The following is a 51254-nucleotide window of genomic DNA, read 5'->3' as shown; positions in this document are numbered from 1 at the left end:
GCCCCCAAAACGCATCCACCGATTATGCCAATGATTAGAATGTTGGAATACAGATATGACTGATATTGTGATTACTTCATATTTCTCTTTCTTTACACGGAAAACATTTCTGGTTATTTCAAACTAATTAACCATGACTTTTTCTTCTCGGTTCATCTGGCAACTGTTGAATTATTCTTTGAACATATTACACGGTGATAGCAAGGAATAAGTTATTTATATCGCAGGCGGAGACCTTAAGGTCAAGGAGTGGTGACCGTTCTTAGGTTGTAGAAACAAACAACACTTGTCAATAGATAAATAACACGATACTGATAAACTGAAAGTCCATTTCAGTGCATTAGTACTAAAGCTAGTTGCTCTTGTAGTGTAGAGACAGCGACAGAACATTTGTGCCCTCGGAAAATATGCGAACTATAAGCATCCCAGTAATTTGGTTCGACACTAGCGCCACTGCTTTCAGGCTAAAGCTACAAATGTGGCGGTTGAGCAGTAAAATAGAAAGTATAGTTTTCGATACAATAGGAATATTGCACCCGAAGGATTAGTGATAGTGCTGTAATATTATAGACGTCGGAGCAGGGATGTCAGAACTTATTTCGGAGTGGGGGACACGGGCAAATTCTTAAATCCACCAACATTTTTTTCTAAATCTCTCTCTCTGTCTCTCTCTCTTTATATATATATATATATCTATATATATATATATATATATATATATATAATTAATATAAATTATATTAATTATATATATAATATTTTTATATATTCATGTAATTTATATTACATTTTAGACTAAATTAGAGATGATGCTCCATCGTCCTCTCCACTCTAGGTAATACTGCACAAACAAGTGGTGGCAAATACATTAACCAGCCAATCGATGCTCTGTTGACGTATTCAATTCCATTTATTCTTACTGTTAGCTAAAACTGTGATGGTATGTATTCATTGGGGCAATACCAGCTTCATTGAGGTCACATCACGATCTAGAAGAGGGGCTCCTTAATATATCAAAGTTCTTAATTGTTCAAGACTTTAAATATAGAAAATTACCAATGGCTAGTAGTACAAAGTTAGAAGAACGTAATGACTGAGAATAGAGACCAACCTTTTGAGAAGCCCTTGCATTGCGGATTTGCGGGGTCCTTATAAAATATACTGTTCTGATTTCAACACGAAGTGAGTTCCCTACCAAGACTAAGACCCATAAAACTTCCTTAGAATCTCCGTACCATTGCTTAAAGCTGAAGCTAAGGAGACACTCAGCACACGTAAGGACGACACATAACCCCACAGAGGATTATAGCCTACTGGCTGTGGCTCCAGGCCCCAGAGCCCAGATGGGAAACGTACAGTAGAACCACAGGCAAAAGAGCCTGCGCAGACCCGGGAGTCCTGCGCATTGTTCTCCCGCGTGGAGGGGAGGGGCAGAGTGAAACATGCTTCCTTTTATGGCCCGAGTTGAACCGATGGAGAGACTTTTGGCCGAAGGTTCTTTTCGTTGTGGTTGCTTTATAGTAATTTTTCCTTGTTGTAGGGCTGTTAACTCTTATCCGGGCAACCAGCGTCTATCAGACAGTGTTAATTATATTTTTTGTCACACACTTCAAACGATACTTCCTGCGAACGTGATATTTTTTTTACTTGGGTTGTTTCTCTCTTTTTCTCAGTTCACAATATTTGAGTTTGTTTGATAAAGTAGGTGAGGCATAAAAAAATATTTTCCATTTCACTGACGTAAATGGGCAAGCAGTGTCTGTCGGACACAGTGTACAAACAAAAGTTGTAATATTTCTTGAATATGTATTAACAAATGTTTAATCAAAAATAAACTATTTAATAAGACATCACATAAAATATTATTAGCGATAAAATAGAAAAGAATGCAAAATATACGAGCAAATGTAACAATTTCCTCACACTACCTCATACTATGCCGCAAAATTTACAACAAGATGCAATTACGATGATGATGATGATGAATACAAGAATTATGGACATAACAATGATGATTAGGTTAAATATCATGTTACTCGCTTGTTTCCATAGCGATAAAACTAGGGTTACCAGACGTCCGGTTTTTCCCGGACATGTCCTACATTTTAGCCTTATGTCCGGCGTCCGGGAGAAATTTGAAAAATATCATAAATGTCCTACATTTTGAGCGTCACATAATATTAATTAGGAAAATACGTAACACAAAAAAAAAAAAATCAATCAAGTTACAAGTCTATGGACTGCGCTTCCAAACTCAATAGTGAAATTTATTTTGATTCAGTCATTGCATAAAAAGAAAAAAAACTTTGTTCTGCTATTAAACAAACGGGAAAACGGAAGCAATTAATGAACAAAGTTTTGGGACCACTTTCTGATAAACGTCACTGTTCAATGCCTGAGCAGAATTTCTTGCCTTAGGGCTAGGGTTTATACTGATGGAACAAGGTGTTGCCCATTCTTATTCAGTATTCAATATAATTTGATTGTAAAGCAGGGGTATAAAGAACAAAGTTATTCAGGGTGTCTGCCAGTCAAGAAAATCATGGAAGTCAAGAAAAAGTAAAGAAATCAAGAAGTCAATAAAAAGGCAATAAATTATTCTTGTGGTCAAGAATTTTGCTATCATAATAATTTAGTTTATTTTACTTAACTTTTTTCTGTCCCTTTGGCTAATCGCGAAGGTGAGGATGAATGATGGTAAGATAAGATGGATGAAGGGACAGTGTCAAGCATATAGGGACAACCGACACAAGACCCACATAAGTTTATACTGTCTGTGAGTCCAGACGCCAAAGACTCGCTTGTCTGCCAAACACAGTTCAGGATGCATTAATACGAGAAAGCAGATCTAATTCTCTTCTTAAATTCAGCTTCAGTTTTCATCTTAACTGGCCCTTTGGTAGGGATTTACGTTAAATAAATATTTATTTCCTTAATTACTAATTTCCAACTTTACCTAAGTAGGGGTCGAATACATAAAAGTTAAGAAAAACGAAATAAAAGGTCTAGAAAGTCCAGAAAAAGTCAAGAATTCTTGATGTGTTATTTTGGTAGACACCCTGTTATTGAACTAAAAGCTACCCAAGATGAGACTTCTGGAACCATTTTAAATTACGGTAATTGCTGAATATTTGTTTGCCATTACAGGGCATAATTCAGACGTTGAGAGAGTATTTTCATTATCATCAGCACAACAGACTCACGAAGATATATATTTTTTTAATATAAAGTCTGTAAAATGTTTGGTACTGGTCCCTATAATTTCGAAAAGTTTGACTGTCCACTCTAACATAAATATAGTTTGACTAAACCTGAAATTTTGATAAAAATTGTCTCCTCTGAGAAGTACCACTTAAATCATGTAGTAAGAGGTGCATTGATTAATATGATTGCAAGTTTTGAAATTTTGCATTTACAAATTCATTTTTTTAAAACTAAAAAGTGTAATTTTTCAATTATTTTCTAACGTGTTCTATAGAAATATGTATATTATTTATTGAGAATGTTTTGTGTCCTACATTTTGGGACTGCATGTCCTACATTTCCCTTACAGCGATCTGGTAACCCTAGATAAAACATAAAAATCTCGCATTGGAAGGGCAAGATCCATTTAAAACAATGCAGTGTCCGACAGACACTGCTTGCCCGGACACGTTACAAAAATAGCTTGCCCTGATAAGGGTTGTGACATTGTTGACCTTCCATGTGGGTACCCCACAGCTATAGCCTGGTTCAACAGCCGGTGAAAGAACATGCCAGTGAGAAATAATATTCCAATTTCCAACTGTAACATTAATACCGATTATTGAATTAAAATCAATAAAGAAATGTTGGGGGAGTTTAGTATAATGAAAGGCATTATCTAGAATACGTCTTGAAGTTTTAAGCTGAAGATTCTTTTGGGATATCAACCAAGTTTGTTGTGGTGATGTTCTAAAGCATGGACTGACGATTAGAATAGAGATAGTTATTTAGCCGGGTCAACATTCAGATGAATTCTCCTCAAGTCACAAACTCTTTTTATTCAATTTCTGTCGCATTTATATTTCTTGAGTTAATCATGATGTTATGAATAAATTATGATTAGATTAAGTAGATAACGCTAGGACAACGACACATCCATGCGTTGCCTAGGATTAGAGCCTAAAACCGCCTCCTCCATTTCAAAATGCCAGGTGCAAGCGCAAGGGAGGTCTACTTGCAGGTATTAAAAGCATGTTCCTTACAAGTAATACTTATGCCATGTGTACAGACATTTAAATGTTCAAATCATTTGTAAAAATAGAATTATTTTCAAAGTTCGAAGTTCATGAGGGTCGTATTGTTTGAATTTCAGGAAATTTGTATCAGCACTACTTAAAATAAAGAAATGTGAAGTAGAATTACTGTTAAGTAATTTTTGCAAATCATAAATGCAAGAACTAAAATAAATAAAAATGTTTGGTTTTAATTTTCCATCGATATTCTACGTAGAAGAGGGGATAATGCAAACGGTAGGCACGTAGAAAGCATTTCACCTTCCAGATATGTTTACTTCTATTGAATAGCAGGTTGTAAGGTTCCATGTGGAAACAATAGTTCTAAATTGCTGCCGATGGCTAAAGGTTGATTAAAGACTGTTTAGTTAGATTTCACGTGGTCTCCCAATAAAGAAAGTGTGATTTATTTTAATGTAATTCATACTGAAGACTCAAATCCGAAGATTCAGGATGTATAAACGGATAGGGGAATAAAGATGGAAATAAATGGGAAAAGGGTGAGAAAAGTAAGCAATAGCTTGAGACACATGCATATCCAGAAATAGAGGTGTCCCAGACGTATCCAATGACTCACAACATTTTTATGTGCAGAGCCAGTAACTATTTGAGCGATTGGTTGCAGGATATTGCACCATACTTACGCTAAATATATTGATAATGTACTAATTAATTTTTATTATGAAAATGGGCGTCGCCAGAAATTTTTGCATGGGGGGTCGGGCAAATGTTAAAAGTTCAATAGTAGAAAAATAATAAGTATCATTACCATAAATTATTTATACAATAATAAATATTGTAAACTAACGAAGTTTTGCATTTTATGCAGTTAGTATCTGAAATGTATTTGGATATTAACTGTAGCACGTCGCGTTTAAGAAAAGGCTTTAAATGTTAGGGATTTTTTTTTCATAAAGTTTGTTGTGTGACCTCTCGCCTACACCTGTAATTATTATAAGTTTGAAAACTGTGGAACCATTTGTTCTTTGGATGAAACGGTGGAATATAACCTTGTTTCTGTATTTTTCACTCAATGTTTTCGATCCAATGCTTTTTTACTTTGATTTTTCCGTTCGATTACTAACTAAATGAACTTCATTTCTGTTCTTAACAATAAGAGTAACAAACTTTCGGCTTTCTTGTATCTTTTAATGAACGATGTCAATTTCCAAAAGGGGTGCACCTTATTATGAACAAAGACGAACCAGATTTGAAACGCGGTCAGTAGTTTGGGTGGCTGTGAACTAATTAATTAAAGTAATGTAAGAGACAATGTATCTCGTAAACATTTCATGTTGTAACACTAGTATTGTACAACGGTTAACAAAAAATCTCAGAGTCGCAGATTCAAACCTAGTAACCAGCCATCCTATCACATTTTCTACAGTTCTCATTCCTGTAAGGTTAGTGCTGATGTTGCACGTTTAATAATTAATAGACAGGAACATTTCTCTCCCGTTTTATTGTCGGTTTTTCAACAGTGAAAACTCCAATTGTAAATAACCTGGTAGTTTAATGAACTTTTTCCTGTAAAAGAGGAATTTGCATATTATATGTAGGAGTATGGGCTACGTAAAATTGGAATCTCCACCCTCAAAATAGTCTCGCTCATCCCATACCACCTCCTCACTCTTATTGGGGAATTACTGCTTTCCAATCATCGTTGCGTTTAATCTAACTTTATGAATATGAGACGTTAGGGACAAAACTGTCATGAAGTTTCAAGAATCTCGCTTACTATTGTCAATTATAATCAACTTTATATGCTATTTCGAGCGGGATACATAGTTCCGAAGCACTGAAATTGTCCCCTCTGTCCAGGAATCGAACCATGTCCCTTTAATCATAAGACGACTGCATTAGCCACTACGCTATCATCGGTGAACAGCCAGTTTTAGTAATGTTAAGTTATTCTTGGAATCGTAACTAAATGATAGCAAACAACCAGTTAAAATATCATATCATGCTCCTTAAAAACAATTTTTGTTTTCAGAATTTCAAATAGTGATATGATTCTTGGAAAGGCAGGCAAAGAAAATATTACCCCCACCCCCATGGCTGGTCCTAGGTGGATGCCATACAATATAGTCAGGGTGTGTAACCAAAATATTTTCAAAAGTCTGAAAAATCGAAGATTTTTGTTTCTTAGTGTGAAGTATAGTGTTCTATGCAATCACAATTTTCTACTATTACGTAAGAGCAATAAGCAGGCAGAACAAACGAAGAAATATGTGGGGTACTAAATTGGTGTTTCTTTTCATGGTTAGACGTTAATTATATTTAATTTTAACGCTCTGTGGTGAATTTACATTGTTTCATGTAAAATAATATTACCACGTCCTGATTTTATAATTAAATTAATAGTGCATATGAGCAATTTTTGATTGAAATGTTTGAACACGAATTTTATTTAGTACTTGTTTAAAATATGATTTCTATAATTTGAGATATTTTTAAGTGTGTCAAAACAATCCATGAAATTATGAAAAGTCAGATTAGTTGCTTCATTGGAACCACTAGGGGCATATAAACCCACAAGAATCTGTGCACAATCAATTATTTTTATCTTGCACGGGGCACCCTGAAGCGCTGGGCCTCGGGAGAATGCCCGAGTTGCCCCTCCCCGGGTCGGCCCTGCCCCTTCGCCCCCATCCACTCCAAAAAAGCCAGCTTGAGACGAAATGTGGTGCGATGTGTTACCGTGGGATCAATATTTACGTTCAGTTTTAAATATATACGTTCAAACAGGGGCAATTACCATTGCACATGTAACTGATTTTTGCGCAATGGTTAAAGGATATGATGATGATAGTCATGAATGAAGGAATCATGTATGTACTTCATCGGAATTCGAACACCTTGTTGTTAAGCTTTTAATTTTGGCGGCTTTACCATTCCACAATAGATTCATCTTATGTAAATGATCAAGAACAATTTTATTCTACTGCTCAGAGTTGCCCATCCCCCCCCCCCCCAAGGCCTATGACGCACTCCCCCCAACAAGGGAGACTATTTCCTTCCCCCTTCCTCCCCTTTATGCCTAATTATTTACTCAATTTTTATTGGCGAGACAAAATTTGCGGAACAATAAAATATATACATATTTAAGCAATGTATGCTTACTTTAGGTATTGTTTACAATATAGACATTTATATGTATATTATTTTGACATTAATTGAAATAACATTTTACATAAATGATAATAACTTCTAACTTTGCAAAGATGTTGCAACAAATTTATTGATAATTTCCTCTTTTTGAACCACTTTTAAAACATCGGACTCACAGGATGGAATTAACGTAGTCTGTTTTTAATTATTCTTATGACACTCATTGTGCGTTCTGCAGAGCAACTTGTCACTGGTATGGAGATCAACATTTTAGACTGTAAAATAATTGGAAAGGTCAAAAAGTGGACAATAACAACTGGTCAAGCAGACAGCAAGGTTTGACTAACCTTGTATTAATTTGAACAAGAGCCCCCCCCCCTTTTCCAAACCGATTCTAAAGGTATAAGAGATAGTGTTTCATTTTAACTCCATCACCAACAGGTAGGTAGAAAAACTGTACATAATAACCATAACAAAAAATCAATAAGTCAATCAAACGAAGTAATCCCCCCATTTTTGTGTGGAGATATAGAGAATTGGTAGCTAAACTGTAAAATTTTGTCCCTCCCAAAGAATCCTATGACGCAGGCGCGTCATGGATCGCCCCTGTGGGCAACCCTGCTACTGCTTACCTCCAAAAAGACTTCTTTTGTGCTGGTTTTTCCTTCACTCTTCCCCTGCAAACACATTTGATAATCATACGACGCTGTGTTCGACGGACTCATTGTTATTCACAAGTTTCCGATGCATCCGATAACTGACTAGTGGTTTATGGATGGGTCAACCCAACACCAAACTTCAACTGAAAAGTTCAAGATAAAACAAGGGAAAACTCAATCACCTTTCGAAACGCCCATCTGGACAAAGCTTTCCTGACAAGGAGGTTGTGGACATGCAACAGCAGGAGAGATGCAGAGAGTGAGGCCAGGAATTCTTCAAAGGATATTTGGTTCCTCCACAACACCCGTTTCGCGGAAATATGTCGGCTTGGATCTATTTCGGAACTGCAGGCCGTTCTTATCTGAGTGCACCGACCTCTTATCCCCAACCCACCCCTCCCTGGAGCATTGTTACGAGCGAGGACATCTGTAGGAAACCTGGTGGAACTGGAAACAGGAAGAGGGAATTCCTATACCGCGTTTGTTACAACCTGTCCCGGTTCCCGCGCTAGCTGATCGCTGGCTTTTCTCCGTGCTGGGGAAAGTCAAAGCCAGGCAGCCAATTAAAATACGCAACGCCGCAACAGCGTCTACGTAAGCGCCTCTCTTCTGGCTTCCATTCGCTCCTCGCTGCCCAGCAGACGATTTTTTCCTCGTTTCTCATTGGCACCGAAACTGTCGAGCGATCGCTAGCGCGGGAAACGGGACAGGTTCTAACAAACGCGGTATAGGAGGGACAATTCACGTTTTTACTTGCTTTGAAAAGACGAAACTGCCATTCCTAATCTGCTTAGGGATCTGTCAGTCAAGTACGTACTTCTTTTCTTGTTCTTGCTGCTACCAGAAACTTCAGCCCACGTTCATTTGAGGAATGGAAAAATATTTTCTCAAATTTTATTTAACCAGAAATGAGCAGAAAAAATAGTACAATTTTTATGGCGCGACTAGGGGGCAAAAATACCATTTTGCCCCCCTCGATGATGAGTGGGGGAGCACGATGCCCCCTGCACCCTCGGTTCCGACTCCTGCGTCGGAGGATATTAGCTTCAATAATACAGAAACATGTTTTGAATACATAGTGAGTCCGTAACCTCGTTAACAGGCAGGGCCTCCTCAATGGCGTAGTGGTGACGTCGTCGCCTTGTAATCAAGGGCTCCCGGGTTCGATTCCGAGTAGAGGCACATGGCACATTAGTTCGGATCTCACTTTAAACTGTAAGTTCAGTCCCGATTAGCCTTTCTGTGCATAAAGTGGGCTTAAAACAACAATTTAATCAATCAATCGTTAACAGGCAGTCACGTATCTAGAACTACGTATATTTCTGGAGGGGTCCGAACAAAGTGTCCCACATGTAATATCTAATAATAATAATAATAATAAATTAGTTAATGACATTAATATATCTACTAATAATAATACTATTAAAATGGTACATTAAAATAGTTAAAGTAGTGCCGCCGAACGAACCGGTCCCCAATCTCAGCGCAGAACAGCTATTTTGGCAAAATTCTATTTCCCTGCTGGCTGCTTCGGGGAGGAGTGTTGGAAAACTTGCCGCTTGTTGCCCAAAGAGGGGGCCAGCGGTAGGGTCTAATTGGCTGCTTGACCACAAATTCAAAGGTAAACCCGGCAACAGAGGGTCACTGCCATAAAGACACTCCCAGCGCCGGCTGTAAGGGTGGCGGGACTGTAGTTTTACGTATTAATCCTTTATCTATGTTTCATACAGTGTACTGAAATGCATAGTTATGTAAACATCTTGTTCAAGTAGAAGCTTTGAAAGGTAGGGAAAATTTTAGTTGTAGTGTTTGTGTTGTATGATCTCTCACATAGATGTCTAACTTTAAGAAATTCTGAAAACTGTGAACCCATTAATTCTTTGATTGACTGGTAAAAAATGAAAATAGAAACTGGTTCCCGTATTTTACGCTTACTTTTTTACTCCGTTATTCTGTTCGATTACTAACTGAACTTTATTTCTGTTATTAACAATAAAAATAGCAAGCTCTCTGACTTTTTGTAATTTGAAATGAATGATGCCCACGATTAGTAGTACAATTCTTTGCACTTAATATTGCAGTCCACAGTGAATTTGAAAGGTAAATTTGGAAATTGAAATTGTAGAATTTATTAAATTATTATTATTAAAGAGATTATGAAAGTGAATGCTTTTATTTGTATAATATAAATTAGAATAAAATACAATCTCAACTATGTTTCTCTCAATGTATGTCTCACAAAATACACTGAACATCTATAGATATTTATAAATAAATGTATTTCTTCTTTGAACTTAGTTGTTACAACGTATAAAATTGAAGAAAACGTATAACTGAAACAGGAAAATAAATGCTATTGGAAGAAAACGTACGGCTTCGATTCGAGGTTTGTGTGAGACACCAAGAAGAAATATGTTGCCAGGTCGTTCCATTTTTCCAGCTCACCGAACTCCTATACCATAAAACTTTACGACAAAAGTTCCCAAATCACGTCACGTAGCGTGACTGTGACATTGCGTGATTACAAGAGCTACTGGTGACCTTGAAATATTTTCACTTTTAATCAATGGATGTTTTCCCAATATTTGAAGTCGCTTTTTCTGCAAAAACAAGACTGAAGTCACAAACGGAACAATCAATGTAGGAAATTTGGAACGAATTCTAAACTAAATAGGTACGCGTCTTTACTTCCATCTTCACTCATACACAAACTCTCAGGAAAGAAATAAAGAGTGATCTACAGGAATTGGGAAAGGCCATTGACATTTTATTCACTCAGTGGCGTGCCCAAGATATTCGAAAGGGATGGGGAATAGTGATATGTTTTACTTCTCGTGATCTCTAGCACAAATGGGGTTAGGTGTGGGGATCAAAATTCTCCTTTGGTCAACATTTTTTTCAAGAAAGAATATTGAAAGTATAAAAAATGGCAAAAAAAAACCACAGTCTCTCCCTTTTAAAAATCCTGAACACACCACTGAAAATGTGGTAATTGGAAGTAACTTTGTGTGTGTGTGTGTGTGTGTATATATATTTTTTTTACAAGTCCAATTGCATATTTAATAAAATGAACTTAACTTTTTCCACAAGTAATATTAACTTACATGCAATAGGACCTCCTTGATGGTGTGGTGGTGATTCTGTCACCTTGTAATCAAGAGGTCGCGGGTTCGATCAAGTGTATTGAACAGTGGTTCCAGTCTCACTTTAAACTGTAGGTCCAGTCCCGTTTAGCGTATCCGAGCATAAAGTGGACTTAAAAGTATTTTTTGATTTTTCAAATTAGTAACATTTGAGTTACAATTATAAGAAATTCGGCTCGTTAAGAATAAATCCTTGCATATATCTATATGCATATAGCTCTTGGCGTTCGTGGCAAGATACGGTTTCCTCGCCTTAAAATTAAACTATAATCAACAATTTAAGCAGGCGGTTTATGTCCTCTGTGAGTATACACGCGCACTAGATCTGACCTTCCTAGAGCCTCAGGTCTGTCGCACGATAAACTTCAGACTATATTTTTCGCTTACCTGAAAATTATCTTCGCAAATTTTGCACAACGAAAGCCAAAGGCTAAACCTAATAACACCAAAATCTATGATGGAGCAATTTGAATCACTAAGGTTTGAACACATGCCGTTCAAACTTAGAACCAAGACTTGTTTTGAACTGTACGTATCATGTACTTTCAAAGGAGATATGGCATATTTCTCTACCTTTATTGGTTACAGAGACGAAGTTCTGAAAATATCAGCAAATTTCTTCAACATTGGATGTAGTGAGGGTCAGTCAACCCACTGTAGATCTGGCGTGGCATTACATGTCTACAAACATTTGCTATTCAAACTCCTTCATTTGTGTGACTTTTTTTTATATAGTTATTGCACTAACAATATTTCCTTTTTCAAATTAATGTGAGGCCTCAGACAGAAGCTAGCTCATTGTAGAGGTTTTCAACAAGGCGGATAATAAAATGGTTTACTACATAAAATTCTTTGAATTTCACTGTGACTGGCTTATGTACGGTCAATTTTAAACATATTACTATTAAATTAGTTTTTTAGTGTCTCAAAACTACCTCATAACACTTATTTTTTTAAAAATTAAGCTTGCTACATGGCTACAAACAAGATATCTGACATGTGACTAAACAATTAGTTTATTGGTGAAATATCAAGTCTCAGATATAAGTTTGCCCAATGGGAAGATCGCAGACACACAATTTATAATCGACGATAAGCATTTCTACTCATAGGAACATTTGGAACTATAGAAAGATGGAAACTGGATGAACAGAGCTAACTTAAGTTCTGAAGTTCGTAAACTATATACTATACAAAATGCAGGTATAGATGGTCGGTTGTTTAATATTTTTTCCTTCTTTGCATATTCAATCTTTCTACGTCACTTATCAGATTTCCAAACTGTTCTGTGGTGAGTAAGCATCCATGCATTTGTGACCTATGTTTAAAGTCAGATGGGGGTTAAGCTCTATCAAAGCGAAATTGCTCGATCGCGTGTTAGTTAAACCATGTACAGCTAAGATCGATCTAATGTCCCAGTTGATAAGTGCGGTTAAAACCTTGAAAAATAATATCCAGGTCAATATAACAATCTGAATGCGTGCTCATTGCAATCTCTAAATGCAGTGCAACGGAAATGTTTATTGGTGCTTAACAGCAACACCGCTCAGTGCGGTTGGCAAAATTATTGTTAAAGGTCGTTCATGTTCTTTCGTAAAAGATGTGCGCCTTGTTCAAAATGGTGGCCATTGTATTTCTACTTGTATGACTCTTCTTGGCATAAACTTGTCTCGTTTTCGTTCTTGTCTCTAGTTGAAAATGCCTATTTTTCCTCATACACGTCTCGATTGTATAAACTTTTCAGAATAATTCTCGTCTCGGTCTCGATTAGTGATGAGAAATAATAGATGCAATTAAACAACTTATCGAAACAAAGCTACAACATAGGGATGGAACTGATAAATCTTCACACTGTCGAAAACTTATAATTTAGTGCAAAATTCTGCATCTCTTTTTCTGCAGAAACCACTGTGAGTGCCACGGCTGACTTCTGAAAGCGTAGCTACATCTCGTCACCCTTCTCCCATGAGTTAAAATGACAGAATTTCGCTACATTCTTCACTTCAGTGAAGTGAAAGAGGCTTATCAACAGAAAAGCAGCCCTTCATTTCCCAGATAAAAATAGTTGTTTGTGTGCGGTTTAGGACGCTTGTGATTCGAATGATGCAACTAATCTGATTTTTTCTGATTTCATGTATTGTTTTGACCCACTTTAATACCGCAAATTAGTGAAATCATATTCTAAACAACTCTATATATAAGTCTACTGTCGGATTTAAAATTATACATGAGTTTGCAATTCCAATTAAAAATTAACCAGTATACCTACATAAAAACGAGTTACATCAAAATTTAGCTTATTCAATTCTGCGTTAATCTATGGCCCAGGGATCGCCAAACCGTCGATCGCGAGCTACCGGTAGCTCGCGGTGTAATTTCCAGTGGCTCCTGAGGGGTTTGGCTAGAATAGACTGTAGAAAAGTGCGGCAATATTTGAGTTGTAGAGAGATCTGCTTTTGGGGACAGCTAGGCACTTGGACAACTCGTTACAATATCTGTGACAACCTATTCACCCAACCTAACAAATATTGTGGATGAAAATGAGTGTCATCCTTCTCATTAACATGGAAGAAGCAAGATGATAATGATTAGGGGCAAGTTTTAAAATTTTACTGTGTTTGTAAGAAAAGTATTACATGTTTTGCACTTTGTTTAAGAAATGACAGCTTCTGTACGTTGCATAGAAATTAAAAATAATAATTTGATGTGATTTGATTTGACTATTGTTATTTAGTGTCGATTTTATGCCACTTTTTGCTAATGGCGACGATGAGGATGGGTGATGATACGATGAAATTGATGAAGGGAAACTAAAAAAGGAAACACATGCTCATGTAGGGATTCGAACCCCAGGCCCCTGTCGTCTTAGTGCTGTAAAAAATTATTACATATCTCAAAGTTTTTATGATCCTAGACGGATCGTAAAAACATAAATCCACACTTGGTACCTCGTCATGTATTTTCAAATGTGGGACGTGTAGCTCAATGGCTCCTCTGATCTATTCTTACCACATTGTTTAGAGTATGGCTTCTATTTTTTATCGTCGAGAGAAAAAAAGGGTCGTTTTTTTGGTTTTCCAAAAGATCGCTCTCTGAAATTCTATAAATAAATTACCGTTGGTCCGATCGTAATGAAATTTTAGTATGGTGCAGGTAGTAAGGTTTTAAACACAATTCTTAATTTTAAGATTTTTGAAATTTGTCAAGAAAAAAAGTTTTTTTTTCAATTTTACGAAATAACTTTTTCTTAGTATTGGATAGTCCTACAAATACAACATTGGTCTTACGTAGATTTTCAGCGAAAAATGCAGGCTCGACCAGGACTCGAACCCGGGTCTCTGGCAATCCGTGCCATTGCTCTACCACTGAGCTACCGAGCCGGCCTGGCTTCCCCTGCATTTTCGCTGGCGCTGTTTTACCTGTGTGAAATCGTCTCTGCAAGTGCTACTGCAACGGGATCTGTTGCCTTTGAAACACTATAGACGTCGACGTTGCCTGGTTGCATTTTTCGCTGAAAATCTACGTAGTACATCTCCTGTGTGTGCCTAATTTAATGTATAAAACATTGGTCTTGTCTTGAAGCTCATTGCACGTGTTTTTAAAATCCATTATCATTGTCAATTCACATTGCGAAACCGATTTTACACAGATTATTATTCAACGGAGTAGAAATGTACGTGGAACGTGGCAATACCACTCGCACTGACACCCGTAGATATTAGGGACGAGAGAGAGAGAGAGAGAGAGATAGAGAGAGAGAGAGAGCTCTGATAATGTCTCATTTTTGGACCTGACAATTTTAATGTATGGTATCAACAAACGACTTCTACCAAACCGGTCGAAAATTTCTGGTACCGTCCCTTCCGTAGGATTTTCAGTTGTAGGAATCTCAGTGTGTTTTTCAACACGGTCCTAACAACGACAATGTTCTGGTCAGGCACGTATCCAGGAATTCCTTTCGGGGGGGGCTCAACACCATTTTTTAAGGGGTATAGTAAGAACCTCACAATTGTGTGTTTAAGACCAGAGGTGGCAATTGGGTTCCAAAACGGGAGGGGGGGGGGGGTGCGGAGGGCGTTGCAAGGAAAGTTTACTTTCTCTTGGTAGCCAAGGCTTAACATTAGGAGGTCATAATGTTGAGGCAAAAAAATTAAAAATGGGGAGCAACTATCCCTTAAATCGTTGCCACTGTAAGGCTATCATTTTAATCAGAACGTGAAATCGTAAAATTTTTTACCACTCGACTCCTCTGTTTCCATGCATTAATATTGTGTGCCGGAACCATCTCAGTATGTGTGTTTATCCATTTCTTCTCATCAGACATAAAAACATCTATGGTGTATTTGAGTGTTTTTACGAAGCTGTTACAACACATGCACAGGATGAACAATCCACTCGACAACGCGAGATTCAAATTGTGGGCTGCGAACTGGACGCAGACAGCTCTCGAATATTTCTCTCTGATTCGAGCCTGAACACCACCAACGTGTCTTGTCCTCCCATTTTTTCAGCTCTTATAAGAGCCGAAACCCACCAAATTGTTCAGATTCAGGCCTTAGCACTCACAAGTGTTCAAAAATGCCTGTCACAGCTTCCGCTGTCTTCTCATATATCGGCACGAAACAAAGGAAGTCTTCTCGAATACAGGTGGATCACGAAACAATTAATGCACAGTGAAAACCCTTCCGTTCCCAACACATCTAATGTTTCGTCTCCCAGTATGATCATTTATCTCCAGTGACGTGCCCAAGGGAGGTTTGGTGAGGTAATAACCCCATTTGACCCAGTATTCCTTTTTTTTTAAAAAAAAAAAGAAAAAAAAGAAGAACGTCAAAGACAGGGAAAAATGGCAAAATCAGGACTGACCACCAACAATAGTATGCGTAACCCCTCTCCCTTCCGAAAATCCTGGGCACGCCTCTCTTTATCTCGGACACATTTTTTAAAATCAACTCACCAGAAGTTTTTATCATCGTATTGGAGATTGAAGTAAGATGCATTCTTCCTGCAGGTTTGGATATGATCCTTTAGGGTGCTGTCGTCTGCCTGCCTTCATACCTAACCTTAACAAGGCCCTAATTTTCCATCCTTGTGACTTGGATTTTCAAGACTTAGGAAGGTTTCAGACCGAAGGGACATGCGATACATGTCGATTGGAATGGGCCAATCAACAGCAACGTATCACACCGTAGCGACACAAAAGGCCGCACAAACCTAATCTTCAGGCGACACGGTGTGAAATCTCCCTTATTAGGCCACTGTCATTGTTACCTCGAAGTAGTAGCTCTTGTTGACCACAGAAAAAAATATCCTCCTCAGTTTTCTTCTCTCTCCTATATTTTCTGTGCTTGTTCACTATACAGGACACCTTACGATTTGATATACACAGGACATGTACTATGTAGACATTTTAACGAAAAAATCGGTTGACGTCAAGAATGGCTAGGTGGCTCAGTTGGTAGAACCCTGATTTCGGTCCTGGTAGAGCCTGCAATTTCCGCCTAAAATGTCTACATATGCAACATCTTCTTGCTTTCTCTTCTCGACATTCATAAAATTTTTGGCTGTCTCTTTATGGTAGTTAAGTGTTTGAATGTGTTTCGAACCCAGTAGGCTTAAACAAAAGTATTTTTTATACCATGAAATTCTCGGGCTGCATATACGAAATTTAGTTCTGGCAAAACTAAATCATCACTCAAAACTTTGCTTTTCAGTTGATCTATGCAGTTTATTTCTGTTTTAATAAACCACTCCAATATCCGGTACTGCTGAAATATGGTATTCACAGAGAGAGACCTTTGATCTCTTCGGCCCTCGAACCGAACTAGCACTACACTGAGGCCCCGGAAGTGCTACTGTCGTCAATGTCTTCATTTTCGAATCACTATATCTTATAAAGCAATCAGAGGACGCTGACTGATCTGATCACCAATCGACTGTATGAATCGTCACACTTACCTCTGAAATCTCATTAACCGATTCTTTGTAAAGATCAACCGAAAAATTGAATCCGCGTATTTATATCCTCATTATATTCTAGAACGTTCCTCAGATAAAACGATTCGTTAATATCGCCAGTAGTTCACTCCTTCTCTCATTCAAGAACGTACCCTCTCCCGCCTTCCAGAGATTAGAAATTACAACGAATCGCCCTACGTGTGGCGCTACCTTTGTTGTGCAGCTTCCAAATGCTGACAAGTTTCTACATAGTGCTCAAGTGCGCTGCGACAACACCGAAAGCGCAAGAAGAGTGTACGTGCAATATTATCAACAACAGGGTTATAGAACATTCTCCGTCTTGCCTCTATAATTGTCTATCTCCTTAAATCATCGTCACATTATTCAAAAAGCCAAAAACCTGATTTTATCTTGTGTAAAAAGTAGTATAAGTGGCCCGGTTCTACGCCCGAAAATGAGGCTCGGTGAGGCTCGCAGTGTTGCCAACCCCTTATTCGAAAAAATCACCAAGGTTTTTATCTCGGTCTAACCTAATTTAAAGCAAAAAGCTGGCAATACTGCGAATCTCACCGAGCCTCATTTTCTTGCAGTGTTGCCAGCTCGAGCGAGGCGTAGCCTTTTATGGTGTATGTTAACGGTTTGCTCTCGTAAGGCATGAGCCTTATTTTCTCGCAGTGTTGCTAGCTCACCCCAAGAATATTTCACCATGTGATATTTTACAGGCGAAGCTAACCTACAAATGGGAGTTGGCAACACTGGCAACATCAATTGCGGTTTAGTGTTGCTAACTCACCTCAAGAATATTTTACCATGTGATATTTTACAGGCGAAGCTAACTTACAGAGTAGTAGGATCAAGCCGGTTGACCAACCGAAAATGGCGCTCGGTGGCGCTCGCAGTGTTACCAACTCCTCACTTGAAAAAATCACCAAGGTTTTTGTTTTTGGGTCTAACCTAACCTCAAGCAAGGAGCTGGCAACACTGCTTGAGGCTTTTCTCGCAGTGTGGCCAACTCACCCCAAGAAAATTTCACCATGTGATATTTTACAAGCGAAGCTAACCTACAAATGGGAGTTGCCAACACTGATTAGTGGAGGTGCACGGGTTGAGTGCCATCAATTGGCGATCAGTGTTGCCAACTCACCCCAAGAATATTTCACCACATATTATTTTACAGGCGAAGCTAACCTACAAATGGGAATTGGCAACTCTGGCAACATCAATTGCGATTCAATATTGCCAACTCACCTCAAAAATATTTCACCATGTGATATTTTACAGGCGAAGCTAACCTACAAATAGAAGTTGACAACACTGGTAACATCAATTGCGATTCAATGTTGCCAACTCACCTGAAGAATATTTCACCATGTGATATTTTGCAGGCGAAGCTAACCTACAAATAGAAGTTGACAACACTGGTAACATCAATTGCGGTTCAATGTTGCCAACTTACCTGAAGAATATTTCATCATGTGATATTTTACAGGCGAAGCTAACCTACGAATGGGCAACACTGACTAATAGAAGTGGCCGGGGTTGCGTCCGAATCAGCAGCAGATGTCACCTAGAGCGCTGTTCCATCCGGGACTCAGCCAATCTCTGTTGTCTGAATTTGCGGTAGACGTGGAGTCGGAGGGAGGCGCGACAGATGCACGCTTGAACTCGCTGTGACGCTGCGCTTGGCAGCCATATTCTAACTTTCATTTTGTACAGACAATATTTACTGATTAGAGGATGTAAAACTCAGTTATATTTTAATATTTTATCGATAATGAATGCAGAAAACGTAAATGATGAAATAGCGTGTTATATTTTTTAATGTGAGTAGTTAGGTGGAAATCATTGTCATGTTTGTTTGCGCCCCAGAGCGCGGTGGGTGAAGTTCGGGCTGACACCTGGCGGGAAAAGTGACAGGCGTACTACAAGGGGACATGCAGATTCGGACGACTTGGACGCGACTTCGAGTGCACGCGAGAGCAACGGGGGAGAACGGGATGGAGCGCTTGCCAATCCGGACACGGCTTTTGTAAACCTCTCTCGGGAACGATGTGCCACACACGCGCGCGCGCGCCTATCGGTAGATTACGTTTCGCGTATTTATTCGTTGTGCTGGCACAGCGTGATGAGTAAATAATGCATTTTCTCATTTTTGAAGTACGAATGCACTTTATCGTAATCTTCCAAGTCCCGGGGACACTAATGTTTGTATATCGTGACTTTTGTAAACCTCTCTCGGGAACGATGTGCCACACACACACACACGTGCACGCGCTGGCGCCTCTTATTATTTCTGTATTATGGCGCAAACACATCTAGAAAAACTACAATTTTGCTCCCTCTCCTCTCTGCGTGTGCTATCAACAATACGTAAGCCTTGGGACGACGAAAATTACACAACGGTGAGCCTCGTCAATACACCTACCCCGCAACATCTGGAGCGTGCAAAATACATAAATAGCGGGTCGCTTGGGTGTATACAATTTGTTTTATTTATATTTTGTTTCAAAGCAAGCGAGATAACCGGAGCATGCAGGCACACAACAGCGAGCTGGGATGGAAGATCATCAGCATATCCGGAGCGTGCAGGTACATAATAGCGAGCTGCTTGGGCGTTAGCGTGGCTTCGCCGGATGCAATACACACGATGCTTAGATTACAACAGGTTGTTAACATTAGCTTTGGGGAAGAATATTCTAGAGAAGATTGTCTCAGAACATTTTCATAGTTTCACACTTCTATTAAATTGGTAGAAAAAATATATTAGTGGGCAATAAAATCTGAAGAAGATTTGTGTCTAGCAAAAATAAGCTAAATAGAATTACACATGCATACAATATTTATTTTTTTTCTATCTACAATCATATTTTTCTTATATATTTTTTCAATTTTTTTATAGGGTTGATTAAAGCACATATTTGAAGAAGACAACGCTCCACCACCAACCGATCACATATAAATAAACATACCCAAAAAAAAATGCGCTCCATGAAAAGTTGCCCTGTGTGCAAAACAGCCATATCAAGCAAAAATTTTGCAAGACATTGTCGCACCTGCGTGCCAAGCAAGCATTTGGCTGCCACCGAATTGTGTTCCGGATGCAATAAATACATTACAATTGCGTATGTCAAGAAGCATAAGCTTACTTGTCTAAGCAAAAATACATCTGGGGCTCAACCGTCGACCAGCTCAACCAAGAGGAAGGCAGAAGCAGCCTCCATCAATGCACCACCTGCTAAACGCGTCAAGCCTGCGATAAAAGCAGACCGGTCTGCTTTTGGGGGAATATTAGGAGATTACATTCAATTGTCGGATGGCTCATGCGACGTGCGTAGCTTTTTAGAGGAGAAGCAAGCAGAAATAGTTTCTATTTTTAGTAATGCACTGGCTACGCACTCCTCCACTAAATTCTACGCATCGCTTTGTTGCTGGTACAAGAAGCCGTCTGATGAAATTTACAGCTTCTGCCACAACACCAAGGCGAAGACGCTGCATTTGGCGGATGTCGACAACCTCGAGGACATCTACAACAAGTTTGTCGAGGAGCTGCTGGCAAAGCAAGAAGAACATGAAGCTAAGGGCTCGGGGGGTTCGCTGTGTGGTGAGCCTCACGAGCTGCGCGTCAAACTTTCCAAGTTTGTGCCTCTCTCCGCCTCCAGCTACGTCCGCTTACCAGAAGCGATTGAGGATAAAAAGGCCGTCCTGAACATTCAAAACAGTGACGCCAAGTGCTTTCTCTGGTCTGTGCTTGCAGCATTGCACCCTGTCGACTGGAAAAACCATCCATACCGAGTTAACCACTACCTACCCTACGAGCCTGAGCTGGAAGATGCCATTGCTGGGATTGACTATCCGGTGGCGCTTTCGGACATTCGCAAGTTTGAGGCCCGTACACACAACCCTCGGTTGGCCATCAACGTTTACGGCCTCATCGACGAAAATGTGGTGTACCCCATTCGGGTGAGCGACGTAGACGACGACGGTGCGCAGGAAATTCACCTTCTGCTCATCAAGAATGAAACTCACCATCACTACACCCTCATCCGTTCTCTCTCTAGACTTGTTTCGAGCCAGCTGAGCAAAGACGAACACCACATAGAAGTTTGTCCCAGGTGCTTGTCTAAATTTCGTAATCGAGAATGGCAGGATTACCAGCGCATCAGAGGCCGCAACATCGCTGCCGAGAAGCTTGCTAACCACAAGCTCTACTGCAATGCCAACGAACCTGGGCTGGCAGACTTGCCCGAACCTGGCACCGTGGAACGTTTCCACATGCACGGTGCCATGGTAGAGCACCCCGCCATCATCATCACGGATTTCGAGGCCTTCCTCAAACCCCTGTCCACTTGCGATCCCGATCCTGAAGTTTCTTCCACCACCCCTTACCAACTCCACGAGGCATCCAGTTTCGCATACGTTGTCGTGCGACGAGACCAACACATCGCCCCCGAGCCCTACGTGTACCGTGGTCCCGACGCTGCCAAACACTTCCTCGAGAGGATGGTTGTCGAGGCTATCGAGATAGGGAAGGTGCTGTTGACCCCCAAGTCTATGCTCCCACTGACCCCCGACGATCAACGTAGACACGACGAGGCCATTGCTTGCCCTGTCTGCGTCAAGGAGTACACCGCCAACAACTGTAAAGTCCGACACCACGATCACTTTAACGGTAGGTACGTTGGTTCTTGGTGCAACGATTGCAACCGCTTGGCCCGGGACCCGCGCTTCATCCCTGTGTTTTTTCACAACGGCTCGGGGTACGATTTTCACCACCTGATCAAGCATCTTGGGTACGACGACATGCGAATCAACGTCCTGGCACAAAACGAGGAGCGTTACATCAGTGTGAGCAAGCGAGTGTCGATCCCAGAATCCGGCTCTACCGTCGAACTTCGCTTCCTCGACTCCCTGAGGTTCCTCCCAGCCAGCCTCGATGCTCTTGCGGGGAAGCTTAGCGACGAGAAAATGCTTATCACCTCTGCGAATTTTCCGAACTTGGACGCCGGTCTCTTTAGGCGTAAGGGGGTCTACCCCTACGAATACATCACAGACCCTACCAAGTTTGCGGAGACGTCGCTTCCTCCTCGAGCAAACTTCTATAGCAAACTGCGAGGCTCGGGCATCTCTGAGGATGACTATAACCATGCTCAGTCCATGTGGTGTGAGCTGGATTGCCAAAATCTCGGAGACTACCACGACGCCTACCTCAGACTTGATGTGACGCTCCTCGCCGACGTGATCCAGGCGTTTCGTGCAACTGCGAAGACCATCTACCACCTGGATCCCGCCTACTTCTATAGTCTCCCCGGACTGGCATGGTCAGCCATGTTTCTGGTGACGAAAATTGAGCTGGAGCTTCTTTCGGACGTGGACATGATGCTGTTTGTGGAACGTGCCGTGCGGGGGTGGAATGGTCCAGGTGTCGCAGCGACACTCGCACGCCAACAACCATCACATGGCTACTGGCTACGACTCCACCCAACCGTCCAGCTACATCATGCACACGGACGTGAATAACTTGTATGGGCACTCCATGATGCAGCCACTCCCCTTTAGAGGGTTCGAGTGGGCTGACCCTTCCAACTTCAACATTAAAGGTTTCGACGATTCGAAACATGGGTTCTTCGCCGAGGTGGACCTTGAGTTCTCCGAGAAGCTGCAGGATTCGTTCTGCGATCTTCCCCCTGCACCCGAGTTCAAGTGTCCACCCGATTGCAACCAGAAGAAGCTCGTCATGGATTTCGAACCCAAAAAGAATTACGTCCTTCACTACCAGAATCTCCGGTGGTTGATGCAGCAAGGGGTCACAGTCCACGCAGTTCACCGTATCCTCAAGTTCGAGCATTCTCCGTGGTTGCGTCCATATATCGAAGTCAACACCGAACACCGCACCGCAGCCACGTCCGAGCTTGATAAGGATTTCTTCAAGCTCATGAATAATGCGGTGTTTGGCAAGACCATGGAGAATGTACGGAATCGCGTGGACATAAAATTGGTGACGAGGAAAGAGCGATGTCGTCAGCTTGTTGCAAGTCTATTGTTCAAGTCTCGAACAATCTACAACGAGCAGCTGGCTCTGATTCACATGAGGCAAGGTGTGGTGAAACTCACCAAGCCCATCTACGTTGGAGCCACTGTTCTGGATCTGAGCAAGCTCCACATGTTCGAGACGTACTACGACATATTACGTCCACACTACGGCCACAACATCTCGCTTCTCTACACAGACACAGACAGCTTGGTGTACCACGTTCGCACAGCCGACGCATACGGGGATATAGCCTCAGTTCCATCTTTGGTTAACCTCTTTGACACGTCAGGCTATCCCCAACCGAACCAGAGCGGTATCCTGGCCCGCAACAAAAAAGTGCCTGGCAAACTCAAAGATGAGAAGGACGGAGATGTGATTCTCGAGTTTGCAGGTCTTCGCGCCAAGGCCTATACCATCAAAGCCGAGGGTAGCGTTACCAAGAAGGCCAAGGGTGTCGGCAGACAGGTGGTTCGGCAGCATCTCACATTCGAGGACTTCGTGGATTGCCTCAAGACCAGGTCGTCGGTTCTAAGAGCAGAACAGCGCATCCAGAGCGTCGACCACGTGTTGACCACCAACAAAGTGAGGAAGATTGCCCTGGATCCCAACGACGACAAGAGGTGCGTCCTCGAGTGTGGAATCCACACACTGCCGTGGGGACACTATCGCTTAGCAGAAAGCAAAACCTGCAACATATGCCCATCTTCAACAGAAGATTCATAAAACAAAACAAAAAAAAGAAAACAAAAAAAAAAACAACACTGACTGTTATTACAAAAAACTTTGACCGTATTTTAAATAACCAGCATAATATGAATCTTTTTGGTTTCCGAAAACAAACCAACATGGAGACTGTACACCGCGCGACGACAGATCATGAATTTCTACCTTCCATGTTAACTAAACTCAACGGTCTACTGATTGTTCACCTTAACAGCATTTGGACGAAATTGGATGACGATGTGGGCAAGATGTTTTACGTCTTCAACAACAATTTACATTTCTACGAAATTCCGATCGATGGAAAACTTCAAATCACCGTGAATCCTGAAAACGTAGGCGAAATCAAAATATCTACCGGCAAGAACATTTTTCGAATCAAGCACGACAAGATGCTTTCTAACATTACGTACGATGTTTCCGCAGGAGATTACCTGTACGTCGAACTCCTAGGAGATTACGACAAACTTATTCCTCTCTTCGTAGAATTACGAATCGTCTATCCTATTATAAATAACCGTTAACCAAAATGCCTAACGATATTTTCGGCAACACCAAGCGTGTAGACCACGCAGAAGAGATTCTCATGTTGGACGTCCGAATTAAAAAGTTGAGGAGCGATTTGATCGCTTTGCAGGAGACCTTAAACAAAAGTTTAGAGTCGGAAATCGCTACGCTCCAAACGCAATGTCTCGACCCCATTCTGAAAATCGATTCCGAACTGAAAACGCTCATAAAAAATTATGTCGACGTACCTTCTTACGACAACGTTCAAAATATACAGTTGAGCGTGGATAAGCTTCAAAATGATTTGGCCAAATTGCAGCAATTTCAATCGAAAAATGAAGATTTGGAAAAATTGAAACTCGAAATCGAAGAACGAACTTCCGCAATCGAAAAGAATTTCTCTGAACTTCAAACCGTCGTGAAAGATATTGATGTAGAACGCTTGCACGTTGTTGTTTCCAAATTACAAGAAGAATTCGCCAGCACGTTGGAAGAAATTAAATCCAAGTTACAGACTTTGGAAGATACCATGACCAACCTACCATCGTCAGACGAACTGCAAGTCATCAGCAAAAGCGTCGCGAACATAAAAATTCAATTGGAGGCTTACAAGATTTCGAACACATTCAAACCACCATCGCTACGCTTCAGGCATCTCTGGAGTTGATCAACGAAGAAATTAAAAATATTCACGCTGAAGCAAGTGCGTTGACGAGCATACAAGACACGTTGAGCACGGTTCAGCAGAAGATCGAATATTTAGAAAATTTGAACGTCGAAACGAACCTTGCTCATTTTCATCACGTACTGGACAACATACAGGGTGACTTGGAATCGTTACGGACGAGCGTACCTTCGAGCGAAGATTTGGAAAAATTGAAAACGGCGGTGACGGCACTATCCGATTCGAGCGACATCAAAAATTCATTGAGCGATCTCGAGAGTAGGGTGGCCAATCTCCCCACCTCCAAAGAATTACACGCTTTGAAAAGGAGCATATCACGTATGCTGAAACGACTGGAAACGGAAACGGCGAACGTGGAACAGATTCGAGACGAACTTACTTCGCTGGTGTCGACGCTGCCCACTTCGCAGAGCGTCGCCGACCTTCACACACAGTTTACCGAGATGCGAAGCATCGTGAACGATCTTACCGAGAAGAGCTCGAAATTGAATCAAGTCGAGAACCTTCAGAATATCGTCGTCAACATCAGAGATCAAGTTGGAGTGCTGGAATCCACGCAGGAATCGACGCTGGCCTCTTTCGGTGCCAAATTACAAGAACTCAACGAAAACTTCAAGCAGTTGAACGTGGAAGTGAAAATCAAACCGTCATTTTCTACAGTAACGGATACCATCGTCGAACATTTGTTGCCCGTACAAAATACACTGGGACAGCTTCACAGCAACCTCGTTAGCGTCGATACTAAATTCGCTAAACTGCATTCTCTGCAAGCCATCGAAATCAACAGCGTACCCAATCAACAGAGAATCTCCACGTTCGTTGAAGGTAACAAACTGTACATGTTGCATCCTTATCATCCGTACTACAAGTTTCTTCTCGATGGCACGATTCAGATAAACGAATTTTCGTACTGGTCTCACGGCAGAAAAGCTAGCGTTCCCACCATGACCTTGATATCGAATCGTGGTGTCCAGAAAGCAGGAAACATTCCTCTGGCACGTTGGAACGAAACGCGCAACATATATGAAATACACGAAGACGAAGATCTCACCGTTTTTGACGTGAGTGCCGGCGATAAGCTGATCGTTCAAAACACGAGTGAAGTGCCACCCTCTTTGAATCCCATCACGCTGGTGCTTCTCTTCAAACGTAATCTCTAAAAAATGTCTAGGCAAGCCATCGTCGAAGAATTGCATAAACCTGCACGTCGCAACTACGAACGTTTGGCGGTGGTGACCAAGGGAATCGACGACCTCTGGCAAAGTGACCTCGTGGAGATGAGTAGCGGCAATCTAAAAAATGTGCATAAATTGAACAAGGGCAACAAGTACCTCCTCACCGTCATAGACACGTTTTCGAAATTCGCATGGGCTCTACCTTTGAAAGCCAAAACGGGGACATGCGTCACGGAAGCATTCAAGACAATTTTTCGCGAAAGCGACAGACGGCCTCGGTTTTTGCAAACAGACAACGGTAAAGAATTTTACAATGCCGTATTCCAAAAGTTTATTCAAAAACATGACATTCGACATTATTCAACCTTCAGTCACATCAAAGCCAGCATCGTGGAAAGATTTAATCGAACCTTGAAAACACACATGTGGAAACGATTCACGCTTCGAGGAAATTACAAATGGGTCGACATACTGCCGGAACTCGTCGACACCTATAATGATGCGGTACACAGAACCATAGGCATGAAGCCAGCTGACGTTACGAAATCCGACGAGCAGCGTTTAATTTCTACAGTTTACTGTCCAAAGTACACTCCCACGACTACCAAGAAATCAAAATTCAAAATTGGAGACCAGGTGAGGATCAGCAAATTCAAACGCACCTTCGAGAAGGGATTCACAAAAAATTGGAGCACGGAACTTTTTACGGTGGTTCGAGTTTTACCCGGAAACCGACACACGTATATAATAAAAGATAGTAGCGGCGAGATTTTGAAAGGAAGATTTTACGAAGAGGAACTCTCTAAAACAAAACATCCCGACACGTACCTCATCGAGAAAGTATTGCGTAGGAAAGGCGACAAACTGTTTGTCAAATGGCTGGGACTTCCGGAAAAAAGTTGGATCGACGCGAACGAAGTGATCTTGTAAGTACATGGAATGTCGTGAAACGTCTACCGGATTCGGAAAGTCAAACGAGAAAAAAGAACGGCGAGTTGCTTCCCGACAGCATCCGTTGTCTAATCGTAGGCCCTTCAGGGTGTGGGAAAACAACACTGCTCGTGGACAATTTTCTCCTCGCACCGAATTGGTTAGATTGGAAGAACAGGCACCTCTACGTATTTTCGAAAAGTCTCGAACAAGCGAAATACCAGCAACTGATAAAACTGTACGATGGTCTGGACATTGCAACGTTCGCTTCGGAAATAAAACCACTCGACGATTGTCGTGAAAATTCAGTTGTTGTGTTCGACGATGTTATTCTGGAAAATCAAAATGAAATTCGCAATTTTTTCACGCAAGGTCGTCACAAAGGAATAGATTGCTTCTTCCTAGCTCAAACGTTTTCCAAAATTCCAAAACAGTTAGTACGTGACAACGCTAATTTCATATGTTTGTTTCGTCAAGATCACACCAACCTGAAGCACGCGTACGATGACTACGTAGGCGGAGACATGAACTACAATCAATTTTCGGAACGCTGCTGCTCCCACTGTTGGAACAGTGACGATTTCGGATTCGCGACGATCGACATGACGAGGAAACCCAACGATGGAAAATACAGAAACAAAATCAACAACTTTCTAAACGTTGCAACGTTGTGAGCAACAACGTGTATAAATAACGTTATGGCGAAACGAAAAATCGAAGACGAAAATCTCAAGTTGCGAAACTACCTCGCAAAACGCTTCAAAGGTTGGAAATCCGAGAATCGCGGATTCTACGAAGAGAAGAAACGTCAAGATCAACCTGTGATCGATGCCATCAGCGATCTAGGTAAAGAAATTAAAGGCGTCACAGAACAAAATAAAAATTTGATCAACGAACTCGTACCACTTGCAGCTAAAAGTTACACCGTACCCACGCCTATTTCGAGCATTCCTTCAACGCCGTTCGAACTGAAGGACGTACCGCCAGGACGTCGAGCCATAAGCAGCACGTCGTCGTCTTTGGATAAGATCGAGTTGGGACCTTTGGCACGAGACTACCTGAGCACGGCGAAATTCGACAAGGATGAAGTGTTCGGATTGTATCCCACCATGGAAACCAATGAAGGCGGCGGTGTGGTTTGGAAGATTGGAAAATCGAAAGTTACCTTCGAAGGCAACGACATTAAAGTCAATTTAGGCGATAAGAATAGCTGGAACAGGTATCCGGGTACGGTGGGACTGTGGGAACTTGTTGCCAAAAAGCAGCCGAAAGATTACACCGAAGAAGATTACCAGAGTTACAAGGAAATTCTGATCATGACGGATGCCTTGTACCAGAACAACGACGCTACGCAGAATAGGGTGAAATCGAGCAGCGGCGAAAAATACAGAAATCTCATCAAGCCGATATGGAACCAGGTGAAAACAGGCAGCGGCGTCAAACTCTACAACACCCTGCCCAAAGAATTCGTTTGGGTGGACGACGTGCGCAAGCTCATAGACAGGTTGTTGGTTATTGCAGGAGAGGAGAATGCAGGCAATCGTAATTTCTACAACGAGAAGGTTGGCATCGTGGACATGATCAGCACAAAACTTTCCAACTTCATCGTGAACGACGACAAGGGCATAGGGTACCTCATTAAAATCATCAACACGCTGCCTCCGAGATTCTGGAACGTGGCCGAAGGAAAGGGTCTCGTGAACGACATCATCAACAAGTTACCTTTCGAGATGCATTTACCTGGCTACCAGTACTGCGGACCAGGTACCAAACTCGAGAAAAGATTGGAGAGAGGAGACAAGGGTGTGAATCTGTTGGACGCCGCATGCAAAGATCACGACATCGCTTACAACACCACTCGCTCCGATCTGGATGCACGTCACGAAGCAGACAGAAAGTTAGAGCACGCAGCTTTCGAAAGATTCGTTAGCAGAGACGCTTCGCTGGGAGAAAGAGTTGCAGCACTGGGCACCACCATCGCCATGAACACGAAACAAAAACTTGGATGGGGTGTGTAGAAATAAAAAAATTTCTCTACCGTGAAAAAAATTTCTTCGGTATATAAATAACACTACGTAAAAAAAAAAAACTCCAATTGTGTTTGCCATTTATAAAATGAGTAAACAATCACTAGACGCCCAAGCATTAAAACAAATGCTAAATTCATCAGTCGAATATGTAAAAATTCAGGAATTAGAAGTGGACAAACCTTACACGATAACTTCCGGTTCAATTGTTTCTACCCAGTATGGCCCCAAGGCGCGTCTGTTGCTCAACGCACAATACAGTCTATTTTTACCAGATCGATACGCTGACATGTTATCCGACGAGAAGCTAGCTATTTTAATCGAGAACAAAACTCGAATCGTGTACAAGGGTACAAAAGAACTTCTTGGTAAAAAAACAAAGCACGTAATAGAATTTGTGTAACGACTCTGCGCGGAGTATATCCTTGAAAAAAAAAATTACACAAAAAAAATCTCAGAACATTTATATATAAATAACATACCGAAAAAAAATTACACAAAACAAAAAAAATCTCAGAACATATATATAAATAACATACCGTGAAGATAGCATATAGAGCATCATCATGAAGCCCAAGGGTGTCGTGTACCAGATACCATACTCCAATCTGAAAAATCTAGGTGCCCTCGATGGGTTACTCACCAAGAAACAACGCGAGAAGAAACGTTCTTGCTTGACGAAAGGACACGGAATGAAATTACTTCTCAGCACACCTCAATTGAAACGCTTGCAGCGTTCGCGGAAACAGCAAAAGATCGGAGGTTTCATATTCAGCATCCCAGCCATCCTGGCAGCATTGGGGGCCGTTGGAAGTTTGGCCGGCGGTAGCGCCGCCATCGCGAAAACCGTCATCGACTCGAAGAAAAACAAGGCAGAATTGGAAGAACAGAAACGTCACAACCTGGCTATGGAGAAGAAGGGGAAAGGTATAACCAAAAAACAAAAAAGCAACCTCGATGCTTTGAAGAAATATAAAAAAAAGAAGAAGCCCTGTCCAACTTCGATATTGAATCTCTGATCGAACCGTTGGGAATAAAGAACTTCAGGGGTGTTTTCATGTCCGATTCTCTACCCTCTGCTGTGAAGAAAAAAGAGTATGGCGTGGTCAACCTGGACAGTTACAAAAATCCTGGTACACATTGGATATGCTACCTCAAAATTGACGATGACAAAGCATTTGTTTTCGATTCGTTTGGTGGCACACCACCTGCCAGGTTGGTGAAGTATCTCAGTGTTGCCAACCTCTACTACAATGACAAACGCATCCAGGGTTTCACCGATGTTAACTGCGGCCACCTATGCCTTTCCGTTCTCGCATACATGTCTAAAATAAATAACCTGTCGGTGGAACATTTTCAGAAAGCATTGTGGAATCTTAAATACGATGGGCGTGTTCCATCTCACGAGCGAATCTTCGATCTTGAAACTCACGCTGCACGACGACATCGTCTATCCTAAATCCGTAGCTCTGCGTGCATTCTACAGCATGTACCTCATACCTAACGTCACGCAGCACAACAACAAAATTAGCGTCGGAAGCGAACACATCGTCGTCACGCCAGGTCAATACAATCTTTCCACTTTGCAAGCTCAGTTACCCAAAGGCACGTACCTTTCTCAAAATTCGGTCACGCACAGAGTGGAAATCCTATCCGCGACGGAGACCGTGGACCTGGGCACCATGGGAGAACTTTTAGGTTTCGAGAACGACACCAAACTCGAAGCTGGCATCAAACATACGGCAACCAACATTCCTAAATTTCTGGCCATAGAAACTCTAAACGTTCACTGCAACGTGGCGGAAGGCATGATCACAAAATCCTCGGACGGATTGTTAGGAAGTCACAAGCAGACGGGAATCATAGCCACTTTCAAACCCAGTTCCGAGTTCATGGAACCGATCATCTACACACCCTCTTCGCCGATCTATTTTCCAGTATGTCGCAACCGCATAGACGACATAGAGTTGGTGGTGACGAACGAGAAAGGAGAGGTGGTGGATTTCGCAGGTGCAACGACCACTGCCATCGTGGAGATCAACGTATAATAAATAACACGCATAGTAAAAATGGAGCAAATCGAAAGTTACGAATTGCAATCTTTCCCTCCCAACCGTCGCACGTTCGCCAATCTCAACGAAGCGAACAGGGAGATCGAATACGACGTGGACGTAGGCGATGGGTTCGTTCATCCTCACAGAGCGGACCTCTACCTTCAATTCGACGTGGTGAAGAAGGAAAGCGGAGACGCGTTTCCCGCAACAGCAAATTTGATACTCGTGGACAACTTCGTGCCTCACCTGTTCTCGCAGGTGGAGGTGAGGAAACACAACACCGTCATAGACAGAATAGATTATCCAGGCATCACGTCGACGGCAGTGGGAACATTAAAATTATCCAAAACTGACGCAGCATACTACCAGGCGGGAGGATTCGAAGCGAGGACCAAAATATCGACTAAAAGTCACACGGTGCTTTTTCCCATGCGTCTGCTGCCGGGATTCTTCTCGGACTACAAGGAGATCATGTGGAAGGGGGGATTGCGCGTCACGTTTCGAAGAGCGGCCAACGACAACGACGCACTGATGCGATACACCAACTTGAACGCCGACGGCACGCCGATAGCCAACACATTACCCGAAGCAGCCAAGTGCGTCATACGGAGCATGGAATTGAGAATGCCGATCGTGGAATACGAAACAAACTACGCCCTCAAGTACAAAGCAGAGATCTTGAAGAGTCCGCAGGTACCGATTCACTTTCACGGTTACCAGTGCGTGCAGAAGATGGCGTTGGGAAGTCACATGGAATTCGACGTGACAACTCAGTTCAACAACATACAGTTCGACATGCCAGATTTCGTCGTAGTGTTCTTTCAGACCGGGCGCGATAACAACCAGGAAAAAGATTCCAGCAAATTCGACGACTGCAAGATCAAGAATGTTTATCTGAAAAATGGACGCAACGAAGTTTTCCCGCGCGAGAATTACAACCTCGACATGATCAAAAACGATTACCTAAAACTTTACGAAGCTTACACCTCTTTCAAACGCGTGACCGAGGGAAGCATGGACATGTACTACACCCCCAGCGAATTCAAAATCCGCAGGCCGATGTTCGTCATCAACACATCTAAGAGAAAGCAGGTGGTGGTCAACGATCGAACCAACATCAAGATCGTCTGCGAGTTCAACAGTCCGTTGCCCGAGAACACCGTATGCAGTGTGATCCTGGTCGCCGAGAAGTCTTTCGTCCACGACGTGAAGAACGAGAGGGTCACAGAGCAGTTTTAACATGTTTAACATCTTTTTTCTTGCACAAATAATAAGAGGCGCCAGCGCGTGCACGTGTGTGTGTGTGTGGCACATCGTTCCCGAGAGAGGTTTACAAAAGTCACGATATACAAACATTAGTGTCCCCGGGACTTGGAAGATTACGATAAAGTGCATTCGTACTTCAAAAATGAGAAAATGCATTATTTACTCATCACGCTGTGCCAGCACAACGAATAAATACGCGAAACGTAATCTACCGATAGGCGCGCGCGCGCGTGTGTGGCACATCGTTCCCGAGAGAGGTTTACAAAAGCCGTGTCCGGATTGGCAAGCGCTCCATCCCGTTCTCCCCCGTTGCTCTCGCGTGCACTCGAAGTCGCGTCCAAGTCGTCCGAATCTGCATGTCCCCTTGTAGTACGCCTGTCACTTTTCCCGCCAGGTGTCAGCCCGAACTTCACCCACCGCGCTCTGGGGCGCAAACAAACATGACAATGATTTCCACCTAACTACTCACATTAAAAAATATAACACGCTATTTCATCATTTACGTTTTCTGCATTCATTATCGATAAAATATTAAAATATAACTGAGTTTTACATCCTCTAATCAGTAAATATTGTCTGTACAAAATGAAAGTTAGAATATGGCTGCCAAGCGCAGCGTCACAGCGAGTTCAAGCGTGCATCTGTCGCGCCTCCCTCCGACTCCACGTCTACCGCAAATTCAGACAACAGAGATTGGCTGAGTCCCGGATGGAACAGCGCTCTAGGTGACATCTGCTGCTGATTCGGACGCAACCCCGGCCACTTCTATTAGTCAGTGTTGCTCATTCGTAGGTTAGCTTCGCCTGTAAAATATCACATGATGAAATATTCTTCAGGTAAGTTGGCAACATTGAACCGCAATTGATGTTACCAGTGTTGTCAACTTCTATTTGTAGGTTAGCTTCGCCTGCAAAATATCACATGGTGAAATATTCTTCAGGTGAGTTGGCAACATTGAATCGCAATTGATGTTACCAGTGTTGTCAACTTCTATTTGTAGGTTAGCTTCGCCTGTAAAATATCACATGGTGAAATATTTTTGAGGTGAGTTGGCAATATTGAATCGCAATTGATGTTGCCAGAGTTGCCAATTCCCATTTGTAGGTTAGCTTCGCCTGTAAAATAATATGTGGTGAAATATTCTTGGGGTGAGTTGGCAACACTGATCGCCAATTGATGGCACTCAACCCGTGCACCTCCACTAATCAGTGTTGGCAACTCCCATTTGTAGGTTAGCTTCGCTTGTAAAATATCACATGGTGAAATTTTCTTGGGGTGAGTTGGCCACACTGCGAGAAAAGCCTCAAGCAGTGTTGCCAGCTCCTTGCTTGAGGTTAGGTTAGACCCAAAAACAAAAACCTTGGTGATTTTTTCAAGTGAGGAGTTGGTAACACTGCGAGCGCCACCGAGCGCCATTTTCGGTTGGTCAACCGGCTTGATCCTACTACTCTGTAAGTTAGCTTCGCCTGTAAAATATCACATGGTAAAATATTCTTGAGGTGAGTTAGCAACACTAAACCGCAATTGATGTTGCCAGTGTTGCCAACTCCCATTTGTAGGTTAGCTTCGCCTGTAAAATATCACATGGTGAAATATTCTTGGGGTGAGCTAGCAACACTGCGAGAAAATAAGGCTCATGCCTTACGAGAGCAAACCGTTAACATACACCATAAAAGGCTACGCCTCGCTCGAGCTGGCAACACTGCAAGAAAATGAGGCTCGGTGAGATTCGCAGTATTGCCAGCTTTTTGCTTTAAATTAGGTTAGACCGAGATAAAAACCTTGGTGATTTTTTCGAATAAGGGGTTGGCAACACTGCGAGCCTCACCGAGCCTCATTTTCGGGCGTAGAACCGGGCCACTTATACTACTGTAAAATAAAAAAAAAATCCTGGGGGGGGGGGGGCTCGAGCCACCTCAACCCCAGCTTGGATACGTGCTATTAACAATAGCAGGGTTATAGAATATTCTCCATTTTGTCTCGATAATTATTTTTCTCAAAATATCATCACATTATTCAAGAAGCCAAAATCCTAATTTTATTTAGTGTAAACAGAAAAAATTCCTGAAGGGGGCTTGAGCCTCCTGATTCCCACCTTGGATACGTGCTATTGACAATAATAGGGTTATAGAACACTCTCCGTTTTGTCTCGATAATTATAAATTTATTATCTTCACATGATTGAAGACGCCAAAAATCTAATTTATCTAGTGTAAATTGAAAAATTTCCTGAGGAAGGGGTGGCTCGAACATTAACAATAACAGGGGTATAAAAAATGCTCCGTCTTTCCTTGATAATTATTTCTCTCCTTACATTATTTTCACATTATTTAAGAAGCCAAAAACCTAATTTTATCTAACGTAAACTGAAAAATTTCCTGGGGAGAGGGTCGAGCCCCCTGTGCGCCATCTTGGATACGTGCTATTATCAATAACAGGGTTACGGAACATTCTCCGTATTGCCTCTATAATGATTTCTCTCCTTAAATTATTGTCACATTATTTTATTTCACACCACAAGAAATCAAAAACCTCATTTTATCTAGTGTAAACCTAAAACTTTCGGGGGGGGGGCTCGAGCCCCCTAAGCCCCCCTCTGGATACGTGCCTGGTTCTGGTAACTGTACAAATCCCTTGACGATGTTTCTGATGGTATGATAAAGTTGCTACAAAGAGGAGTGGCTTTAGTACATTGTCCAGCGTCAACCGTGAACATGTTCCGAGTGGTTTCGTACTTTGCTAGATAGATGGAAGAACAAACGCGATGTAATTACCCATACTAACGTTGGGACTCGAACTCCGGATCTCTGGATGTGAGATCAGTAGACCTCGGATTTTTAGGTTCTAAAAAGTGTGCTTTTAGGTTCCTAAAATAGGCTCTAAAAATCCTAAAATAGGTTCTAAAAATCCTAAAATAGGCTCTAAAAATCTTAAAATAGGCTCTAAAAATCCTAAAATAGGCTCTAAAAATCCTAAAATAGGTTCTAAAAATCCTAAAATAGGCTCTAAAAATCCTAAAATAGGTTCTAAAAATCCTAAAATAGGCTCTAAAAATCTTAAAATAGGCTCTAAAAATCCTAAAATAGGCTCTAAAAATCCTAAAATAGGTTCTAAAAATCCTAAAATAGGTTCTAAAAATCCTAAAATAGGCTCTAAAAATCCTAAAATAGGTTCTAAAAATCCTGAAATAGGCTCTAAAAATCCTAAAATAGGTTCTAAAAATCCTAAAATAGGCTCTAAAAATCCTAAAATAGGCTCTAAAAATCCTAAAATAGGTTCTAAAAATCCTAAAATACGCTCTAAAAATCTAAAGTTAGGCTCGAAAAATCATGAAGTAAGTTCAAAAAAACTTAAAATAGTTCAAAATTCCTGAAAAATGCTGATTAGGTATAGTCACCGGCAATTAAAATGGGACACCTATATCCTGAAATACGCACTATCTAGCATGACGTTATGTGTGTTGCCTAACCCTACGGCGATGGCAGAACTTACCATTGGAAATTTGCTATTAAAATCCACTCTTCGCCGTATAGTTAGGCAACAATCTTTTTTCATGTTATCGACAGTCAAACTCCTCAATTTGTCTGTGAGGATCATCATATATGCTGAAAATAATCATTCAACAAAAACATAGTCAGTGGTGCAAACTTCAATGCCGAAATGTTAGTTTGCAAGGCGCAATAACTGACGCCGCAATGATGATTAACTTATCGGTTGCTTACCCCAAGGTCCTCCTCACTTATTCTTCTTTGAACTCTATGCAGATTGCAAGGCCTACTTAAAATTCTTTTGTGCCAGGCTTAAAATTTCATGTAGACCGTAATATTCTACCCTGTATACTGGTTGAAGGTTAGGCTCGTATCATCCACGTTGTAGGTAGTGGTGGATTAACTACCTCTTGTGGATACGGAAGGCGTATTTTTAGCTTTAAGTAACTAAACCTTTGACATTCCTAAACCCTAAGCCTCCCACATGTTCTTGTCCTGGTAAGGTCAATCCACTCTTGACTATCCTTACCAATATACGAGGGTTGGCGTGTAAGTCACGACAACAATTTCTTTTCTCAAAGAGAAAGAGGGATCGGCTCGAAAATTTGAAATATAAAACGTCCAATGGTAACACAGCCTTGTCTTCATGTTAATAAAACATTACAATACTGACCAAGGCAAAATTTTATAGTATAAAAAATATATACACTAAAAACGTATAGCTGACCACCTAAACAAACATAAACGGCACTTCCTCTTCCCTCTTAACAATTCAGACGTCTATGATGCTGAATGCGAGTGCAAGGCTCATTACATCGGCAGCTCCATCAGACCCATCAGTGAGAGAATTCAGCAGCATCTATCAAATGCAAAAACTGCACAACCCACCACCGGACTAGCCAAGCATATCAAATTCCACAACCATAAAATTGAGAAAGTACATATCAAATACAAAGCACACACTCTCATAGACACAAAAATTAAAGAAACACACTCCATCATGCACTACAAACATGAACTGAACATAGATAGTGGTCAGGCACACCATTCCGCTACTGCAGCAATTAACACCGGTGAACAGCAGACGACATATACGTAGACATACAGGCGACAGCAGCACACCTAGCGGTGATTTAGGAAAAAGAAACAACAGAAACACGCCAAGCAACAACACAACGAATTCCAACGAGATGGTGGCAGTGGCTACCGAAATTAATAGAAAATAATGTAAAACAGCTTCGTGGAAAACGTGAGTACCTTAATTAAAAATGTAAGGTTTTCACCCTCTAACAGGGTCTTCTTCGGACGGAACTTCACAATAAATTGATGAAAGTTACAAAACATCATCTTATACATCGGCGGTTACTGATATTGTTGCAGTGTTAGTAGATGGTATCTGAGATAGTGGATGTTTGTGCCCTCGGGCGTTTAATATTCGCAGTTTATTTGCACGTACTTATAACTAATTTGCACGGGTTTTAATTAATTCGCATGTATTTAGAATTCATTTGCAAGTACTTAGAGTACTTTACATTTATGTATTTGCATGTTTATAACTTTTATGAATATATATTTATTTATTTTATGAAAAATATGTATATAGAAGGTAATTAGAGGTACTAAATGCTATGCATATGGTTTTATATTTATTACTGCAAAGTATGTAATGTATAAATCGATAATATTAATGTTTATAATATTGAAAATAAGTTTTCTATGGTTTATGAACCGCTATGAACGGTGGTAACGGTACGAAAGAAGACGGTCCCGGTACTCGAACCCGCGATATGTATTATTATTAATTAGTACTATGTAATAATGTATGTTATGAAACACGATGGTGCAACACGCCAGACAGAAGACTGTGAACTCCGCGCAGGTAGGGGAGAAAGGAATTTGGGAGATGAGCGTTCAAGGTCAAATGACGTCACAACGCCAGGACAAAGAAGGAACCTGATTGACCAATCAGAGAACGCGTCGGTAGATTTTCAGAACCGGTTTTTTCAAGGTTAACCAGTACGCAAGAACAGGAGAAAGGTATGCAATGCCGTAGGGTAGGGGAGGGATTCAACCAGACAACAAAGGATGTCTGAGAATGCGCAGCAAGGGTCAAATCTCTGAAGCTATGCGTCGGTTGTAGAACCGGTTTCCGCCGCCAATTAATATTCCGCTCAGGGTTGCCCTAAGGCACAGGACGCTTTAGCGAGGTTTTTGGATACCCAATTAGATTGGAGCGAGAACTTTACTTTGAACAAGGAGAACGAAGCGTAGGGGTTTATTATATGTACTAGGAAAAAGGGAGACCTATCAGGGACTGGGCCTACAGTTTTCACTATTTGCTTTTATCACAGGGTAACGAACCTAGGACTCTTTAATTATTGATTTAGGTAGTAAATGTATGTTACTGTGTGCTATTTAACTTAATTTTGAGTTTATTTTTTACCAAACTTTGACTTTATGTCAAACATTTTCACAGCTTATCCTTATTTTTACAAAAATAACACTATTTATACTATTCAGGCAACATTTTTTCATTAATTTTGGACTCACAAAGACATTTTTTTCAACTTTTAACTTATTATTTTACAACTTGATATTAATTTTTTACCAAAATAACACTATTTGTACTATTCAGGAAAGACTTTTAGTTACATTTTCGACACACTAAGTGTGTGTTCTCAACTTCTATCTGTTTATTAGGCTTATTATTACTCAAATAACACAATTTCAGCTGTTCAGGCAATATTTTTTATTAAATTTTGGATTCACAAAAAGACATTTTCTAAACTTTTAACTTATTATTTTACAATTTTATGTTAATTTTTACAAAAATAACACTATTTATACTATTCAGGCAACATTTTTTCATTAATTTTGGACTCACAAAGACATTTTTTTCAACTTTTAACTTATTATTTTACAACTTGATATTAATTTTTTACCAAAATAACACTATTTGTACTATTCAGGAAAGACTTTTAGTTACATTTTCGACACACTAAGTGTGTGTTCTCAACTTCTATCTGTTTATTAGGCTTATTATTACTCAAATAACACAATTTCAGCTGTTCAGGCAATATTTTTTATTAAATTTTGGATTCACAAAAAGACATTTTCTAAACTTTTAACTTATTATTTTACAATTTTATGTTAATTTTTACCAAAATAACACTATTTATACTATTCAGGCAACATTTTTTCATTAATTTTGGATTCACAAAGACATTTTTTTCAACTTTTAACTTATTATTTTACAACTTTATGTTATTTTTTACCAAAATAACACTTTTTATACTATTCAGGCAACATTTTTTCATTAAATTCTGGATTCACAAAGACATTTTTTACAACTTTTTAATTTATTATTTTACAACTTTATGTTAATTTTTACCAAAATAACACTATTTATACTATTCAGGCAACATTTTTTCATTAAATTCTGGATTCACAAAGACATTTTTTTTTCAAATTTTAACTTATTATTTTACAACTTTATGTTAATTTTTACCAAAATAACACTTTTTATACTATTCAGGCAACATTTTTTCATTAAATTCTGGATTCACAAAGACATTTTTTTCAACTTTTAACTTATTATTTTACAACTTTATACCTATTTTTACCAAAATAACACTATTTATACTATTCAGGAAAGAATTTTAGTTACATTTTCGACACACAAGGTGTGTGTTCTCAACTTCTATCTGTTTATTTTACAAGTTTAGGTTTATTATTATTCAAATAACACTATTTATACTATTCAGGAAAGACTTTTAGTTATATTTTCGACACACGAAGTGTGTGTTCTCAACTTTTATTTGTTTATTTCACAAGTTTAGCCTAATATTTACTCAAATAACACGATTTGAACGTGTTTTTTATTACATTTTGGACACACACACACACACACATACACATACACACACAGAGAGAGAGAGAGAGAGAGAGAGAGAGAGAGAGAGAGGAGAGAGATTTTTTTCCAAGTTTACAGGATTATTCTCCACGTTTACTCAAATAACACAATTCAAATGTGTTTTCAATTAAATTTTGTACACACGAAGTGTGTTTCGTCAAGTTTTACCCTTTATTTTTCAATTTTATGCTTATTTTACCAAAGTAAGACCTTTTAGTCTATTCAAGAAAGAGTTTTCAATTATATTTTGGATGCAAAAGTATGTTTTGGCAAGTTCTACCCTTTTATTTTACAAGTTTAGGCTTATTATTACTCAAATAACAACGAAAGTTTGTTTATTTTAGAGTTTGCTGAGTATTTTGTTACTGTTGTACTAGGTAAAAGTTTTCTAAATATATCAGATAGGGCTCTGTATATTTTTGTTTTTGCTATTTTGGAGATGATGCGATCAGCACCACTCTTCATCTGCTTTTTTATTTTATGTACCCTAATATTATTTTGAGGCTTAGTGAATTCTAGAGCCTATTTATGCAGGAGAGAGGGCTTGAAAATTTTGATCTCAGATAACCCACAACTATTTGTCAGAGTATTTTAAAGGATATTTTATACTTATTATGGGCCACTAGAATATCTAAGCTTGCTTAATTTTAATGCCTGTAACGCTGTTATTGTATTTCTAGCTAAGGCTTACTGGATAAAGTACACGAAATGTTTAACATTTCGACTATTTGCCAAATTTTTTGTGTAACGAAAATTATTGTGTGTCTATAAAGACTGAAATTCTTTTACCGAGGGGTCCACAATTGGACGCTTACCAACATTGTTTCTTTTCTTTTTTAAATATAACCATTTATCAATATATTGACAATTCACAGGACAAGACGAAGTTCACACACGACTGACTATATGAACCATAGGTCCATTTGCTAAACTTTTTTCTATGCTAGAAGAATAATTTAGCCTTATAGCCTTTTTCAAGGTATTTTTGAAGTATTACTGATGTTTGGGTGCATCAACATTTGGGTTATTTCCATTTGGTTTATTATACGAGGCTACAATCACTATCTGAACACTGAAATCCTCAGATTGAAACTAAAAGCTTAGGCTGTAACTAGGGATTTAGTATGTATATCGACAATTTATAGGACAACACGAACTTTACAAAGGATTGTAGGTGACGTAGGATCACACGCCAGAGCTTTGTTAACCTGCAAGAAGCATTTACAACTAATATTACGAGGAAATGAGGTTGATTTTTTACTGTTTCACAAGAATGCTATCTTTTATACACCCAATATTTGCTTTTTCAAGTAACTACTTGTACCAGAAGCACTTACAGGCCAACTCTAACTAGACTTTGACTTATTCTATATCAGGTGCTAAATTTATAAAGAACTATGATTGTGTATATTTCTGAGGAAGTACGCAAAAGCAGATTACCCGATTAAAGTATCTGAAAAACAGATTTTTCTATGTAAGTATATTTTTATTGACTGGATTATTTAACAGATCAAACAGGAAGACTGCAAAATTCATTAAATGTAGTTCTATAGTATAGGTGGTTTCAGAGATATAAAAAGAACAAATATAAGATTTCGCTTTTTTTGCTTCTGAGGCTAATCGCAACGCTAAGGGTAAATGGCCAGGAAATGTAACGGAGGAGAAACAGTCCCAAAAGTTATGGGCTGCATGTAAGTTAATACCACAGAGATATTACAGTAGGTGTAGGTTCTACCACCAGAACATTTCTATTATAATAATACTGGTTATGCTGTACTGTTAGCTAAAGATGCTGATATTTGAGAAACTTAAAAGGTTATTTGCAAAATTTTAGATAAATAATAATCTGTTAGACTGTAAACATATTTTATATCCATTCTGCAAAAGACCCGATGACAAAATTTAAAAATTGTTATCGCCCAGACAGGGACTCGAACCCTGGACAGATAGGTTAAAAGCCTAACGCTATACCAACTAAGCTATCTGGGCACAAGGTATTCTTTTCTTGAAAAGTTAGTTATGTTAAGAAATATATTGAAACATTTGAGAACACTTTTGGTCTTGTTCGACAGAGAAGGAGACAACATTTCCAAATTTTTACAGACTGGGTGTATTTTTCCACTATAGAGGCCTTCACTATATGTAATTCGAAACGCTAAAGTTCAGCTAGCTTCCAAAATTGAGGTAAAGATTTTGTTTGGCGAGATTAACAAGTTACAATTATATCCAGTTACGGACAAATAAAGCTAAAACTCTCAGATTTACTGTACTAGCCAAGTTTTAGTAACATTTTCTTCACTTTAGTACAAATACCAAAGAAATAGGTATGTTTTATTTATAATTTGACAAAATGTACTAGTATATAATTCACAAAGTTAGGTAAAAAAACAGTATTTTAAAAAAATATTGTTACTGCCTTCAAATTTTATGTTATTTAGCTACTAACAACTGGTTTACACTGTTTGACATCATTTAAATAGGAAAAGAAGGAATTATTTGTTTAGTATTTTTATTATTTTATATTTATTTAAGAAAACAATTCTACAGTTTAACTTAATTTTTAACAAATTGTTACTAATTTATATATCAAAGTTATGTTATTTAGAGTGTATGAAGGCGTATAAAGTTAATAATTGTACTTATCAGTGCAACTAACAATTATATTGTACACACACACACACAAAAGATAATGTATACAGTTAAATCACTTGAATCAGAGAATAATATTTTACAGTAATTGATTCATTCAGCACTAGTCAGTACTTTTATGCATCAGAAAGTTTTCTTAATTTTCTATTATGCATGCTATTTTGTGCTATTCTTAAAATGTATTTCTAAGGCAAACTGGTTTAATTTTCTGCTTATAATGCAAAGTTGACAGTTTTCACACAGTGCATTGTACATTTGTTATATTCACTACTTACAATCCAAATATTATGCTTATTTAATGTATAACTAACTAACTCTCTAGCCTTTTTAAACCCGAAGGTTCATGGCTGCAGCAACACATGCCTTTCATCTGTTCCTGTCCTGAGCAAGATCTATATACTCCTTTCCTTCCCTACCAATTTCCTTTAGGTCCATCTCTACATTATCCCTCCATCTTTGTTTTGGTCTTCCTATTGGTCTTTTACCATCAGGTTTCCCAACAAGAATCCTGTATACTTTCTTTTCCTCTCCCATTTGTACCACATGATCTACACATCTAAGTCTTCTTGATTTAATCATTCTAATAATATCTGGACATGAATACAAATTATGTACTTCTAAATTATGTAACCTTCTCCACTCATCTGTCTCCTCATCTGTTTTAGGCCCAAATATTTTCCTAAGGATCTTATTTTCAAATACTTTCAATTTATGTTCCTTTTTCAATGTAAGGGACCAAGTTTATTTACTGTATTTAACTTTTATTTTTTGTAGTTAACAAAAATTAAAAGCTTATGCTGTAGTTATTATATCTTTTTCTATCAGCTTATTTTGAAATTAATATTATTAGGTATAGTCTTTGATTTATAACTATATTGGTTTTTTATCAATTTATCTAAGAGTACACGCAGACAAACATATGTGTACACACTTTTATGTAAATAGATATGCCTTTTTTCAATATTTTAGTATGAAGATTGCACTTTAGCTATTTAAGCAAGGGTAGGAAAGGTAGGATTTCTGAGAATTTGTTGCATAATTTGTTGTCCAAGTATAGATGAGAACTGAGCTGGGAGACTGTTTTGAACCTTTTCATGAGAGTTTGCATGTGAACTGTATGCAAATTGAGCACTATTGACTGTGCATGCTTCTAAGTTTTGCTGTTATTTTACATCAAGTCTGTGAGACTGTAGTCAGTTTTCCCATTTCAAGTAGTTTTATTGATTGCATTTGTATATGTTGTGGGGACTTAGCAGTTTTATGTTATGAGGCAGTTTGTTGTAGAATATTTTTACATGATTGTTTTGAGATATTGAGTGTCTGCTGTTTTACTTGTAATTATTTTCCTTCTTGTGTTGTGTATTTGACTATATTTTGTCCAAGTTCGTAGTATTTAGAATAATTGTTATTGACTTGTAGATGTAGGGAGTAATAATCCTTTGCAAGATGCCCTATACTTTAGTCTGAACATTATTCTTAGTGTTCACTTTTGAAGCCTTAGTATTCTCGTAGTATTATTAATGTAGAGATAAATTAGGCTGAAACGTAGGCATTTTTTCTGATAAATTATACTCACTTAGTTGTTTCAGCAGGTAGAAGTTGCACGATGGTTTACTGCTGATGATGTTAATTTGCTCTTCTTATGTACTATGTATGATGTAGCTTACTTGAGTAACTGGAATTTTCTACTGAAAAAAGGATTGCTTGTCTATTTTATTCCTATGTTGTTGAGTTTGTCCATAAGCAAGCCATGTTTTTACTCTATCCTATGCCTTGGAAGAATCTAGATATATTGTGTTTGCACTTTTATGTTTCTCTAAGGTTTCAGCTATGTAGTTTTTTAAACTGTGCTATGGGTGTGACTACTGATTTCCTTTTCTGGATGCCATGTTGGTTTCTGTGTATTCCTCTTGCTGCTTGAATTTGACTTAGGTTGTTTGCTTTTTTTCTTAGATCTTTATTTGTTTATTTCTTCAGTATTTTTTATTACTGTTAGTATTTTTGTTAGTAGAAGTTTTTATAATAGAGTAAATTCTTTTGTTGTTAAAGTAAAATATGTTAGTTAATGTAAAATTAAAGTAATTAAAAATCAATTTTTCAAAGTTAAAGTTTTAAAAATACAATTTTCTAAAATTAAAAGTTATAATAGTACATTTTTGTTAGAAGTTTTTATACTAGAGTAAATTCTTTTGTTGTTAAAGTAAAATATGTTAGTTAATGTAAAATTAAAGTAATTAAAATCAATTTTTCAAAGTTAAAGTTTTAAAAATACAATTTTCTAAAATTAAAAGTTATAATAGTACATTTTTGTTAGAAGAAGTTTTTATACTAGAGTAAATTCTTTTGTTGTTAAAGTAAAATATGTTAGTTAATGTAAAATTAAAGTAATTAAAATTCAAAAAAATAAAAAATACTGAAGAAATAAACAAATAAAGATCTAAGAAAAAAAGCAAACAACCTAAGTCAAATTCAAGCAGCAAGAGGAATACACAGAAACCAACATGGCATCCAGAAAAGGAAATCAGTAGTCACACCCATAGCACAGTTTAAAAAACTACATAGCTGAAACCTTAGAGAAACATAAAAGTGCAAACACAATATATCTAGATTCTTCCAAGGCATAGGATAGAGTAAAAACATGGCTTGCTTATGGACAAACTCAACAACATAGGAATAAAATAGACAAGCAATCCTTTTTTCAGTAGAAAATTCCAGTTACTCAAGTAAGCTACATCATACATAGTACATAAGAAGAGCAAATTAACATCATCAGCAGTAAACCATCGTGCAACTTCTACCTGCTGAAACAACTAAGTGAGTATAATTTATCAGAAAAAATGCCTACGTTTCAGCCTAATTTATCTCTACATTAATAATACTACGAGAATACTAAGGCTTCAAAAGTGAACACTAAGAATAATGTTCAGACTAAAGTATAGGGCATCTTGCAAAGGATTATTACTCCCTACATCTACAAGTCAATAACAATTATTCTAAATACTACGAACTTGGACAAAATATAGTCAAATACACAACACAAGAAGGAAAATAATTACAAGTAAAACAGCAGACACTCAATATCTCAAAACAATCATGTAAAAATATTCTACAACAAACTGCCTCATAACATAAAACTGCTAAGTCCCCACAACATATACAAATGCAATCAATAAAACTACTTGAAATGGGAAAACTGACTACAGTCTCACAGACTTGATGTAAAATAACAGCAAAACTTAGAAGCATGCACAGTCAATAGTGCTCAATTTGCATACAGTTCACATGCAAACTCTCATGAAAAGGTTCAAAACAGTCTCCCAGCTCAGTTCTCATCTATACTTGGACAACAAATTATGCAACAAATTCTCAGAAATCCTACCTTTCCTACCCTTGCTTAAATAGCTAAAGTGCAATCTTCATACTAAAATATTGAAAAAAGGCATATCTATTTACATAAAAGTGTGTACACATATGTTTGTCTGCGTGTACTCTTAGATAAATTGATAAAAAACCAATATAGTTATAAATCAAAGACTATACCTAATAATATTAATTTCAAAATAAGCTGATAGAAAAAGATATAATAACTACAGCATAAGCTTTTAATTTTTGTTAACTACAAAAAATAAAAGTTAAATACAGTAAATAAACTTGGTCCCTTACATTGAAAAAGGAACATAAATTGAAAGTATTTGAAAATAAGATCCTTAGGAAAATATTTGGGCCTAAAACAGATGAGGAGACAGATGAGTGGAGAAGGTTACATAATTTAGAAGTACATAATTTGTATTCATGTCCAGATATTATTAGAATGATTAAATCAAGAAGACTTAGATGTGTAGATCATGTGGTACAAATGGGAGAGGAAAAGAAAGTATACAGGATTCTTGTTGGGAAACCTGATGGTAAAAGACCAATAGGAAGACCAAAACAAAGATGGAGGGATAATGTAGAGATGGACCTAAAGGAAATTGGTAGGGAAGGAAAGGAGTATATAGATCTTGCTCAGGACAGGAACAGATGAAAGGCATGTGTTGCTGCAGCCATGAACCTTCGGGTTTAAAAAGGCTAGAGAGTTAGTTAGTTATACATTAAATAAGCATAATATTTGGATTGTAAGTAGTGAATATAACAAATGTACAATGCACTGTGTGAAAACTGTCAACTTTGCATTATAAGCAGAAAATTAAACCAGTTTGCCTTAGAAATACATTTTAAGAATAGCACAAAATAGCATGCATAATAGAAAATTAAGAAAACTTTCTGATGCATAAAAGTACTGACTAGTGCTGAATGAATCAATTACTGTAAAATATTATTCTCTGATTCAAGTGATTTAACTGTATACATTATCTTTTGTGTGTGTGTGTGTACAATATAATTGTTAGTTGCACTGATAAGTACAATTATTAACTTTATACGCCTTCATACACTCTAAATAACATAACTTTGATATATAAATTAGTAACAATTTGTTAAAAATTAAGTTAAACTGTAGAATTGTTTTCTTAAATAAATATAAAATAATAAAAATACTAAACAAATAATTCCTTCTTTTCCTATTTAAATGATGTCAAACAGTGGTAAACCAGTTGTTAGTAGCTAAATAACATAAAATTTGAGGCAAGTAACAATATTTTTTTAAAATACTGTTTTTTTACCTAACTTTGTGAATTATATACTAGTACATTTTGTCAAATTATAAATAAAACATACCTATTTTCTTTGGTATTTGTACTAAAGTGAAGAAAATGTTACTAAAACTTGGCTAGTACAGTAAATCTGAGAGTTTTAGCTTTATTTGTCCGTAACTGGATATAATTGTAACTTGTTATCTCGCCAAACAAAATCTTTACCTCTCAATTTTGGGAAGCTAGCTGAACTTTAGCGTTTCGATTTACATATAGTGAAGGCCTCTATAGTGGAAAAAATACACCCAGTCTGTAAAAATTTGGAAATGTTGTCTCCTTCTCTGTCGAACAAGACCAAAAGTGTTCTCAAATGTTTCAATATATTTCTTAACATAACTAACTTTTCAAGAAAAGAATACCTTGTGCCCAGATAGCTTAGTTGGTATAGCGTTAGGCTTTTAACTATCTGTCCAGGGTTCGAGTCCCTGTCTGGGCGATAACAATTTTTAAATTTGTCATCGGGTCTTTTGCAGAATGGATATAAAATATGTTTACAGTCTAACAGATTATTATTTATCTAAAATTTTGCAAATAACCTTTTAAGTTTCTCAATATCAGCATCTTTAGCTAACAGTACAGCATAACCAGTATTATTATAATAGAAATGTTCTGGTGGTAGAACACTACACCTACTGTAATATCTCTGTGGTATTAACTTACATGCAGCCCATAACTTTTGGGACTGTTTCTCCTCCGTTACATTTCCTGGCCATTTACCCCTTAGCGTTGCGATTAGCCTCAGAAGCAAAAAAAGCGAAATCTTATATTTGTTCTTTTTATATCTCTGAAACCACCTATACTATAGAACTACATTTAATGAATTTTGCAGTCTTCCTGTTTGATCTGTTAAATAATCCAGTCAATAAAAATATACTTACATAGAAAAATCTGTTTTTCAGATACTTTAATCGGGTAATCTGCTTTTTGCGTACTTCCTCAGAAATATACACAATCATAGTTCTTTATAAATTTAGCACCTGATATAGAATAAGTCAAAAGTCTAGTTAGAGTTGGCCTGTAAGTGCTTCTGGTACAAGTAGTTACTTGAAAAAGCAAATATTGGGTGTATAAAAGATAGCATTCTTGTGAAACAGTAAAAAATCAACCTCATTTCCTCGTAATATTAGTTGTAAATGCTTCTTGCAGGTTAACAAAGCTCTGGCGTGTGATCCTACGTCACCTACAATCCTTTGTAAAGTTCGTGTTGTCCTATAAATTGTCGATATACATACTAAATCCCTAGTTACAGCCTAAGCTTTTAGTTTCAATCTGAGGATTTCAGTGTTCAGATAGTGATTGTAGCCTCGTATAATAAACCAAATGGAAATAACCAAATGTTGATGCACCCAAACAATCAGTAATACTTCAAAAAAATACCTTGAAAAAGGCTATAAGGCTAAATTATCTTCTAGCATAGAAAAAAGTTTAGCAAATGGACCTATGGTTCATATAGTCAGTCGTGTGTGAACTTCGTCTTGTCCTGGTGAATTGTCAATATATTGATAAATGGTTATATTTAAAAAAGAAAAGAAACAATGTTGGTAAGCGTCCAATTGTGGACCCTCGGTAAAAGAATTTCAGTCTTTATAGACACACAATAATTTTCGTTACACAAAAAATTTGGCAAATAGTCGAAATGTTAAACATTTCGTGTACTTTATCCAGTAAGCCTTAGCTAGAAATACAATAACAGCGTTACAGGCATTAAAATTAAGCAAGCTTAGATATTCTAGTGGCCCATAATAAGTATAAAATATCCTTTAAAATACTCTGACAAATAGTTGTGGGGTTATCTGAGATCAAAATTTTCAAGCCCTCTCTCCTGCATAAATAGGCTCTAGAATTCACTAAGCCTCAAAATAATATTAGGGTACATAAAATAAAAAAGCAGATGAAGAGTGGTGCTGATCGCATCATCTCCAAAATAGCAAAAACAAAATATACAGAGCCCTATCTGATATATTTAGAAAACTTTTACTAGTACAACAGTAAACAAAATACTCAGCAAACTCTAAAATAAACAAACTTTCGTTGTTATTTGAGTAATAATAAGCCTAAACTTGTAAAATAAAAGGGTAGAACTTGCCAAAACATACTTTTGCATCCAAAATATAATTGAAAACTCTTTCTTGAATAGACTAAAAGGTCTTACTTTGGTAAAATAAGCATAAAATTGAAAAATAAAGGGTAAAACTTGACGAAACACACTTCGTGTGTACAAAATTTAATTGAAAACACATTTGAATTGTGTTATTTGAGTAAACGTGGGAGAATAATCCTGTAAACTTGGAAAAAATCTCTCTCCTCTCTCTCTCTCTCTCTCTCTCTCTCTCTCTCTCTCTGTGTGTGTATGTGTATGTGTGTGTGTGTGTGTGTCCAAAATGTAATAAAAAACACGTTCAAATCGTGTTATTTGAGTAAATATTAGGCTAAACTTGTGAAATAAACAAATAAAAGTTGAGAACACACACTTCGTGTGTCGAAAATATAACTAAAAGTCTTTCCTGAATAGTATAAATAGTGTTATTTGAATAATAATAAACCTAAACTTGTAAAATAAACAGATAGAAGTTGAGAACACACACCTTGTGTGTCGAAAAATGTAACTAAAATTCTTTCCTGAATAGTATAAATAGTGTTATTTTGGTAAAAATAGGTATAAAGTTGTAAAATAATAAGTTAAAAGTTGAAAAAAATGTCTTTGTGAATCCAGAATTTAATGAAAAAATGTTGCCTGAATAGTATAAAAAGTGTTATTTTGGTAAAAATTAACATAAAGTTGTAAAATAATAAGTTAAAATTTGAAAAAAAATGTCTTTGTGAATCCAGAATTTAATGAAAAAATGTTGCCTGAATAGTATAAATAGTGTTATTTTGGGTAAAAATTAACATAAAGTTGTAAAATAATAAATTAAAAAGTTGTAAAAAATGTCTTTGTGAATCCAGAATTTAATGAAAAATGTTGCCTGAATAGTATAAAAAGTGTTATTTTGGTAAAAAATAACATAAAGTTGTAAAATAATAAGTTAAAAAGTTGAAAAAAATGTCTTTGTGAATCCAAAATTAATTGAAAAAATGTTGCCTGAATAGTATAAATAGTGTTATTTTGGTAAAATTAACATAAAATTGTAAAATAATAAGTTAAAAGTTTAGAAAATGTCTTTTTGTGAATCCAAAATTTAATAAAAAATATTGCCTGAACAGCTGAAATTGTGTTATTTGAGTAATAATAAGCCTAATAAACAGATAGAAGTTGAGAACACACACTTAGTGTGTCGAAAATGTAACTAAAAGTCTTTCCTGAATAGTACAAATAGTGTTATTTTGGTAAAAAATTATATCAAGTTGTAAAATAATAAGTTAAAAGTTGAAAAAAATGTCTTTGTGAGTCCAAAATTAATGAAAAAATGTTGCCTGAATAGTATAAAATAGTGTTATTTTTGTAAAAATTAACATAAAATTGTAAAATAATAAGTTAAAAGTTTAGAAAATGTCTTTTTGTGAATCCAAAATTTAATAAAAAATATTGCCTGAACAGCTGAAATTGTGTTATTTGAGTAATAATAAGCCTAATAAACAGATAGAAGTTGAGAACACACACTTAGTGTGTCGAAAATGTAACTAAAAGTCTTTCCTGAATAGTACAAATAGTGTTATTTTGGTAAAAAATTAATATCAAGTTGTAAAATAATAAGTTAAAAGTTGAAAAAAATGTCTTTGTGAGTCCAAAATTAATGAAAAAATGTTGCCTGAATAGTATATAATAGTGTTATTTTTGTAAAAATAAGGATAAGCTGTGAAAATGTTTGACATAAAGTCAAAGTTTGGTTGAAAAAATAAACTCAAAATTAAGTTAAATAGCACACAGTAACATACATTTACTACCTAAATCAATAATTAAAGAGTCCTAGGTTCGTTAACCCTGTGATAAAAGCAAATAGTGAAAACTGTAGGCCCAGTCCCTGATAGGTCTCCCTTTTTCCTAGTACAT

General features: G+C 38.3%; 1 non-coding gene across 1 annotated transcript; it reads right to left on the bottom strand.

The window, feature by feature from the left end:
- Positions 1-14478: 14478 nt before the first annotated feature.
- Positions 14479-14549, bottom strand: TRNAS-GGA (transfer RNA serine (anticodon GGA)). The gene has a single exon. It is a non-coding gene; the product is annotated as a tRNA-Ser (tRNA).
- Positions 14550-51254: the final 36705 nt, after the last annotated feature.

This window comes from Lepisma saccharinum, chromosome 18 (genome assembly GCF_977018435.1).
Source record: "Lepisma saccharinum chromosome 18, izLepSacc3.1, whole genome shotgun sequence".
Taxonomy (NCBI): domain Eukaryota; kingdom Metazoa; phylum Arthropoda; class Insecta; order Zygentoma; family Lepismatidae; genus Lepisma; species Lepisma saccharinum.
The sequence above is the reverse complement of the archived record's forward strand: the minus strand, read 5'-3'. Positions and strand labels throughout refer to the sequence as shown.